This window comes from Rutilus rutilus (assembly GCF_951802725.1).
Source record: "Rutilus rutilus genome assembly, chromosome: 4".
NCBI lineage: Eukaryota > Metazoa > Chordata > Actinopteri > Cypriniformes > Leuciscidae > Rutilus > Rutilus rutilus.
This window is the reverse complement of record NC_140212.1, coordinates 34,409,786-34,481,874: the sequence shown is the minus strand read 5'-3', so window position 1 is coordinate 34,481,874 and position 72,089 is coordinate 34,409,786. Positions and strand designations below refer to the sequence as shown.

Here is a 72,089-nt window from a genome sequence, read left to right as displayed (position 1 = left end):
TACAACTCTGCAAACAGTAGCCTTACTGATATGTTCTGCATCCCCAATGTTATACAGAAAACTACCATTTGCATCTGCTCGGATGTAAGAGCACGGCCGCGATGGCTGATGTTTCTGATGTAAGGATGGATGAGATTATGGATGTATCTTATTGACTGTAAAGAAAAACGGTACCGCTCAAATAAAAATGAATATGGATATGACAAAAAATCCACTCTGGGTCTCAAAATCCTCTCCCGACGTAAATGTAACTCCCTACGGATTAATGCAGCCTCTTCATCACGTTCAGATAATTAACACAGGTGGAGAGCACTCAGCAATCAATGGTAAGAGGTGCATATATACTCAGCAGTCTCACCTCATTTCATTGACAGTTTTTGCAGCATCCCTCCACCACCCCTTCTCCACGCTTCTAGTCCTAAACACTTACATACGGGGGGAGTACTCTGGGTTCGGGCCGAACTCCGAGCTCGGAGCCCTCCCTCCGGACAGCACGCCAAATACGCATTAAACTTTACCCCTTCAAATTATATGTAAGTGTGAACTCGTGAAATGTAGTTTTGGTTGCCATGCTTCATTTAGCAGGATAGCAGGATATGAGGAATTTTGCACTTTGGGTGTGTGGGTTTGTGAATTGTGTTAAGTATTTTGATAAAACCAGCCTAGTTTGCAAAATTGTGTGTTAGCAATTGGAAAAAAACTGTAATGACCTTACAGAAATAACCTTCTGTAGAATAATGAGACATGTATCTTTTTAACTTAAAAATCTACATAACATACTGCAATTTAACATTCTGAATTTACCAGGAATGAAGGCACACTGGTGGCGGTGAAAACTCTCCAGTGAGGATGACCCCCTGGCACACCTAAGCACTTTTAGGACATTGCCACCCTTCTGGAGTGTCCCCGTCTTTGTGTACAGCTCTACATGTCCCAGCCAGCACAGCCATGTGGGGCCCAAATGGGTTTGACCTGGGCTATCTAACTGGGACCCAGCCAGTTTTGTCCTCGGTTTCCATGTAGGCCCCACATGGGTTTGCCCAGATGAAATGAACACTGCTTAGTGTGCACAGTACAGGCTGTTTAATGTAACACTGAATCAGTGTTGGAGGTAATGAGATAATTAAGTGATTGAATAATGATTGTGTATTATTGACGAACACCTGCTGTTAACAAGCAGAATCACTGAAGGAAAGAGAAACACAAGAACTACTTCCAGCCACAACCTTGGATGAAATCAACTGAAGATAAAATACATTACATCTCTCAAGATCTGATTAAACAACTCCACAAACAGCATTACCAGCTTCACTTATTACTAACCAGACTGACTTTATTTATGTCAGACATCTACAGAAAATAATTAAGAAGAGGTTTAGATGTTGATTACTTATTTGAAAGTAATAGTTTGATTTGATGTTACCACTGTGGCGATCAGTGTGTGCTTTAGTCAGGCTCTTGACTTTTTAACATTAGTTTTTCTCAGGCAGCTGTGTCTGTTTGTTATGGTGAGAGCAGCAAGAGAAAATATAATCAGATGCTGTAAGCTGATTGATGATAAGAGTATAATCATCATATAGTGGCTTAACTCACTGATATTATGTGTGAGGATTATACGGGTAGTATGTTATTCATTTTATTTATTGTTGTGATTCTACAGCAAAAAAAAATAGAATTTAATCAGAACATCAAATGATTTTTAAAACCCCATTTACACATGTTAGACTACTGAAAGTTCTACTTGCACGCAGACATCAAGAATCAGCATATGAATCTCAACAATGGTGACATGCTTCATGGTGCAATGCATTCTGGGAGCCATGGATAAGTTTCGTATGATGCAGTCAGAATGCATTGCAGCATGCAGCATGAAGCATGTCACCATTGTTGAGATTCATATGCTGATTCTTGATCTCTGTGTGCAAGTAGAACTTTCAGTAGTCCAACATGTGTAAATGGGGTTTTAAAAATCATTTGATGTTCTGATTAAATTCTATTATTTTTTTGCTGTAGAATCACAACAATAAACAAAATGAATAACATACTACCCGTATAAACCTCACACATAATCAATGAGCTAAGCCACTATATGATGATTATACTCTTATCATCAATCAGCTTACAGCATCTGATTATATTTTCTCTTGCTGTTCTCGCCATAACAAACAGACACAGCTGCCTGAGAAAAACTAATGTTAAAAAGTCAAGAGCCTGACTAAAGCACACACTGATCACCACAGTGGTAACATCAAATCAAACTATTACTTTCAAATAAGTAATCAACATCTAAACCTCTTCTTAATTATTTTCTGTAGATGTCTGACATAAATAAAGTCAGTCTGGTTAGTAATAAGTGAAGCTGGTAATGCTGTTTGTGGAGTTGTTTAATCAGATCTTGAGAGATGTAATGTATTTTATCTTCAGTTGATTTCATCCAAGGTTGTGGCTGGAAGTAGTTCTTGTGTTTCTCTTTCCTTCAGTGATTCTGCTTGTTAACAGCAGGTGTTCGTCAATAATACACAATCATTATTCAATCACTTAATTATCTCATTACCTCCAACACTGATTCAGTGTTACATTAAACAGCCTGTACTGTGCACACTAAGCAGTGTTCATTTCATCTGGGCAAACCCATGTGGGGCCTACATGGAAACCGAGGACAAAACTGGCTGGGTCCCAGTTAGATAGCCCAGGTCAAACCCATTTGGGCCCCACATGGCTGTGCTGGCTGGGGTGGAGGGTCCTGGATGTACTCAAGATGTTTTAGTTGCATCTCCCAGACATGGCGCATACTGTCAGGGTTAACAAGGCGAAACCCTGTAGTGTCAGTTAGCTCCCACACTGATTCCAGCAGCCCTGAAATCATGACCCAGATCTCCTCAGCACTGCGCGTCCGCCGCCTAAAGTGCTTTGCCAGTTCACCTGGGCTGATACTGGCCATGAGCTGTGCCTCAGTTGGAGCCTGTCTACCATGGCTGCTCATCCACTCCCCTCTCTTGGCCGCCTCAAGTTCTTTCACATCCTCCTGATCCCACTCAAAAATACAGGAGGAAAGTTTAGAACAAAAGGTACCATAGAGAGGGTGGTGCTCTGTAGTAAGGCCACAGTTAAATCTTCTCATAAAATGGAAGATATCTAGCCTTACAACAGACTTCCATGGACGAAAAAGGTTTAGCACTGCAGGTGCACCTGTTGAGGGGGAAAAAATCAAAAAGCATGCATTTGATTTCACTTACTTTTCAGTCGTTATAATTTATTACAATTTCATTACATTTACGGTAATAATAATACAAATTACCATCACCAATAGGGAAAGGGGAACTTTTTTCACACCACTATTAACTTTTTTAAAATATATTGCAATGCACATTTGATTGTGAAAAATCCCTCAAAATCCCACCTGACTGACTGCAGCAATCCAGGTCAACATAGATGACCTCAGGCTCTGGCTCACCAGCATTCTGGTAGCGTCTGACGACGCCCTGGCACAGCTCCTCCAGTCCTGCTCCTTCAACTGTTGTCAGAACACTGTTCAGAACCTGGCCAAGCTCATTGCCAATATTAGTCATCCATGCAGCCGTGTCCCCAATGCCACCAGCCAGCTTTTTTGTGATCGGAAAAACAAACATAAAGACCAACATGCTTAATTATGCTTAACATGCTTAACAACATGGATAATGTATGGGGTGGTGGTGGCGCAATGAATAAGACATTTGGTGTGAGAGACCCGGGTTCGAATCCACTGTGAGACACCAATGTGTCCCTGAGCAAGACACTTAAAGGGTTAGTTCGCCCATTTAAGACATGAAGTTGTATGCAATCCTTACCAGCACTATAGTGCATACACACTGACCCACTCTGTGATCACCTCACTGGTCAGAGTTCTGGCCGCTGGAAGTTTTTCAAGAAAGTATTCCCGGTTAGTTAACGGGGCCTCAAAACTGTGCGTTTTTACGTGAAAAAATTATATGCGTTTCAAAGCTTGATTAATTTACATCACAAAAAACACGCCAGACAAAATTCATACCTCAGTTTTTAATCTGCACTATTTTCTTTCCATTTCTATCAATCCGCGCTGCTGTCAACGTCAACAGTGCGCACGTTCCGATCAGCTGTTCTATAGTGTTTACACAATCGAATGACAACGACGTAAAAAGTAGAAAATTAACAATGGTGCGAACTTGTAAATTCCCAGGTTGTGACCACAAGAATGTGCCGGGATCACTGTTCAGATTCCATCGTTTTCCTGTTTCGGATATAGCTAATATGAGACAGCTTTGGCTGGTTGCCATCGGCTACTCTGCGGGAGCTAAAATTTCCAGAATCAAGGATTTTCGTGTGTGCAGTGCTCACTTCAGCGAAGACGGTTACATCCCCAACCAAGGAGAGAAAAAAAAAAAAAGATTTTAAAGAGTTTTGCTGTACCAGTACCACGGGTAAGCTCTATATTTACTAACTTTTATGATCCCATGTCTAAACTGTACAGTAAACAATGTTTAGACTCCAGTGGAAATCACGTGAAAAGAGGTCTAATATAAAAACAGTATATAGGGATATAGGTACAATTTGCTGAGAAAACTATTTGTATGTAATGCAGACAGACCTGTAATGCAGTTGGCCTCCTCGTCAATCGATGGGTTTTGCATCTGTGGCATGAGTTCCCATTCGTGGCAGCTTCTGTCGGCATAGCTTGACAATTTGAACAAGTGCACCACCATTTGTCATTCATCCTGGCTCTTGCTACAGCTGTGGGCCCAGTATCAACTTGGACAACTTCATCTCTGTCCTCTCGCTCTCTCTCTTTCCGTTCTATCTGCTGAAGTTCGGCATCGGTATACTCCGGTTCATAAAGGTATCCCTTTGGCGTTGTGCTAAAATTACTTTAATCATCATCTGTTCCGTCTGACATTGTGCTAAAATTGGTTTCATCATCAGAAGTTTCGTAGTCAGACATGTTGTCAGCGAGTGGCGCTATCAACAGCTGATCAGAACGTGCGCACTGTTGACGTTGACAGCAGCGCGGATTGATAGAAATGGAAAGAAAATAGTGCCGATTAAAAACTGAGGTATGAATTTTGTCTGGCGTGTTTTTTGTGATGTAAATTAATCAAGCTTTGAAACGCATATAATTTTTTCACGTAAAAACGCACAGTTTTGAGGCCCCGTTAACTAACCGGGAATACTTTCTTGAAAAACTTCCAGCGGCCAGAACTCTGACCAGTGAGGTGATCACAGAGTGGGTCAGTGTGTATGCACTATAGTGCTGGTAAGGATTGCATACAACTTCATGTCTTAAATGGGCGAACTAACCCTTTAACCCCTAGTTGCTTCAGAGGTGTGCGACCTCTGACATATATAGCAATTGTAAGTCGCTTTGGATAAAAGCGTCAGCTAAATGTAAAATGTATAGCGAGGCGGTTGTTATAGCGAATACAACCCCGACAGGCTGATCGGGGCCCCGCTGCGAAGCTATAACAACCGCCACGCTGTACATTATCCCGCTTATTACATGGCTACCTACCAAATAAATCAATAATTTGACACAAAATATTGATTTAAAGGGGCTATATGGGATTTTCTGAAATTTAAACTCGCGACTGACACCTGTGGCCAAAAAACGGAACTGCTCTTCCTTTATGCTCGCTGTCCTACGTGCACACTTCACAAGTCATCCGCTGCAAAGAAGTCAACATTATGTTTACAGAGGTAAGAACAGTCAAATACATATATTGTTTGAGAAACTAAGTTTGTTTGCTGACTAGCGGTGGTGGCAGAGTGATCTGAAACGTTTAACATGAACGCGCTTGACGTCACATCCGCAGACAGCGCGCGAAAAATCCGACCCGACAGAAAATAGGAAAAATAGGATACAGGCTTATAGGTGCACCCACTGTGAGCTGACAAGGTGTCAGTATGCTCATCAGGAGATGTTTGAGTCATAAATGGTCAAATAAAAAGGCTATTGTTACGTTTATTTTGGGGAAAAAGCTGCATATAGCCCCTTTAAAAACGATTATATTGCCAGAGTGAATAGAACTGCGTCCATAGCAACCAATTACTTAACATGGATGGCTGAAAATAAACCTCAATCTCAAACTGTTGTGTATTGTACCTTCTTAGTAGAATCCATCTTCAGGATTCGGCCATAGATGGAGGTAATCACCCCCTTCATCTCGTCCAGATGGCTGAGGATGTCGTTGGAGTGGACAGTCTCAAACCACTGGGCGAGTGGAAGTGGCCTGAAGGGTTCAGGTGCAGTAAATGCAGGTTTCGTTGAAGATTGGACAAGTGCAACCTTCTTCAAATGATGCTCACAGTCAGAGAGGTACTGGATGGTCCGTCGTGCCCACTCCTCACTGTGGACTTCCTCTACTGCTGACTGGAGGTAGGAGGAACTGTTGCCGCTGGTCCTTGACCTGAGGAAGGTCACACATTTCCTGTCCAGAGCTAGCTTAGATGTCAGCACCGCTGGAAACATGTTCCTGTGTGCCACATCCAGTTGTGAAAGAATGTCCTTGCTCCATGGGCACACTGGCAACATGCATGCACTGCAACGTGCATAGTCCCCACCCAGCAGGTAGTAGCAGCTATCCACGTCTATTACCTCCCTGACCTTCAGGTAGATGCCCACAGTGTGGCCGGAAGATGCACCAATCAGGCATTTAAAAGGAATCCCCCACATCCTCATTGGTGCCCACAAGAACATTCTTTGCCGGAAGTACCACCCGGGCTCAGGAGGAGACGGCTTGGGCTGCACTGGTGGATAAAACCAGTTTGCCTGGATCTTCTGCCTCAGCTGGCCTGTGGGCTCATAGAGGCACTTAGCAATCTACACCCAATCTGCTGGCTGAAGGACTCTTTTGAACTGACTGGGAAGAAAGCTCTCCCAATCAGTAACAGCCTGAGGCAGAGATGGTGTGGCCTGCAGTGAGGGAGCTGGACATTGAGTGGGACGCGGGGATGGAGAGCGCTGTGGTGGTGGAGTGGGCTGCGGGGATGGAGTGGGTCGCACGGATGGAGTGGGCCGCGGAGATGGAAACACTGGTGCTGGCAAGTGCTGCTGAGGAGGCGCCTGCCTTGGAGATGGTGAGGGGCACGTAGATGCAGATGGTGCAGGATTCTTTGAAGCCCTATTGAAACGTGAAGCCAATAGGGCCCCATAATGGCTGGACTCAATGTGTTGGAGCAGTCCAACAGCACCCTGGACCCTGGCCCCACAGCTGTCACACCTCGCTTCAACGTGGTGGTCAGAGAGGTGCTTGGAGAACTTCTCTGCCTCCACAACCACACCACACAGTGAACACTTCACCCCCTGTTCACCCTGTGATGTCCCTGTCCCCTGTTCACCCTGTGATGAACCATAGGCCCTGCCTCAATCAAGGTCTCATCTGTTGTCTGGGAGAAAATTACGATTAGGGATTAGGAACAAAAGAAGGTCATACTATTCATGTTAAATAATTTCAACAATTATTCTGCAGAACTGTGCATTCTGAGAATAGATCAGGGGATGGTCCATAAAATAGTCTATTACATGACTTATCATGCCTTTGATATATTATACCTACCTTATGGAACCCACAAGTGCACACTATGTGCCTGCCAAACAGGTCCACCTTATTCCCCCTTTGCAATGGACAGGCATCAATTCGCTCCAGGGCCTCCTTCCATTTTTTGCTTCCAGGCCTTTTGCTTGTTTAGATTTTTGCTTGCTTGCTTAGATTGCTCCTGTCTGCCTCGCTGCCTGCTGTGAGTGTGTTTGCTTCGGTGCTGTAAGCTCCGTCTTAGCCTCGTATTTCTTTGTTTTGAACCATCATTTACTACAATTTGTAGTTGTTTATACTAAATACAGCTTACCCAACATCTCAGATTGACATCGCTAGCTTCCGTTAACTTACTACTAACACAACACGCTAATTCGCTACTGCTAGCCTGTTAACGCGCCACCCGTGCGCTCAGCTGTTTTATTTATTTATTTTTCTCTCGCGCGCTCGCGCCTTTGAGTTCATAAAAGCTCAGGTAAGTAATAATCAGTCAACAAACACGGTGAGTAATGTCTTGTCCTGTTATTGTCACCTGCACTTCATGTCACATGTTTAGCATAGACTTCTCTGTTGGCAATGTAGGATTTATATGTGATAAATGTAAGGAGACAGTTAGGCTGACAGAGAAGATTTCAGAATTAGAGACACGCATCCAAACTTTAATTGAGGATAGTAAGAGTGCTAGAGCTTTAGATACTATTTTGGATGCGCCTAGCATAGTGAACTCTTTACATGATTCGGTTCCAGCTGAAGTAGAGCCTGTGCAGCCGGGCAAATGGGTGACAGTGAGGGATCGCTCTAGTCGCGGATCAAAAAACCACTCTTCCGTTCCGATTACCACAACAAATCGATTTGCCCCGCTCAGTGAAACACCCACTGAGAATTCTGTTGATTGTGCCCTAGTAATTGGTGATTCGATCACACGGAACGTGAAAATAGAGACACCAGCGAACATAGTCACATGTTTGCCGGGAGCCAGAGCGCCTGACATCAAAGCAAATTTAAAAGTGCTGGCTAATGCTAATCGTAAATTCTCTAAGATCATTATTCATGTCGGCACTAATGATGTTCGACTCCGCCAGTCGGAGATCACCAAAATTAATATTAAAGAGGTGTGTGAACTTGCAAGTACGATGTCAGGCACTGTAATCTGCTCTGGCCCCCTTCCTGTTCGCAGGAGTGATGAGATAGTTAGTAGATTGTGTTCACTGAATCGCTGGCTGTCTGAGTGGTGTCCGTGTAATAATATAGAATTCATAGACAATTGGAAAAGTTTTTGGGGCAAACCTGACCTGTTGAAAAGAGATGGTATTCATCCCTCCTGGGATGGTGCTGCTCTTCTATCTAGTAATATGGCTCATAGTCTTAGAGCTCAAACATGACAAATTGGGCACCAGGTCAGGAAGCAGACAGACTGGCTAAACCAACCGTCTGCTAGCGGCCTCGCGTCACCCAGGTCAGATAAATCCTATCACATAGAGCCTCTTTCACCTAGCTATCATCATATAGAGACTGTGTCTGTTCCCCGATTTTGGAAATCCAAAAAATGTTTAAACCCATCTAAGGTTAAAAATTTAATTGATGTTCAACAAATAAAAAACAGCTATAATACAGATGAGCAAATGCTAAAGCTTGGGTTGCTGAATATTCGATCGCTTACTTCAAAAGCACTCATTGTTAATGATATGATTTCAGATAATAACCTAGATGTGCTGTGTTTGACAGAAACCTGGCTAAAACCAAGCGATTACATTACTTTAAATGAGTCCACCCCGCAAGATTACTGTTATAAACATGAACCTCGTCTTAAACGCAAAGGGGGTGGTGTTGCTGTAATTTATAGTAATATTTTCAAAACCACTAAGAAATCAAGTTTCGAATATAATTCTTTTGAAGTGTTAGTGCTTAATGTAAAAATATATAGTAAAAATGATAAATCACGTTTGAGATTTGTGCTGGCTACTGTATACAGGCCACCAGGGCACCATACAGACTTTATCAAAGAATTTGCGGACTTTCTATCAGAGTTAGTATTGGCTGCAGATAAAGTACTAATTGTTGGTGATTTTAATATACACATCGATAATGAAAAAGATGCATTGGGTTTGGCATTTAAAGACATTGTAAACTCAATTGGAGTTAGACAACACGTGTCAGGACCTACTCATCGTCGTAATCATACTCTAGATCTAATATTATCACATGGAATAGATGTTGATGCCGTTGAAATTCTGCAGCAGAGCGATGACATCTCAGATCATTATCTAGTCTCGTGTAAATTACATTTAGCCAAGGCTGCAAAGCCGACTCCGTGTTACAAATATGTTAGACCTATCACTTCTGCTACTAAAGATTGCTTTATTAATAATCTTCCTGATCAGTTTCATCATCTCAGCATCCCGGATAGCTTAGAAAAACTTGATATTGCAACAGAAACTTTTAACTCTCTCTTTTCCAGCACTTTAGACACAGTTGCTCCTTTGTGCTTAAAGAAGATTAAAGAAAATAATCCAACGCCGTGGTACAACGAGCACACTCGGGCCCTTAAGAGAGCAGCCAGAAAAATGGAGCGCAACTGGAAGAAAACAAAATTAGAGGTATTTCGCATTTCATGGAAAGAGAGCTCGATTGCTTACAGAGAGGCTTTAAAAGCTGCTAGATCTGCTTATTTTTCAAACCTATTAGAAGAAAATAAACATAATCCTAGGTATTTATTTGAAACAGTGGCTAAACTAACGAAAAAGAAAGCTTCAAACACAGAAGGTTCCAAGCAGCACAGCAGTAATGACTTTATGAACTTCTTCACTTATAAGATTGATAATATCAGGGATAAAATTATAACTATGCAACCGTCTACTACAGTATCGCATCAGGCAGTGCATTGTAGTCTCCCTGAGGAAAAATTTGATTCATTCATTGCTATAGGAGAGGAAGAATTTACTAAACTCGTTAAATCATCTAAATCTACAACATGTATGTTAGACCCTATACCGACTAAGCTACTGAAAGAGATGCTTCCAGAGGTCATAGATCCTCTTCTTAATATCATTAATTCCTCTTTGTCTCTAGGATACGTACCAAAAAACTTTAAGCTGGCTATGATTAAACCGCTTGTTAAAAAAATGCAACTTGATCCTTCAGAATTAGTCAATTACAGGCCGATCTCGAATCTACCTTTTCTGTCAAAGATACTAGAAAAGGCAGTATCTTCACAACTATGTTCCTTTCTAGAAAGAAATGATATCTGCGAGGATTTTCAGTCTGGATTTAGACCGTACCATAGTACTGAGACTGCTCTCGTTAGAGTAACAAATGATTTGCTCTTATCATCCGATCGTGGTTGTGTCTCTCTATTAGTGTTACTCGATCTTAGTGCTGCGTTTGACACCATTGACCACAACATTCTTTTAAATAGACTAGAAAACTATGTTGGCATTAGTGGAATTGCACTAGCATGGTTTAAATCATACTTATCTGACCGTTATCAGTTTGTAGCAGTAAATGAAGAGATGTCTTATCAATCACAAGTTCAGTATGGCGTACCACAGGGCTCAGTACTAGGACCGCTGCTGTTCACTCTGTACATGCTGCCATTTGGAGATATCATTAGGAAGCATGGAATTAGCTTCCACTGTTATGCCGACGATACTCAGCTCTATATTTCTTCAAAACCTAACGAAACTTACCAATTCACTAAATTAACAGAATGCATAGCTGATATAAAAAATTGGATGACTCGTAATTTCCTACTTCTAAATTCTGAAAAAACAGAGATTCTAATTATTGGACAAAAAACTTCCTCACGTAATAACCTAGAATACTGTCTAACACTTGATGGCTGCTCTGTTAAGTCTTCGTCGTCGGTTAGGAACCTGGGTGTGCTCTTTGATACTAATCTTTCATTTGAAAGTCACGTGTCTAGTATCTGTAAAACCGCATTTTTCCATCTTAAAAATATATCTAAATTACGTCATATGCTCTCATTGACAAATGCGGAACAATTAGTCCATGCGTTCATGACCTCAAGGCTAGATTATTGTAATGCTCTACTGGGTGGTTGCCCTGCACGCTTAATAAACAAACTACAGCTAGTTCAAAACGCAGCAGCTCGAGTTCTTACCAGAACCAGGAAGTATGACCATATTAGCCCGGTTCTGTCAAAACTGCACTGGCTCCCTATTAAACATCGCATCAATTTTAAAATATTGCTGATTACTTACAAAGCACTAAATGGTTTAGCTCCGCAGTACTTGAGCGAGCTCTTAACGCATTATACTCCTTCACGTCTATTGCGATCTCAAAATTCCGGCCAGTTGATAATACCTAGAATATCTAAATCGACTGCTGGCGGTAGATCCTTTTCCTATTTAGCACCAAAACTTTGGAACAGCCTTCCTACCATTGTCCGGGAAGCAGACACACTCTGTCAGTTCAAATCTAGATTAAAGACACATCTCTTTGACATAGCGTTCACATAATACATTATAGACTTCTATAATTCAATGTTAGGCTGCATAGATTAGGTCAGCTGGAACCGGGAACACTTCCCATAAATCCTGATGTACTTGTTACATCATGAGAAGAATGGCATCTACGCTAATTTTAGTGTCTTTGTTTATCCCAAGGTTTTCCCGCAGCCTGCCGGATCCAGGCCGTTTCCAGATCTGATGAAGGACCTTCGCCTGGACCCGGTGTCAACGCAGTGCTGAAGTGCCAACTAGTCTCTCCCTATGGAGGATCCCTTTCCCACTCTACAGATAACGCGTCGTCGGGAAAACTCAATTTGCGTATCTACCCCGAATTGATAAAATAAAATAAAATTCTGAATCAAAACTATAAGGAAACACCAGTAATTTGTTTAGGTTTGGTTTGTAGGGAATTCCAAACCTGCACACATATATTCAAACGCACATAACTATAGAACCCGTTCTTAATGCGCATCTGAACGCCATCAGCGTTTCTCACAGGTTCGCGTTTAAAGTCTGTGTAGAGAGAATGGTGTCGTCTTGGCGGCCCCTAATTTAAAAACAAATGATCGTTGCGACGGAAGCGAATCAATCAAAACTAACTTTAGCCGGAAAATAACTTTATTAAAGAACCGCTATAAAGCCAAAACAATCTTACGTTAAATTATACATTTATCTCTGTAAAGCTGCTTTGAGACAATCTACATTGTTAAAAGCGCTATATAAATGAAAATGACTTGACTTGACTTGACTTGTACTGAACTGGAAGGTGCCCTGGGCATACCTATGGCAGATGTCAATCCAATAGGTGGCGGATTTGCCTGTTTTGGTCATATCTGAAAAATATTGTGGAACAAATTAATGTAGTTGTGCATTTCTTGGCAGTGACGTGACGTAAATATCTCTGTTCCAATAACATTGAAAAGTTTTAATGTTTAAAATAGTAATATTATATGTACAATAAAATGTGCTTTTGTAGCTATTTGTGTCTGTGTATTGTTTAAACTATTCATAATGTCAAGGGCAGCAGACATAGTCATTTGGTATAACCAGCCTTGGTCATTCAGTAAACCGATATAGAAAATATAAATAGAATAATATTGTTTTTTAGGAACTACATTAATTCAAATATAAAGCAGATTTGTGTTTTTTTTTTTTTTTTTTTTTCGTTTCCCTTTTTTTCATTTCCCTGTGCAATGTTTAACTTGAATATGTTGGACGGTTTACAGTAGACCAATAAAATGATTACGTTATTTTATATTTCTTCTGTGTCACACTATATCTCAACTTCAATGTCAAATCAGGTTTGTTCATGAGTAATTATCTGCAAATTAGTTATTTTAAATATATTCATTGTTAATGTGGGAGGAGACTGGCCAGCAATCAGTGTCAGGTGCAGGTGGCTAGTTCTATCATTAAGACCGCATAAAGGGTTCTTATAGCAACAGGTGGTGGTTTTTCTGCAGTTCTGGCGGGTGTTTGTTGTGCTCAACGTGCCTCTGTACCCTTTAATATAGGTATGTTTTTAGTTGTGTGGTTTGTTTGCGTGGAGTGACTGCGCCTTGATGGCGCAATTCCATCTTTATGTTATATTTTCTTCTTTAGGCTGATCTTTTTAAGAGGTTTTATTCTCTGTCTGGGAAGCGAGGCAGACAAACTTTTATTGCTGCGGTACCTTCAATGGGCTGACGGCCGTGTTGGAATGCTGAATAACGGTAAACGCAGTATACACTTTAAGACCGATTGTTTATGAGTTTGATGCAATTAATATACAAATGTATTTGATGTGGTTATATTTTCTCTTATTTTATAGACCTTTTATTAATCATGTTTGGGGATTGAGAGCTGAGATTGCGTAACTGTGTTGCAGTTGTACTTTTGCTAAAGTAGGTTTTATTTGGAACAATAAAATTGTTATCTTTTTACAAACTACATTTGTTGTCCATAATCAGTATTGTGACCTCTAGAGGGCTCCTGCTGCCTTTAATAAGGTGGCGTAGTCAGCTTATATTTCCTACACTACATTTTACTGAATTAGTTTTTTAGTTACACATTTTGTCCATCTTTTAAAAAATGTTAATCGATTGTTAAAAAAAAAAAAAAAAAAAGTAATATCATTGTTAATACTTAGTGAAACTTAAATGGTTTTAAATGTAATCCGGCCCAGCTGCAGGATGAAATGACTGAGGGGGCATGTGAAATTGTAAAGGGGGCTTAACTTTATACCATCAATGATCATACACACTGGTAACTCGCTTAATAAAAATATAAGCCAGCGTCATTTATTATGCATATATTAACCCTTTCACGCTTAATTTTAATATTCTAACTGACTCCCCAGTGAATTTTTTCCAAGGCGACTGGTATTTTAGACCGTTCCATGGCGACGCGTCACGTGACACACCGCAGCCAGATGTATCGCTTTTATTTCCTTTTTCCTTTTCTATTCAAAATATTCACAAACTTGCTTATGTCATCAACTATATGATTTGAATTCCGATAGAAAAATGTGTGAGTGTGTTTGGTCGTTTAAAAACCAAATTATACCATTATGTACCAAATTTCATACCTATACGTGAAACGTAGAGCCGGGGCAAAATGTGGGGGCAATAATTTAGTGAAACTTAAATGGTTTTCCCCCATTTAAGTGAAACTTAAATTAATTAATAAAGAACTGTCTCGTATTCTGTCCAAACGATCTACTTTTGTGTCCATTCGTTTTTCCTTTTTTAACCTGTAATTGAAAACCGAACAATGAACGGTTGTTGTCTTTTTAAAACCCAAAGTTGAACACCAAAATTTTAATTTGAACTGCTACACCAAATGCTGCGCAAAAAAGTAAATATCGACAAATTTTCTGATTTTTGTTTATGACCTTTGTTTATGACTTTTGCCCCTTTATTAAACATTTAAAGCATTCACAAATTAATATGGAAAAACATGTCGATTTTACTGGTTTTCTAAGGCCAAATTAGAACCTGGAATTTATATTTTTCCCGCAGTGCTGAATGACTCTGGAACCACAGCCTACAGAATGGTGATTTAGCCTATAGGTGAGTTATAGGCTAATGAGAATAAATGTGTCTGAAAAGCGAGGCATTTTAATTGTTTATTAATAAACAACTATTGTTTTCTAAATCAGTGTCGGCTAAAAACATATCTCCATCTCCGCTGTTAAGCGGATATTGCGCCTTTAGAGAGAAATGCACCTTTCATAGGCCTACGGATTATAGGCTACATAATCAGAAGGTAGGTTATCTTTCGATTCGAATTTGTTCATTTTAAAGTGGACATTTCAAGCTTTAGCCTACATAGGCTAGACTATTTTGTTTCAGTTCTCACGCTCCAGTTCACGGAGATCATGAAAGCGCGTCTGATTTTATTTTACAAAAGCACAACGTTTTCTTGTTATTGTGAGTTTACACAAATAAAAGTAGTTGCGAATAATGTAGACTATTATTATTTTCTGTATGACCAGAAATGATAGAGTATTTTAAGTTGTTAAGTGTTGATAGGAAAATGCAAGTGTTCACTCCGTGCCATGCAGTGCGTGCTCCACACTCAGCTTTGATCCTTTTTGCATAAAATCATCTTCTAAATATAGCCTATTAAATGTTATAATAAAATAATATAAAAATATTATATTCCTTTTTCGAATTGCCTGAAAAACCACCTCATGCGAGTGTAAACTTTTTTGCGATAAACGGAAGTTTTTGCGAAATTGACGTGTTTCCATTGTGCGTAGCTATTTTCAATTCGCAATTTCAATTTGTGCAATTTGAAGGGTAGCTAATACGCGGCTAGTTTCTCTCGAAATACATGCAAGAAAACGGCCGGTGAACTGTGACAAGAATAGAGTAAACACTGCATAGTTGTGATGTATGTCAGCGCTGAGCTCGTCCATCTCTGGCTCAGCGCTAAAAAATGCGCGAAAGCACAGTTTGAATCTGGGTTATGCGACGTCACTGAACATTCTAAATACCATGTGGGACCGTAGCCTACTCTCAGGGGCACAGAAGTAAAAATCCCATATATGCGACCATAACGCTCAAAAGGTTAAACATTTCATTTGTGACCATGAATACAAAAATTTAACTGAGGGGACACGGGCCCTAATGTAATCATATCTCCATAACTTACCTTACTACGCCAGCGTACCGACCCAAATAAATAATCTTTATTCAAAATCATGAATTAACGTTTGAACAAATAGGTTAACATTAGTGTCACAATCGGATGGTAGGCTACCTTGAATCTCTGGATATCAGATGTCCCCCGTGAGATGCATACATCTGGAATGTGACTAATCAGGTCGGCTAATCAGCGCACGAGATTGGCATATCAACTCGATAGCTGATTGGCTCTTTCAAACACCATTTGGTAGGAATTGATTGGCTCTTTTGTCCCATATGTTCGGAGTTTTCGGATTTGCGTTAGGATGTGTTCGGATTTAGTTAGGAGGTGTTTGCACCTCGTTCGGATTGTGTTAGGAAGTGTTTGCACCTTGTTTGGATTGTGTTAGGAAGTTAGAAGCCGGCCGATCGCTGGAAGTAGCGGATTGAGTGTCTGGCGCGAATTCGCGTCTGCCGCCCGAGTTTAAAAATCTGAACTTCTGCGTCAATTCGTGCCGCGTTAACCAATCAGGAGCATGCTTGCTGCTGTCACGTGGTGAAGTGACAGTTTACAATGTTATTTTATGTTTGGCCTCAATAAATTATTTTGTAATATGACTAAAATGCACAACAAAGCAAATCTTTCACATAAAAACTCGATTTCAATATATGATACTCATTTTGTATTGAATGCTATTTATTCCATATCTATTCTAGATATATGAAACATTATTAATCTAATGTAAAGACAACAAATACAATTTAGTGTATATATAAAAAAAAAAGAATTCACAAGACAGGTTTCACTTTTGGAGGCTGGCTCCATTTATTATCAAAACAAAAATAAATGACAGATTAGGTGGGTGCAGGTGAGGGTGAACCTCGCGCCGGGCTGTACAGTACGGGCTCGTCAGGCAGCGACCACTCGAGGCCGAGGCCTTACGCTGTCCTCGTCAGCGTCCTCACTGTTAGGTCCACCAAACCTAGCTCCTGGAGCAAATTGTGAAACTCCTGAAACCCTCCGGAGGGTCTGGTGGACCCGATTACAGCGACGATGTCCCCTACGCAGCTGTTTCTGCTCTCCAGAGCATATACGAGCGGTGACTCTCTCGAATAATGCTAATGCTCGATAAACATCTAAAAAAGATGTCCGCCAACGGGTTTCGAAACTTTCGTTCCTTTCTGGGCCCTATGGGGACTGGAACCACATTAGAACAAGAATGTAAATAAATCAAATAAATGAAAGAATAGACAAGTGAACAGCTGGCGGCTATTATTATCAAGTAAAATAAAATAAAAAGGGCTTAAATAAGTGATCAAAACAGCAGGAATGATCTGAAATTGGGAATAATCAATAGCACGAGTGGTTAAACTTTTGATGTGCTTGGACCAGACTCCATAGTGGGTCACAGCTGCTGTGTGTTCAAGACACACGGAGGTCCCTGTGTGTGTGTCCTTACAAAAGTTTAGTCAACATGCTGGTGAAAATCCTCATGACTATAAGAATTCTTCTCTAGATACACAGTTTACGTGTAATTAAGTTTAGATTTAATTTACAAGGTAACAGCAAATTTTAGCCGACAGCACTCAGCAAGGACTACTCCTAAACTAGTGGCGGTAAAATTCAGCTGGGAAGAATTGAAAGTAAGGAAAGAGAAAGTGAGAGAGATTAGAACCCTAATTGGGCTAGAGGCAAAGTAGGTTAGATCACTTTGCACTGTGCACAGCACAAGCTATAGTTAAAGGCTTCAAGTAAATGATGCTAACCGCTAACTGTAGCAGTTATTATTTAGCTTGGTCTAAGCTGAACGGACGCTAGTTAGGTTAGCTTAGCCATCTAGACTGGTCTGTTTACAATATGACGTTACGCGTTTGCACTTCCTGTGACACGTCGTTGTCAAGGGTACCAAGTCAGAGCAATTCAACAGTCTATGAAGAATGTCTGCACATTTTAAATGAGTTATACATGTTAAACAAGTTAAAATGTGGCGCCTATACTTTGAGTCTTTCCAAAACTTGATGTTACATTCAGTAAAATGCAAATGTGGTTTGTCATTTGAAACTTTTACTCGTGTAACTTCTTCTACTTGTTTAAAAGTAAGGAAATGGGTTTGCTATAAGTTAAAGCTTGTCTAAGCATACAAGGTTACGTCCATCTCATGCATAAATATTGACTTTCAGCGAGTGAAACCATCTTGATCACTAAGTAGCTCTGCTTGTAGATGCAGCCAAAATTGAGATGAATTACATCAATCTAACAATAATTTGTAAGGCCTTTACATTGCAGAAAGGGGAGCATCACCCAAGTCTACGTGTATAACACTGTACTGAGATTTCTTTGTCAGAAACAGATTAAACAATACTGCAATTTGGATTCCTCCAGTCAAGGCAGAATAATAAATGCTGGTACAGCATGCCGCTGAGTTGAGCTTCTTTGTCAAATAGACTTACGCTTAAATGCTGGAATTACCGATACTAGTTAAAAATCTAAGACTTTTTCACTTTTAGTAGAGATGTCAGTTTCAGCTATCATTTTATCTGCATTTAAACAAGCCAGTAACCAGTGATCAAGATGCGTATCGCATGGTGCGTCCTATTTGGATCGGAGTGATCAAATGCGCACTTTAGGATAACAGTAGTTAAACGAAGGGCCGCTATGTTAGTTTATGCAGCTCATGTGGTTTGATTACTTTCTGGCGTCGGAGTGACGCATGCCCTATTTAAGGTTAGGGTTTCCTGTAACAAGTCATTGTCATGTAAACTAATATGCAGCAGGGCCAATTTCAACCAGATGGTGGCAAATGTCTGTATGGTTCGAAAGCAGTGCATAGTCTGTTGGCACGTGGAGCTTACGTATGCATTCAAGATTTTCTTTAAGTCAGTAGAATTCTAACTTTGCTAATGCCGCTTCCTGCTTCTTTTGAGCACACATTTTCATCTACTTTAAAAGTCCTATGTCCTATGCTGACTATGAGTATGTATGACTATGTAGCAGCGGCTTGCATTATGGTTGTGCTGTGTGTCTTCTGGTTTTTGCAGTTCAGAGTCAGTGGGGTTTAGGAACCCTTTCTGAGGAGGCCTCGTGTGTTAAAGGCATTCTGCGTCAAGTCACACATCGTTGAGTGGGCACTGCATGGAGCTGCCAGAAATGGTGACTAACTGGTTTTGGAGGAAAAGGTTCTTGGAGCTGGTGTTTGACTCGGTCACAGGTTCGTTGCAAGTTCCAAGTTAAGCTCATTCGGAGTCTGTGGTAGTAGCACAGGAACTTTTAGGTCTGTTTGGTGTCTGGGCAGTGCCCAGTCTGCATTCAGACTCTTAAGTCTGAGAATCCTTTTATGATGGCTTGTTCCAGCTGCTGGTGGTGCCACAGCCAAAGCCAGAATGCGGTGCCACTCTGGGCTGGATGTGATCCAGAGCAGATGGAGTCTGTCTTGGTGTGTCACACCGGTTGAAGACTGCAGGTGAAAATAAATGTCTCATAGATTGGCAGGGATGTTTCTGACCATTCTCCTGAGATCTTGGAGTATCACTTCATGTGTCGTTTCAGGGTTTGTCTGAATTAAACCTTTTCCTCTGCGCCTGCAGAGGCTCTCGGGACACTGGCTGGTGACTGTCGAGCCGAGGGTTTGACTCTTCCCCCCTTTGTGCAGGGCTGGGGGAGCTTACGTGACTGAAGTTTAGCAGGATACATCATTCTTGCGGGGTCCGTTTGCAGGTGGTTGGACTGTTTCAGTTCTGTTCAGGACCACATTGCGTTTGTCTATAATGTTGCAGCATTGCTGAGTCAGTGTTTAAACTTCAGCTCTGGCTGGACACTGATGGCTTTAGTGTCTCTCTTTGAGCTCAACTAGTTTTTTAAGTTAATTTACCTCCTGTTTGAGGCCTGAGGGAGCGTGGCCAAGGAGAAGATGATGCTGGTCAGCTCTTGGTGGCTCAGGCTGGGTGTCAGACATCCGCTTTCATTGTTGTATAACGGTTCCCTTCTCTGCCTCGGCAGGTTGTTGTCTGCTTCAGGCTGGAGGATGTCGTGGACTTTGCTCTGCCGGTTTCCAGGTGGTTCTGGTGGGTGGCAGGGCTGGATGTCTGAAGCCTACTGGCATACTTGTGGGAACACAAGAGAGGAGTGACAAAGGCCAATGGCAAGTTTCTAAAGAGGTGGTAAACTCTGTGGGAGAACAGCTATGTGGGCCATTAAATTTAGTGTTGGTGAGCACACGACAAAAGGGGTTTGAGTATTCAAGTTGATGTGCTCTAAGCAGCATCGACCGATGACTGGCCTTTTACATGTCCTAAAACTATTACTCAAAACTGATGGTTCTTTTCACATGTTTTACTACGAGAGTAGCAAATAGAGAGAAAAAACTAAATAGAAACAATAGAAATCCGAAAGGAAAGGGAAGGAAGGAGTGTTTTACCTATTTAAGTTTAGCTAGGAGACATAGGTAAACAGGTGTCACGTATGGGTTAAGCTGCTGTTAGACGAAGCTAGCAAGTACACATCAAACATCAGACAAAAGGTCAAAAGAAGAAGAAACAGCGGGAAGTGTCTCCCGTTCTGTCTTGGGCCTACTGTGCGTTTACGTTAACCGTACTTCCTTAGGGGTTAGGATTCTAATGACCTGGGTCGTTACAGAAACAACAGTTACAAGAACTACTGTAATCCTATAGAGAGAGAGGGAAGATGTTGATAGGAAGTACCTAAGATAAGGTATAAGTAAAGGTAGAAGTAAAGGTAGAATATCCTTATAGCTCAAAACTAAAGGAAAGGAAAAAAAAACAATTGATTTAGTTAAACTTCAAATTTAGTTAAACTTTATTTAGCTGAATATGGAAATTCAGGCTGAAATAAGGTAAGTAAATAAATTGAAATAAAATCCAAATCAAAAGTGAACAGGGATTGTCCTCATAGCCCCGGTAACTAAAAGAGGGAAATTGAATAAGCAAATTGATTTAATTAAAATCAAATTTAATTAAATTCAACTTAACTGAATAGGAATATTCAGGCTCAACAGGTGTGAATACACAAAATAAAATAAGGGTAGAATTAAGTTGCGATAAATGAAACACAAAATAAAAAAACGGTATGGATTTCAATTAAAAGTGAAACCAAAAGAGAGAGGGTCGAGAGAGAGAGAGAGCGGAGTTTAAACCGCCTCTGAGACATGCTCCATAAAGCTCTGACACCAGTGTAAATCATTTGTCTCAAATCAGTGATTCTGATCGTGTATCAGACTGCTAAAGTCACGGGATTTCAGTAAACGGGCTTCGTTGCGAGTCAGAGCTGTTTCGAAATCATTCTAAATTTCAACGGTTCGTGAACCAGTGTGTATTTGATCTCTATGTGATTTTGTATCCCTTTACAGATTTGTACACATTTAATGCCGCGTTTGATAAAGGAAGAGGCGAATTTAATAGTCTCTTATTGGTCTGATTGACCAGGCAATCATAACACGAGCCCTACAGTTTACGAAGTTATCGTGCTTACACCTTTGATCAAACCTTTGCGATTGGTTTGTTAAAGGTGTTTCATTAAGCTGAGTTCTCTACACTTACACAGTTCTGACCAGCAGGGGTCGCCAACGAGGGCGCTTCAAAACAAAGAATCATTTGTGACGCAATTGACTCAAGGAGCTCGAGGAGCTTTGACTCTTGTGTTCAAATCACTATCCCTTTGTTTCAAGGGCCAAGGTTCAAAGTCTATAGTCTTTGGTTTAAAGATTACACTTTACGCTCGCACGTGTCTAAGTTTTAGTCTGTGCTAAAACTACCACTCGAGGTAAAAGGGCTTTACTTGTATGCGCGTAGGGTTGCTAGCGAGCTGGCTTTGGCTACACGCATTCACTTGTTTACACAAGGGGCTGTGAGATTGGTGCTGTTCTCAGGTAAACCGAAGTGTCTGCTCACACTTCAGACCCACTGCCAATCAGCAACACAAGTCGAATGGAGCAGCGTTCGCATTGTGCTGAAGGTTTGCACTGAGTCAGAGATTGTCCAGTTTAGACACATGACGTTGCATGTAAGTTATTCTTTCACAAATCAAACAGCACCGTTCTTTCACAGACAATGGCAAATTCCTAGTTAGCTAGGCTAGAATTTATACCACTAATTCGAAGTGATTGTTTCATATGAGCGGTTCAGCGGTTTAATATGAATACAATGACGTGACGAATAATAATAAGGCCTTAAATCGGTGAGGAGGAACATCGCTCAATCACCTTAAAGGAACACTCCGACTTTTTGGGACTTTAGCTTATTCACAGTATCCCCCAGAGTTAGATAAGTCCATACATACCCTTTTCATTTCTGTGCGTTCTGTAAGTGTTATTTGACGCACCCACCGCTAGCCTAGCTTAGCACAAAGACTGGATGTAAATGGATAATGGTAGCATACTAATCCCAATTAGGGATGTCCCGATACCACTTTTTCACTTCCAATACCGATACCGATGCCTTGGCTATTTGCCGATACCGATATCAATCCGATATTTTTATTTTACTCTTGAACTAATTCTAATAATAACGATAAAATATATGGAAGCACTTTGCTTAATTAGCCACCTAAAAACATCTCACTCAAATGGAGAACAAATACTTCTCCATTATATAGTCCACAACAACAGCTGATTATGAAAGACTGCCACTCTTTATTCAAAGTCAAACACTACAAAAATAAATAAATAAAAATAAGTTAAGTTAAAACAATTTAAACAGCAGCATTCAGCAATCAGCATTGTAAACAAATGAAATAAACATAAAACTATCCTTCACAGTGCAGCTATGTGCAAATCACAGTAATAACAAAAATGCACTGAAAGGCATACATAAAAGTATAACATTCCAAATAAATAACATAACATTGACAAACATTTTAAACTTTACCTTGAACTTAAAGTTTAAACCTTACCTTGAACTTAAACAGTTTAAACCTTAACCTTACTAACCTAGCTGCTTTATTTTTAACAATTATAAAAATAAAAATAAATCACTTTCACAGGTGCCGTTTCTGTGTAACAAAGCTCTTACATAACCATGAGGGGCAGATTCTTCTTTAGGAAGATTAGTTTTTCAGCGTTTTCCGACGTCAGCCTGCTCCTCCTTTCATCAATGATATTTGAGGCTGTGCTAAAGAGCCTCTCACTCTCTACACTTGTGCAGGGAGCACAGAGAAACTTAGCTGCTGTGGCTGCCAGGGAGGGCATTCGAGGTTGGTTTACCTTCCAGTAAAGCAAGGGATTGTCCGACCGTGGAATATTTGCCTCACTTAGATATCTCTCCACTTGATTTTGTGCACTTGTGCTTATCTTAGGAACAGGTAATACTTGGCTCTCCTCCAGGATTTCGTTAAAGATGCTGCCAAGGCTGCTGGTACTTGTCCCTTTTGCCTCCATCCGTGGAGTTTTGTCTGCTGGCTCAGAGGCTGTAGTTTCAGATGTCTTCAACAATTCCTCCATTTTTCCTACCTCCGCAATTAATGCTTCCTTTCCAATTTTCATAGTGTCTGCATTTGTGAAGTACCTGGTATGATAAAACACATAAAATATTAATTAATAGTCTAGTAGTCTCTCACTCACACACACACACACACACACACACCAAATTCCATACAGAGGTTCACATACAAATTCCATTCTCTCTCTCTCGCTCTCTCTTCAATTCAATTCAAAGGGGCTTTATTGGCATGAAAGTTTTTAAAACAATGTTGCCAAAGCATATACAAATAAAATATATGCATAATATATTATTATTATAATATATATATATATATAATATAAATACATAATCTCTCTCTCGCTTGCTTGCTCGCACGCACGCACACACACACAGTTAAATCAGATAGGGCTAAATAAAGTGAACAGAAATTCCCTTACCTGTCTTTGTAACGTGGATCCAGCAGAGTAGCAACAGAGTATAATGGCTCAGATTCCACGTCATTAAAACGTCTGTTGACTGCGTCAAGGAGGGTATTTTTCATCGTCTTAATCCCCTGATCAGCCTCGTTTTCCCGACTGAGAACACGTTTCAGGACACACACAATGGGGATGACATCAGCTACAGATGCGGAGGAGGCACTCACCTCCCTTGTCATCTCCTCAAAAGGGGCCAGAACTGTGGAAACCTTCTCCAACAGCCCCCACTGGTTTGCTGTCAGTGTGGCTGGCAAGTCGTATTCAGCTGTATATGCAGATAGTGTCTGTTTTTGCAGAATGAGGCTTTCAATCATGTACTGGGTGCTGTTCCATCTTGTTCGGACGTCCTGCAGCAGACGCTTAGGTTGCATATTTAGCTCCACTTGGATGTCTTCTAACCGCGAATACGCAAGCGGTGAGTGCTTGAAGTGGCCTACAATTTTTCTCGCATTGGCCAATGCGTCACTTACACTGCGCTGCGACAACAGTCCCTCGTGTACAATTAGCTGCAGTGTGTGCGCGAAGCATCCTAAACTTGCCACGCCAAGCTGATCCATTGCCTTTTTCATGTTTGTTGCGTTGTCCCTTAAAACTACATGGACTTTGTTTTTATTAATCTTCCATTCACGCAACATCTCCTCAATGGCTGCCGTAATAGAATCCCCTGTGTGCGAGCCACGAAACTCTCGGGCATGCAACACAGCTTTTTTCAAACTAAAATCAGAGTCTATCCACTGCGCGGTCAGACTTAACAAGGACATTGGACTCACGCCTGAGCTCCAAATGTCTGTTGTGAGACTAATCGCACCTGCATTCTCCAAAAGTTTAGAGAGGAAATCGCAAACTTCGTAGTGCATATGAGGGATTACCTTTTCCAATATATAATGGCGACTTGGCAAAGTGTAGCGAGGCTCGAGATGCTCAATTAAGCGTCGAAACCCCACGTTTTCTACCACTGAAAGGGGTTGGTCGTCCAGGACAATGAACTGAACTAGTTTCTCTGTTATCAATTTCGCCTTGTTGCTGCATGAGGGGAATTTCTCTCGACTTTTTATTGATTCCTGCAATGTCTGCTGTCGGGGCGTTTTGCTCTTCTTTTCAGCTGTTGCTTGCAGAAAATCCTGATGTTGTTCCTTGTGGTGTTTTTCCAAATGCTTAATTAAGTTTGTGGTGTTAAACCGACCAACAGCACTGCCACCCCTCGAAACATTTGCGTTGCAAATTTTGCATTCGACCGTTGGACTTTTTTCATCTTTAAGGGTAAAATACGTCCACACTGCTGACATGGCTATTCTGTGTGTAAGTTAGCTGACGTTAACTGTCACACGCATGCGAATGTAGATGTAGAGCCACACTCCGCACCACTTGGTCGTTCTCACCAATACAGTCTAAGAAGAAGAACACAAATTACCGTTGATAGGTAAACCAACCTTTCCCTGTGCCCCGAATACTAGCGTTGAAAGCTAATCAGCGGTCCGCGCTAGCTTGTTTCAAGCTACGAACACATTCGATTAGCATGTAAACATGTCCAAGAGCGCGATCGAGTGGGTACACATCATTATCCCCTAGGTTCGTTTTTACATCCCAGCTGGCAAAACTGTTATGTACTGTAGTATAATCTACTAATAATAACTAACAAAATATTTTTTACAAAAATAACAACACAGGCATTAATAAACGCCTATTATGTCAAAAACTCAATTTCGACCAAAAGTGGAGATAGAACCTTATAATTCTAAGCTCACGATCTTTTATTATCCCGTATGTTCGTTTTGCGCCGGAATTGTCCTTTATTTTACTTCAAATGTATGCATTATGAACAAAGAACCGTCATTATTTCCAAGCAATGCTGTGCTGAGTTAGCTAGCTAACTAACATTAGCGTGTTCTAGCCTTGGAGCAAACGTAGCTAGTTAGGTGTTTTTGTTAATCTTGTCGACATTTAGTGGTGAATGGGGCCTCCCACACTGCTTGATATACGCCCGGCATTTCTCCCCTTGGGTTTCGGGAAGGGAAACCTCCTAGGTATGACGTTTTACAGCAGATAGATTTCAAATTGTCCAAAAACTACACTGTCTGAAGCTGTGCATGATAAGGGTGAGACTGCACATCAAAAGTGACAAAGGGAAAAAAATGATATTACCACACCGATTCTAGTGTTACCAGGCTTGACAATTCGTATAGCTGCATGCTTCTCAGCATTTTATTATTTTGCAGCTAAAAAGTGCACCGACACTAACCACTCCTTTTCCAGCTCTCACATAGGCCACAGCTGGCTCGATATAGCACTGCTGGAAGAAGCATTATGCTGCGTTCACACCAAACGCGAATATGCGTCTGGCGCGAGTGATTTCAATGTTAAGTCAATGGTAAGACGCGTTTACGCGCGTCTGGAGGTCTTGCAGCGTGAATGAGGCGTTTAGCGCGGCGCGGTAGACGCGAATTGAGCGTCTGGCGCGAATTGTGCTTTTTGTGCATCACGCGTTTGACGCGAATTCGCGTCTGCCGCCCGAGTTGAAAAATCTGAACTTCTGCGTCAATTCGCGCCGCGTTAACCAATCAGGAGCCTGCCTGCTTGCTGCTGTCACGTGGTGAACTGACAGTTTAATGTTATTTTATGTTTGGCCTCAATAAAATATTTTGTAATATGACTAAAATGCACAACAAAGCAAATCTTTCACATAAAAACTTGATTTCAATATGAGAGATAGCCTACTCATTTGTATTGAATGCTATTTATTCCATATCTATTCTAGATTAGCCTATATGAAACTTTATTAATCTAATGTAAAGACACCAAACACAATTAAGTGTATAAAAACTTTTCAAAAAAAATCACAGGACAGGTTTCACTTTTGGAGGCTGCCTCCATTTATTATCAAAACAAAAATAAATGACAGATTAGGTGCGGGAGAGGGTGAACCTCGCGCCGGGCTTTACAGCGCGGGCTCGTCAGGCAGCGACCACTCGAGGCCGAGGCTTTATACGGCCTACGCTGTCCTCGTCAGCGTCCTCACCGTTAGGTCCACCAAACCTACCTCCTGGAGCAAATTGTGAAACTCCTGAAACCCTCCGGAGGTTTTGGTGGACCCGAGTACAGCGACGATGTCCCCTACGCAGCTGTTTCTGCTCTTCAGATCATATAAGAGCGGTGACTCTCTCGATTAATGCTATTGCTAATGCTCGATAAACATCTAAAAAAGATGGCCGCCAACAGCTTAGAAACTTTCGCCCCCTGACTTCGCCTTTGACGCGCGTAAATTTCGCTTCAAACTTTTGATTTTACGAATGCGAATGCACACAAAGTGGTCATGCGTATAACTAGACGCGGCAGGCGCGAATTTTGACGCAGATTCGCGTTTGGTGTGAACGCAGCATTACAGTCTTGTACTAAAGTTAAAGTGGCAGGGCAGCAATGTACAAATATTCACAACAGTAAAAAAAAAAAAGTCCCCTTCTGTCAAGGATTCAAAGATCTCGAGTGATGGAAACATTGCGGCTTGTCGATCCTTTGGGCACAATTTGTTGTGGGCTTGGCATAAACCTCATCACAAGAAGAGTGTACACAGTACCTGGTCCTATAGCTCTTTGGCACATTGATGGAAATCACAAGTTAATTCGCTGAGTATCTTTCATGAAAACATTTTATCCAACAATTTTTGAAACAATTATTTCAATAATACAGAAAATTAAGTAATTATTTCTTCTAGTTGGAGAATTGTGATCCATGGAGGAATTGATGGGTATCGCAGAAAAATAATGTACCTAACTGCAACAAACAACAATAGAGCCTCCACTGTTCTCACAGCCTTTCTTGGAGCTGTCCAACAGTTTGGAGTTCCAACACGTGTTCGCAGTGATAAAGGTGGAGAGAATGTTGATGTGGCTCGCTTCATGCTTGAGCATCCCCAACGAGGACCAGGTATATTAAACATACTTTCAGTTATTTAATTTAAAGTAATTTAGCCATTGAAAAATATTTTTCTGTATTTATACAGTTTGTCTTATTTCAAAATAATGTTATGTGCATTATATTGTCAATTATCACAGACAGAAGAAGTTTCATAACTGGACGCAGCGTCCATAATCAAAGGATTGAGAGGCTATGGAGAGATGTTTGGTGTGCTGTGACCGTGAACTATCAGACGGGATTCCAACATCTGATGGTCACTGCAACTCTAAACCCTGACAATGAACTGGACCTTATTTGTCTTCATTACGTGATGCTGCCCCGGATTAATAGACATTTGCAGATTTTTAAACAAGCATGGGATCGCCATTCCCTCTCCACAGAACGGGGAAGGTCACCTCAACAACTGTGGATTGCAGGGCAACTAATGGGCCACAATCCAATTGCACACCCAGTCAATGAGCAGGTCTGCCTTACAAAATATTTACATAAAAAATATTTTGTATGTAATTTGGTGAATATACTGTGAGGTTACAACTCAAACATATCTCAAATGTGATGCTATTTATGGAGCAATTTTTATTTTATTTATTATTAGCCTATTATCATCCTTCAGTAGACGAAATGTTGAAGGAATCTTCGAATTAAGTTGTAATATTGTAAGCTACTTAACTCTTTTCTGAAGGGTGTTTTATCCACTGAAGAGCTCGACGGCTTGTCAATATATTGTGAGGGTAAATAAACACACTTCAGCATACAGAGCTGATGTGTATGGCCCGTTTTCGCCACATTGAGTAAAAAAAAAAAAAAAAAAAGATTCTTTAAGTCATAATAAAGAGAAACTTTCTCGTAAAAATGACTTAACATCTCAAAATAATGAGAAACTTTCTCATTATAATTATGTCCCATTATTGGCTGTCAGCCAACAGCAGTGACCTGAAGATCAACCAAGACTGGTTCGAGGCGTCATTTGACAGCTGGACGCCCCAGAAAAAGTACTTCTGGTTCAGAGCATGACTATAGTAGACATACAGGAAAAAGGAGGGGAAAGGGTTGTCAGGGTACGCCACAAATTGTCAGAGTCTGTTGCAATGAATTTTTTCGCATCAAGCTTAAAATGCCACAAGTTTGCATGTTTTTTGTGTGTGTGTGTGTGTGTGTGTGTGTGTGTGTGTGTGTGTGTTGGAGGGAGGGAGGGAGGGAGGGAGGGGGTTAATTACAGGTACAGGGTAATTAATAGTGTTTCAAAATGTTAATTAGTATATAAGTTAAAAGTTTTATTTAGTATTTATCAATTCTATGCTATGAATTCTTGTTAACAATAGCAACTGCACATAAAACAAATTTCTTGCATCCTTTTAAAGTTTACTTTTATATATATATATATATTGTGAATTGTAATGTTGCTTTTTATGTACCCATAAAAGACAAACACATGTGTAATAAAAAATGATTGTGTAATAAAAAGCGATTTGATACAGAGTTGACCAATGAAATCGAGCCATAGACGCGAGTCATCGCTGCGGGGCGTGGTTTTTGGTTAAGGGGCGTGGTTTGCGCTTAACTGGTTTGGGAGGAAAAAATCACGCGTGCCAGAGCCGTTAAATATGATGTTTGTTTTGTGAACTTTTAAAATGTTTTTCAACGGCTCGTGCTTGCCAGAAGCGTCCAATCTCCATGACAACGCAAGACAACTAAAAGGAAGGTTTCCCTCACGGCCTATGAAATCGCTGAAACTGTATGTAACATACTGATATATTTTAGTGCTTTTGAACTGCAATTACAACAAAAAGGTTTAGCAAGGTTTGTTTATCCACAAAACCATCCGGGAAGCGTGTTTCTCAAGGTGTCATCTTGTCCAACAGGTTGGAGATCTTCTTTCAAATAATAACCCTAACGCTTGCCAAAATATGTCATAGCTGATAACTTTGCGACGTTGTTTGCGATAATATAATCAATTTGTACTGTAGTAATTTTCATTTATTATTATTTTCCAACAAATCATCATTTAGTGAAATTGTCTATAATATTTCTATTTTACTAGCCTGACTACGTCAGACTTCATACTTCCGCTCAATTTCAGTTCGCTTCGGTACTCAGTCTGAGATAGCAACCTTTCTCCCCGTTTTCCTTCGGCCTCAAAACAGCCGGCCAATCAACGAACAGAGGGCGGGCTGAGAGCCGTGACGTAGACGCTGATTGTACCGTGGATGCGTAGATTTACTTCACATAATCTGCAAAAGTCGTTCACAGCCATGTTCACTCCGGTATTTCGCTCGATGGTTTTGTTTTCGCATCATACATGTGTTTACAGTGGAAGTTAGATGCGGCTGAGCATGCGCATAACACACGCCATAACCAAACGTTATGTGATTGGCTTACGGGTAACCAATGATTTTAAACTTCAGACAAGCGCCCAGTAGATCTCATTAAACAATAAATTCAACAACAATGTACCATTTCTAGATTTCTGGACATCGTAACATTACTTTTATTTTTTTTGGAAATTGTTATTGTACATGTTAGGGTGTACCGTCATTGAAGGCGTAAAATCAATGACGATGGAGAAGAATTCTCAATCCAGGGTGTTTATTTTGGTGCAAAAGTGATTCCCAAGCAAAAATATATACAGTGACCAAAAACTAAGGCAAAAGAAATATTTATATATAAATCCATAAGAGGTTCACATGTGTATTCTGGCTATGCCAATATCCAGGCCCAAAAATACAAGGAGTAATCAATCACACACTCCAAACACTCTCCTTAAAATGGCTACCAGGAGCCCTTTTATAGAGTTAGGCTCCTCCCACTTCTGGAACATACATGTATAAATAAATAATCATTTTAAAGCAAGATAAAACTACACAAATATTTTAAACAAATGGTATTAACATGCAACCTATGCATCACACTATTAATTACAAAATGATGTCTAAACATTGCAAAGAAAAGACACAGACTCCAGTGTCGGCTACAGCCCCTGACCAGCATCCAGTGACCGCTCCAGCCCCTAACCAGCATCCAGTGTCGGCTACAGCCCCTGACCAGCATCCAGTGTCGGCTACAGCCCCTGACCAGCATCCAGTGTCGGCTACAGCCCCTGACCAGCATCCAGTGTCGGCTACAGCCCCTGACCAGCATCCAGTGTCGGCTACAGCCCCTGACCAGCATCCAGTGTCGGCTACAGCCCCTGACCAGCATCCAGTGTCGGCTACAGCCCCTGACCAGCATCCAGTGACCGCTACAGCCCCTGACCAGCATCCAGTGTCGGCTACAGCCCCTGACCAGCATCCAGTGTCGGCTACAGCCCCTGACCAGCATCCAGTGTCGGCTACAGCCCCTGACCAGCATCCAGTGTCGGCTACAGCCCCTGACCAGCATCCAGTGTCGGCTACAGCCCCTGACCAGCATCCAGTGACCGCTCCAGCCCCTGACCAGCATCCAGTGTCGGCTACAGCCCCTGACCAGCATCCAGTGTCGGCTACAGCCCCTGACCAGCATCCAGTGTCGGCTACAGCCCCTGACCAGCATCCAGTGACCGCTCCAGCCCCTGACCAGCATCCAGTGTCGGCTCCAGCCCCTGACCAGCATCCAGTGTCGGCTACAGCCCCTGACCAGCATCCAGTGACCGCTCCAGCCCCTGACCAGCATCCAGTGTCGGCTACAGCCCCTGACCAGCATCCAGTGTCGGCTACAGCCCCTGACCAGCATCCAGTGTCGGCTACAGCCCCTGACCAGCATCCAGTGTCGGCTACAGCCCCTGACCAGCATCCAGTGTCGGCTACAGCCCCTGACCAGCATCCAGTGTCGGCTACAGCCCCTGACCAGCATCCAGTGACCGCTCCAGCCCCTGACCAGCATCCAGTGTCGGCTACAGCCCCTGACCAGCATCCAGTGTCGGCTACAGCCCCTGACCAGCATCCAGTGTCGGCTACAGCCCCTGACCAGCATCCAGTGACCGCTCCAGCCCCTGACCAGCATCCAGTGTCGGCTACAGCCCCTGACCAGCATCCAGTGTCGGCTACAGCCCCTGACCAGCATCCCGTAAGGCCGCTCCATTTCACAAACCCATACTGTATATGTCCATCCAATTTTATGACAGGTTCAGTGCATTTCAAATTAAATTCAATGGGAATTTACTTTTAAAGGTTTTTTTTTTTTTTTTTTAAGGTTTGAATCGCCTTGAAATTCAGGGACATATGATCATGAAGAGCTTTTTCTTAAAATTAACTGCAAAAACAGTTTAATTAGACTACCATAATACCTGGAATGTCAATTACGGGGGCAGCTGGGAGCCGTGATTTTTTTGGTGCATTATCATCCTGGTCAGAATCATTCTCTGTGAAGTTTAAAAAGCGTGGATTAGGCCTGTAAAGGGAAACGGTAAAATTATTTCTCAATAAGACAACACGGTAACACTTTAGATTACAGCCCGGAAAGTACTGCGTAATTAAAGCGATTTTACAATGTAACTTTCGGTAATTATAGTGGACCTATAAAGTAAGTATATACGCTGTAAATTCGTCTTAATTCCGCAGTACTTTCCGGGCTGTAATCTAAAGCGTTACCGCGTTGTCTTATTGAGAAATAATTTTACTGTTTCCCTTTACAGGGAATTATTTATTATCATTAAACCTTAAATTACCTTTTCTTCCTTTTTATTCTTTCATTATGGCCCTCTTCGTCAGAAGTTATTTCCGACGTGTGGATATCACAGTCCACATACTTTTTAAGCATCTTCTGTGCTTTTTCTAGTGTTTCTAGTAATATAGATATAAATAATATATACGATTGAGCAAAGCATGTATAGTTATCAGTGCATTGAGATAATAAAAATAATATAAATAAATAATATTTAAAAAAAGAAAAACATTCTTACCACACTTTTTGAGCAATCGCACAGGCTCAAATAGTTTCCATCCAGCTTGTACAGGCTCTTGTCTCTTTACTGCCACCTTTAATTTTTCTTGAGTGTATTTTAGCCAGTAGCACTTTTGTCCAAAAAGCCAATTGTCTGGGACAACATCTGTGCTTTTGTCAGGAAATTCTATTAATGTATACTGATTCACTTTATCCATTATTGTCTGGGAAAGATAAGAAATTTGAGAAATGTTGACCCCAGCTGTGATTAGTTCTGGGTTGCTGCGTGTTCAGCTCCCTTACCCATACCAATCACAGTGGAGTAAGTCAGGCATGAATTAATTTATTTGTATGTAATGCAATATACTTATTTGTATGCAGTGAAAATAACAGAAAGAGTGGGTGTGTTAAATTAAAGTATCTTTTTATTTTAATGAGCAGGAAGAAAATGAGTGACATTCCCTTCTCTCACAATGTCACCTCACCTCAACAAACTTTCAAAGGGTTTACCCGAAAATCTTGTCATGATTTACTCACTTTCATCTTAGAAACACATATTTAGATATTTTTTAATGAAATTTGAGAGATTTTGGTCACTCCAATGACAGTACAGATAACCAAAACTTTCTAGATCAAAAAATGTCATCGTAATATTAAAAACGAATCAGTATGAATCAAGAGGTTTAATCTAAGTCTTCTGAAAAGACTTAAATGCTATATATGATGGACAGATTTAATTTAGCCATAATAGACATTGATTAAAACACATGTACAGTGCATTGCATACACCCAAGTGCTTGTATTTGTGCGTAACCCACCAATGAGGATTGTTCCAGTGTGTTTGAAGTTACTTTTACAAACACAAATTGAATTGAGAGGTGTAATCTATGTTATGACATTTTTGGATCTAGAAAGATTTGGTTATCTGGACTGTCAATGGAGTGACCCAAATCTCTCAGATTTCGTTAAAAAAATATCTTAATATGTGTTATGAAGATGAACAAATGTCGTATGGGTTTGGAGCAACATGAGAGTGAGTAAATGATGATAGAATCCTATAACCCTATAGGATTTATTTCAACTTTTTCAATATTTTATGTTTATTTAAATTTAAAATAATTTCCAAAAGCCTGACACTACATCTGTGCTCACTCTGTTGAACAAACACTATCTGCAATGGAGAAGGGGTATTGCAAAAAACCCATTATCATTTTCAGGAAGAAGTACGTACTTGTGTTTTACACTGGACAAAGGTACTATTTCAGTCTTTTCTTGCAAGACAGAGACTCTATAACATCCAAGTGCAGAGGAGTCGCATGGATAAGTGTAAAATGATTCTGTTTTTTGGAACCTCTGACACACTATATGAACGCTTTCATTCTGTTTGATTATATCCTTAATTATGGCTATGTCTGTGTCGATTTTAATACAGTTGTCTCCTTGTTTGGGTGACAAAACAAAATATGAGAAATGCACCTTTTTTAGCTCTTTTGAACTTGATGACAGATTAGATTGATGAGATTCTTTTGGAAGCATTTCTGAAAGTCTTTTGAGAACCTGCTGTAAAGGACGATCTGGTTTTCTAACCAATCGTTTCAGTTCACCCAGGTAATTCTCATATGGAAATGCCGCTATATTATCAAGAGGGCCGAATGCTTTATACTCGTCTGCAAGATGGATAACCTGGTGGACATTGAAAACTACTTCGTCTGTGCCATACAATCTGATGTAATGTGTTACAAATGACAACAGAGCCTTTTTAGCAAATTCAATCATTGAATCAGAGAGGCCGGGACTAAGCAGCAGAAACATGCCAACAGAAAAGAGAAGAAAGTTGTCATAAATTGCGGATTCAACACATCCTTTTAACACAACGGGACCAGTGTATATCATGAACTGGCGGAACTCTGTGGCCTTCCATCTATCCACATCTGTCAAAGAACGAGGTTTCCTGGCAAACTCTTGAGGCATAAAAGAACGGAGAGCAACAAGTCTGTCAGAAATCTCTGCTATACGCTGTGATGACAACCTTGTTCTAAGCTTTTTCCCTTTCATCCAAATTTGAATTAACCTCCTCATTACTCCAAGACAGCAGGTGTGCATGTAGTCTAACGGGAATTGGGTTACCATTTTTACTAGTTCGTGTAAAGGGCTTAAACTACTGTTCAAATGGTGTTCTTCATTTGTCATCATTTCATAATCCATGTCAGTACGCAGTGGAGCATCTGTTTCAGGATATGTAATTTTATTACACCATACTCCAGTCTGGGAACATTTGTCACAACCAAAATAGCCATTGTGAGACTTGACATTTTTGATGAATGCTCGTGCAGGGGCATCGCAAATAAAGGAGGAGACAACAACTTTAAAATGAGTACCATTCTTTACAATGCCTTCTTGCAAAACCACTTTTAATTCGGCAATAAAATCTTTCAAATACTCCCTGAGTGAGCTCGGTTTACTATTGCCACAGAACAAACCAACTACAAATGGAGATCGTGTTTCATCACAGTCAACTGTTGCAAGAATTGGCCAAAATTGTGTTCTGGAGCTTTTAAACAGGGGGATGCCATCAATGTTAAACTGCAAAGCAAGAGTTTTTAAATTTTCTGAAATATTGGAGATCCTACCTAATATGTTTTGCAAGCCATTTACCAGTCCAAAATGGTAATATTCACCATTGCAAATCTTTACTACGGGTACCTTTGTCTGTGTACCAAGAAGAGTCCTTGCATCCTTGGGCAAATCAGGAAATTCTGATCTTAGGATTGCCAATAGTGCTGTTAGAGCTACTAGAGGGATGAAAAAAGATGCTTCCCATGTTTGCAGTTTAGTTTGCAACTGATTAAGTGAATTGTTGCTACTGCTATCAGATTCATTTGATTGGATACTACCAGGATCAGAGAGATTGTCAGAATCACAGAAGAAATCAGCATCTGTGGTTTTTTCCAGATCACATGAGTTCTCATGTGGGGACAAAAGAGAGGAAACTATATTACAAGAAGATGTGAGATCTATACTTTCAGAGTCTTGACATTTGTGACCATGAACAGATTCCTCAGTGTTTTCAGTTTGTGTTTTGTATTCATCTAAAATATCTCTTTCTATCTCTTGTACACTGGCCATAGTCTTTCTCCTTTTAGTCCAGTAAGACATTGTGGTATGTGTGTGTTATTGTCAGTATTATATATTATGTATTTGGTTATATAAAGATTTATATGTACAGGTATATTGTTATTGTTTGATAAAAATGATGATTTTGGAAAATGCTCCTGAAAAACAAAAATAAGAGATAGATAAAAATAATTGTTAATATTGTGTAGTTCAGTGCAATTAATGTCAAACCTTTTTCCTTTGTTTGTCTTTTTTTTTGAGAAAAAACACGCATGTACTGTACCTGATATATATCCAAAAGATTAGATCAAAAATGCTGCCAATCATCTTTTATTAATTTTTTATATTTAATATCTTTATTTATCTCATCTTGTTTTGTTCTGTTTGGGCTAACAGCAATATTATAATAATTATAATTACAAACTATTAGCCGTATTAAGTCTATAGTACTCATTTTGTCCATTAGATGGAGCAAAAGTATATGAATTTTTTTTAATCGGTCTCCATTATTTTTAATGACAAACAAAAGCCTGAATTAATTTTTAATGTTGGGTACTGACAATACAGTTTAATAAAACATGTTTACAGATAAAGTTGTGTGACGATTATAATTAAATATGTAACTTTTTTATATCCCAATATTGAAGACCATAGGTCAAGTTTCCAGACGTTTAGACATAAAATGAAGGGACAAGTGTATTTCCCACAATATACATTATTTTATTTGTATAAAGACACTTATTTAGTGCTGTATGAAGAATACAACAAACCTTTCATTTGCAAAATTGCAAGCAAAATAAGCACATTAAATAATTAAAACAAACACAAGCTCGGAAGTGCCCGCAAACTTGGTACTGTGACTTGACTTGATCCTTAGCAGGAACTGCATTTTTTGTACACTGGGACTTGAGACTTGATAGTAAGGACTTTTGTTTTGACTTTAACATGCGTTACTTGCTCCCATCTCTGTCGATTTTGTTCCTCATAACCGGTATTATATCGTGGCAAGCCTATTGCAAATATTTGTTTAAAAATCAGTAAATAAAATCAAATAAACATCAATATGATTTATTGCTAATTAATTAAATTAATTAATTAATTTTTGAATGAAAAAAATGAATATGTATATAAAATTGTATAATATAATAATAAAAAACAAGTTATTTAAATCCTTAAGACAAATTATCATTGCTGCATGATGTATCTGTTTGAACTAAATACAAATACTAAAAGTATCTGATACTCAGTCAAAAAATATACTCACAAGAAAAAAAAGCCAAAGATGCTTAGTGCCAAAAGAGTCGTTGGGTTGACAGTCGTTGAGAGTTGGGGTGCTGCTGATGACACATAAACAAAGTTTAAAAAAACAAAAACATTAGTAGTCAGACACTGCATACTGTATGAATTGACATGGATTGTTTATTCATTAATGATCATTGTGAACATTTTAAATTGGAAATAATGCTACAGTAGATTGTTTTCTAAGATATCCGTTTAATTTGTAAAGGCATTACTGGTGACTCTGATGTATGATAATGGAGGAGGGCAGGAGGAACGATGTAAAATCTAATAAATGAAAAAAGATAATCATTGGGTTGGTTTAGGTGAATGCATTTGTATCATGAATCGAAAAAGAGATCAGAAACTGCATGAGGTTGTGAATCAAATTGAATCATGAAATCTATATGAGTCTCCAGGCCAATATCTGACTTATAACTTAAATATCTGGTAGGCATTCAAAACATACTTACAAAATACAAAGTCGCTGTGTGCTAGGGCTCTTAAAAGAGCCTTTGGGGTGTTGTAGCTGCTGTTGACACAAGGAAAGGGAAGAGAAAGAAGAAACATGTCTGAATATGAGAGAGAGATATCTGTACGAATTAATGCAATGATTTTTGACTAATCTGGATGACTGCTAGATTTATCACTTACAATAATCAGACTGCAATATATACTGAAAAAAAAGAAAAGAATAATATTATTAACACGGTGACAATAATAATTTAAATAAAATAAAATATTATTATTATTAATGTATTATTAATAAAATACAATAATAATTATTGTTATTAATAAAACATTATTAATACCACTACATCTAATAATATTTATAAATATAAACATTGTTAAATAAATATTATGACAGACAGACGGATGGCAAATCTGACCTCATCTTTATAAGCCATGCACGTCTCTCGCTCTCATAGGCTTGGCTGCAAGCGCTGCGCGTACACCACCAGCGCTCACGCGCTCGCAGCCAAGCCACAATAACGCGCTTTCCATACAAAGTAAAGATAGTATTATTAATAATTGTATAATTTATTCATTTTACAGTAACGATAACATCACAGACAAAAAAAAAAAAAAAATCAAAAAAGTAAATGTCAATATGAGCGGATTTTCTCTATCCCAAATGACGTCACAGACGTAACGGCATTTAACGTATTTAATTATAGCGGACGGGAAAACAACCGGAAAACCATTGTTTATGTGAAAAGTAGTGGTACATTTACTGGAAAACACAGTTAATACATTTTGTGACAATTAAAAATGTTTATTAGGTGAAAGCGGCCGTTATTTATCTTACTTACTTATCTGGTTACCTTGAGTAGGGGCCTATAGTAGCCTATGTGCTATAATTAGATTTTATTATTTACTTTCTTCAAAGTTTTAAGTGTCATTTACCTTTGTATGGGGTTTGTATGTTTTAAAAGTAATTTACCTACATCGGTTAAGTAAAAAGTACTTTACCTCAGAAATGTAGTTGAATATGGATGTCCACTTGGAATGAAAACCGGGTTCTGCGCGCGGTGGTCACAACCCCTTCTTATATATGCCCGCTGCCAGGTTTCGCGGGCTTGGCACGCGCACAAATGTATATTATTATTATTTATTTATTTTAAATGTACATTTTTATAATGATACCTTGCGTTACCTTGTCAAGAAAGTGATATACCACAATAATTTAATAAAGATAATTATATATAAACTTTAGAATATAAATATGTTAACTAAATTGGCTAGATTTACAAAATTAATTAACAATTAAAATGAATCAGTTGTGCAGTCAGTGTTGGGTTACCTGGAAGGGAAACATACATAACATAATACATATTTAACAACCCATAGGTGGCGATCATATGCGAGTTACCAATAAGCATGCATACAAGCGAAGAACCATGCCCCACAGACACCAGAGCCATAGAGAGAAAGAGTTGCGACACTCCCATAGACCTCCGTTGTAAAAAATGGCGGCGCTTTTAACCGCCTACTTCCGGGATATGAAGACCGGATTAGTTCCAAACACTGTCATTTGGTCGTTGGACACCATTCACTTACATTGCTGCGCGTCGAGTTGTTCCAGAGGTAAATTGCTGAAATATCGACCTCTTTTGAATTGTCAACTGTCTATATTGTATCAGAGGCCCTTTGCGATGCTTATACTGGTCTTCATTTTTATATGCACGGCGTAATTATTTATATTTTATGTTGGTTGTTTCAACCAATTTTCAAGCACTGCCTGCTAGCTAGCTAGCGCAACTTCGTCTGCTGTGACAGTAAGAGCTCGGTAATGAATCGCTGCCACCTTTATAGCGACTTAATTAATTTTAATCTTAATCTTTTTTTTTGGGATATACTAACTTTTCATTATGTTTTGTTGTCTTGAGTGAAGCAGCTTGTGTGAACAATGCTGGACCTCTAGGATTGTTATGGCCATCACCAGTCCTGTCTGTTTCATGGATCACCTGCCCCTGGTTTTTGTTTTTCTTGTTCACACACACTCACACAAGCACACATTTTTTGTTGTCTGTCATTGTTTAATAAAACGTATTTTATTTGAAAACCTTCATTTGTATCAGCCATGCTTAATTGATGTCTCAACTCTCAATAGCTGTAACATAAGTTACAAGTGTTTTGTTAGTGAATTGCTTAAGTTACTTGGATTGAGTTACAGCTACCCTTACTCTTAGCCTACTCTGTACACTAACCCAGAGCCATAGAGGAAAATCTTCACTCTGCACTTACCTATAGACCCAAACATAAAAGCGTAAATTCGTTTTTAATCTGTTATAGTTTTGATAATATGTGTATGGCTTAATCTTAAAATTATATTCTTAGTCTTAACATGATCATGTTTCACGTTGTGGTCCTGGGGGTGGCCACTTTCATCAGAAGAAGTGAGCTAGCTTCTAGTGAATTCTGAACGGACCGCCACCGCAGACCTCTTTGCGTGATCAAAGGTAGGCTAATGGCTGAATCATAAGCAAAATCATGGGAATCAATAGCCTAATACAGCCCAGTTGTGCTAAAATAAATATCATGAGACGTCCATCATCAGATAAATGATAACGGAAAAGTTAAGTTAGAGCCGCTAAAGCCAGTGCTACTACCCATGCAAACATGAACACTAAGCTTTTCCCTCCAAAAATATAGTCTAAAACTTATCTCCAAATGCAAAACTGACATTAACAAAATGCAATAACAGCTGAAAAAGTACTTGGGTGTGTGTTTTATTTTATATTTACCGTTCAATAATACAATCGCTGCTGTCTGTCCCATAGAAGAACATGACAGCCAGCGTATGTTTTGGAACTATTGGGGCTTACATGAACCACGTGACAGCCATAGCGGCGACATCAAAGAGTGTCGCAACTCTTTCTCTCTATGGCTCTGACAGACACGAGTTTACTATCAACGCGTGGCATCCTTTATGGTGGCTGGCAGCATTCTGTTTTGATGTACAAATGGTTGAGAGAGGTAAGTAGTATATGGAATAATATGTGGAAATGTATGCTTTTATCGTAGTATGATAATTTGTGGGATTGTGAGCGTTTTCCCCAGAGCTGACTAACGCGTTTGCACATATGTTTTGTTAAAGGAGCTTTATAATTTTGAAAATGCAGTTTTGAAATCTATCTTAAGAATTGAAAGTAAATCAAACATGTAAGAGAAGTACAAGATGCATCCATATATGTTAATTAGGTGTGAATTAAACTGTTTTCCTTAGAAAAATAACCTACAGGAATCCTGCAGTTTTTTTTTTTAAGGATATTTTTATTTATTTATACATTAACAATATGTCCGGGAAATTTCTACAGGTTTTAGAATGAACAGTACAACAGAAACATGCAAGGACATCAAGCACACTTGTGCACACCTCCATTTTCCCTCATATCAGCATCACCAGAGACAGTGCTGGAAAGGTGTCAAGGTCTGTATGTTTTTTTTTTAGGGGTTCAAGCACGAAGTGCTGAAACCCTATTGTAATTGTGCTGATTTTTATTATTATTATTCTGCCGTAAAACGCATCGTGCAGCCCAAACCGTAAGAGCTGGAACCTTGAAACTTGGCCAAATGGTAGTCCTCAATTTGGGGAGAACCTATCAAAGTATGACCCAGATTGGCCCATAGGTGGCGCTATAATTACCACATTTACTAAATTGCTCATAATTCCTAGACAGTTTGTCCTAGAATCTCAATATATATGGGCAAATTTGTCCAAAACCTACTTTGGCCAACTAGTCCCTGGTTTTTGGCCCAATCCAGACCAGACCAGTCTAGCACAGTTCTCTGGAGTCTCTAGATCAATAATTATCGAACAAAAGTTGAACTTTTGCATTTGCCTGGCTGTAACAGGGTCATTTAGGAAAGGGGCGGGACAAAAAAACACTCAAAAGAATACACAATCTAAGGGAAAACCCCAAACTTCACAAAAATCGATGAGCAGATGTGTCAGAACATGGTGAAGAAGCATGCCAAGTTTCGTGAAGATCGGACCATAGGTGGCGGTATAACTGTCCAAAACGTCAGTTCTTATTAGGGGTTCAAGCACGAAGTGCTGAAACCCTATTGTAATTGTACTGATTTTTAGGGTCACTTCAATATGTGGCCTTGACCAAGTGTATCTGAAAGCCTATATGTCTTCAATGAATGCTCAGATCTTCTTAAAAACAAGTCAAAACATGTGACGTAAGACTCTAAACAATCATGAACATTTTCAGACAGATCGGACAAAATTTGCCTCTATAACAGTTAAAAATGTGAAAATGATATGAATTAGAGTTCTCAACGGGTCGGGTCGGCCCGACAAACCCGACGGGAGCCGCGGGTTCGGGCCGGGTTCGGGTCGAAAATATAATCAAATGACTCGGGTCGGGTCGGACCTCGGGCTTAATCTTTTCCAGTCAGTGAAAAAAAATAACATTTATTAATCATCGCTGCTGTTCACCGTAAAGAAAGTCTGGCTGCTGCGTGCAAGCGCATCACGGAGAGGGGCGGGGGCAGACCTGACGCCGCTGCGTGCACGCCTTTAGCCTGGAGAAGATGGAGTTGGTGAAAAGTAAACTTGCCTCAGGTGAATTCACCGTCGCTACTACAGCCTATTTATATATTTAAAGTTTATTGTTTCAGTTGTTTGTATTGTTAAAAGGCGTGAACATTAAAGGTTGATTTGAATTTCCGTCTGCTGGTCATGATAATACGTGTATGAGGAAAAAAAAATCCGACGCGGCGTCGGGCCGCGGGCCGGGTTCGGCCAGATAATTCATGTTGATGTGTCGGGTTACATCGGGTCCGGGCTTTAAAAGCCACGGGCCGGGTCGGGTCGGGTTGTTATTTTCAGGCCCGTTGAGAACTCTAATATGAATATAATGGCATGTTAAGCCAATAAGTGTATTTTACTGCCCCCTGCTGTTTAAAATAGTCATTTTGTCATACTATTTAATATTGTTCTATAATTTATATTTAGACTTTATAAAATCACTCTTTTAACATTTACAATCACCTTTAGTGAAAATGTATCTATTGAAGTATTACTACTGACATTTGTGTCACATTGAGGAATCTGAGTCTTGAAGGAGACTTGCAAAAAACAGTTTGATCACATCATATAGTTTAAATGTCTGTATCTACAACAGAATGTGTGTGTGTAGTCTTAGGTTTCTGAATACATTCTGAATCATCTGATTAATAGTTTACAAAGTCTATTATGTCAGTGGTTACATGCTTGCTAAATAAATCTTAATAACTTTTGATGCTTTTGTGCTTAAATGCCTTAAAGGCTTTAACTGCTTGAACCCCGATAAATGCTGCTTGCAGCTTTAATTTGTTGTTGTTATTTTACCATTACCATTATTTTTTACCATAAATATTTTGACCTCATTTGTTTGACAGTTTTTTTTTTCTGCCAGTTTCTGTGTCCTGCCTGTATATGTTGTTTTCTCTCGAAAGCAGCCTAGATTGTTTATGCTTCTAGTTTGCTGATATTTTAATGTTGATATGCCTTCCTCTGCTGTTTGTTGTAGGTAGCTCCCGATGAGAGACCTAGTGTCATGCCTGATCTGGAATCAGCTGCAGGTTTGCCAAACTCCTAATTTTGATTCATTCATAAACTGACACTGTTAGTTTGTTACACAATGTGTTTGCCTTTCCTTAGTAAAGTGTGTGTGTGTGTGTGTGTGTGTGTGTGTGTGTGTGTGTGTGTGTCTCTCTCTCTCTCTCTCTCTCCTTTAGATGAGCTTTCCCCTTACTCGAAAGACAATATAGAGAGCTGAGTGAGAAAAAGTCCCTTTGTCTTCCACGGAAAGTAAACTTAAGGATTTGCACATGAAGGTGAGTAAATGACGGCAGAATTATCATTTTTGGAAGAACTAGTCCTTTAATATGCATTTCAAGGCTGAGATTATGCGTCTGCAGAGCTAACGTTACTCACACAAAATAACATCTAAAGCGCATGTGACGAAGACAATATCTTTATGAACTTCAGAAAAATATTTATTAGATTTAGGTAAGTATTAACTAACAGACAGACAGACAGTTATATTCAAAACAACTCCAAATCTTACTAACTTACCATGATAAAGTGCTTTAACATTTAAACAGATCCAACAATAAAATGAAGAAAAAACATTATCTGTCGAAAACTGTCTGTATAATGTTGGGCACTGAGAGTATAATGGAAATATAATTAACCACAAACCAACATGAGACTTCAAGTCTTTTAAATAAATGATTCTCTCTTCTATCCTTTTCTTTTGGTATAGAATAAAATACCAGTTCAGGGTTCCTCTTTCAGCTGTTGTTGCAGCCAACTGCACAACATATTGCAGGCATTACTGAGACCGTGATGGCGGCGCAAAGCTACAGTGACGTGATGTGAACCGAATGAATAATCAGCACAGTTGGAGGTAGCCTACTAAGGCTTCCCACATAATCCATGATCAAATCTTTGATTTACAGTACAGTATTAATTCACACATCACAGTAACACTGCAAAATTAAAGACAGACAATGAGATCCGACTAAAATCACGTTTTATTGAGTCAGCAGTTATATACAAACAATAAGGAAAGCTTCAATACTTAAGTTTGTTGCAGTAGCTCATCAATCTGGCTTTCTGCCTCTGGTATGCGCGCACACCCTGTAATGTTTGTAAACAGGAAACCCATGTTTCAACAACTACGGATGGGCCCTGGCTATTAATTCGGGTTACAAGTCTGACTCTCTAACCATTAGGCCATGGTGGTACATTGACACACTTTCCATCCACAAACTTTAAAAATAAGGTTGAGATTTCATTCTTCTTCCTTCTCTTTTCCAGAGATTTGGAAGAACACGTCCTTCAACGGTGAGTTGTCCCCATACCTAACCCAACCATCTATTTGAATCGGAAAGTAACTGTTACCCTTAAAACTAAAATCATTTACATTTTTGTAAAATGTAAATACAGGTTGATGTGGAAGATAATATTTAAAAAATGAGCACAGCCTACCTCATTTGATTGAATGTTTATGACTTATTTTCAATTTTTAATGATTTTATTTATAAAACATTTAGGCTTAAAAATATTTCGTTTTTATATGTTCAGACAGTGATGGTGAAAGTGATTCGGAAATTGGAACTTTGTCCGAGGAGGAATCAAGTGATCTAAGAAGTGATTTGGCAAAATGGGCTGTAAAAAATAAGGCAACACGCACATTGGTTGATGAGCTGCTCTTGGTGTTACGTAACAGGGTTGTATTCAACTACCAGTCACAGGAGAAGATTGATGCAAGAACAGAAGATGACTGGTTGTTCACCCTTGATCGCTGCAGGCTTGCAGTGCATACAAACGTTTGTGCTGGACTATATGCATGTTGTCTGCCCTAGGGGTTGTCAGACGATTGCTGAACTTTCTAAAACAGGGACCGAGAGGGTGTAGGCTGTCCTCAAGGCAAATTGAAGAAATATCAGCAAAACTCTTGATCATTCCCACTACTTAGAATTATACTTCATTTGTAATACCTGCTGTAGCAATTTCCCTTCTTTATTTTATTTTTAAACCAGATCATTCAGCCCTGGCCAAGAGTGTCCATAAAAATAATAATTGGTCGCTTCTTTTTTGGCTAGAATTCCAGAAGAGAGTTCTTCAGCTCCTTGTCGAAATCAAGGATAAAATTCACGTTGCCACCTCATCTGCTGGAACAAGTTATGAAGTGAAGCCGGCAAACACTGAAGAAGAGCTTGAAGCTTTAGAGAATCGCCTGGAGGACAAGAATGAGGGAGCAGAACTGGTAAGTTTTCTTTATTTTCGCTCATTATGATCTGCGCTGTGTATGAACACTTATCCACTTTTTCATGAGAAATATTGCCCATTCGTTTTTTCCAAAAATGTTAGAAACTATTTTTGTTTATGCGTGCCTCTCTGAGATTTTTTTTTTGGATTAAAAATCGTTTGTTATTTTGTTAGTTTATATAAACCTTAATATTATTTTCTTTGTGATTAAGATTATTATGCCTGATCATTGTGCCCCAAAATAAACTTTAAAGGTTATCTTGCACTGTATTATGTTTGATTGTATGTTTGCATACCATTTGCTAATTCGCCAGGAAAAAAAAACGCGCTTTTACCATCTCAGAAGCACTAACGTTAGCTATGGCCGTATCATTTTCCAATCTTATGTCCTTTTTCTTAGACGCTAGAAAAACCATAGATTGAGGAGAGAATCACTATAAATCTGGACATGTAGAACAGTGCAGCTTAGATGCTGGTTTACTTGCCGGTATTGTACGGGCCAGCATGAGGGACAAGGTTTATCGAGTCTCGGTAAGTAAAACTAGGGAGAGATAGAGGAGTTATAAATGTTCTATGTATTTAAGATAACTATACAAATAATCTCTGAACAAGCATAACACAGTTAAATTCCAAACATTTAATATAATAGTTGTATTATACAGTACCTATTTTTAATGCTTTTGCAAGAATTCTCTTATGCTCATCAAGCCTGCAGTTAAAAACAAAACAAAAAAAACTGTAATATTATGAAATATTATTACAATTTAAAATAATGGTTCTCTTTTTTAATATACTTTAAAATGTAATTTATTTTTTGTGATGCAAAGCTGAATTTTCATCAGCAAGTACTCCAGTCTTTGGTGTCTTATGATCCTTCAGAAATCATTCTAATATGATAATTTGATACTCAGTTATTATCAATGATGGAAACAGTTGTGCTGTTTAATATATTTTTTTGGAATACTTTTTTCAGGATTCATTGATGAGTAAAACGTTAACAGCATTTATTCATAAAAACAGCATTTATTCAAAATAAAAACATTTCTAACAATATAAATCGTTACCCTCACCTTTTATCAATTTAACGCATTCTTGTTGAATTAAAGAACTAATTTCTTTAAAAAAAAAAGTTATTGTTCCCAAACTTTTGAACGGTAGTGTATATTGTTACAAAAGATTTCTATTCTAAATAAATACAGTTCTTTTTAACTTTTTATTCATCAAATAATCCTGAAAAAAGTATCTCAGATTATAAAAAAAATATTAAGCAGCACAACTGTTTCCAACATTGATCATAAATCATCATATTAGAATGATTTCTGAAGGATCATAGGACACCAAAGACTGGAGTACTTGCTGATGAAAATTCAGCTTTGCATCACAAAAATAAATTACATTTTAAAGTATATTAAAAAAGAGAACCATTATTTTAAATTGTAATAATATTTCATAATATTACTGTTTTTTTTTTGTTTTTTTTTTACTGCAGGCTTGATGAGCATAAGAGACTTCTTTCAAAAGCATTAAAAATAGTAGTGTTTCCAAACTTTTGACTGGTACTGTATATGTTGAAATTAAAGAGAATTGTCCAATAACATCAACAAATGCTTATTATAATATATTAGAATTAAACCATATATGTTCCCTAAATAAACCATATATACTCATTTTGTTAACAATTTCTATATATTTTTACCTGGTAAGGTAAAAAAATTTACCAAGCCTCAATGTGAGAGCCAGTGTAGTAAATTTTATCTCACATTCACATTACTGTGAGCTGACTGGAGTGTAGTTACAATAGTATACAAGTAGTATACAATAGTTGAACATTTAATTTTTGGTATTTGTCAGACAGGCGACTTACAGTGCATTAAGGCTATACATAGCGTGTTCTCTGCGAATTGAACTCGCAACCTTTTGCACAGTTAACAAAATGCTCTAATCACTGAGCCACAGAAACCTTACAGCAAGAGTTGTAGTAAACATCTTTATTTTCATAAAATAAGTAAACTAAAAACAAACTATATACTAATTGCAAAAACTGATAATTCAATTGTGTAGCCATTTCCTCCTCTTCATCCATGGGTGGTGGAACATTTTTAGGCACATCAGCGCTATCCTGTCTCAGGGAGTGTGAATGATCTTCCCAAATTTGTCCAGTGGGAACATAATTTGTGGATAAAAACAAAACAGGGACATTTTTTTCCCCTGCAGGAAAATGACAGCTGCAGATGCGAGAATGGACACTGGGCTTCTGGTCAGCTCGTCTAAGGATAAATTCAAAATAAGCAATGTTAGTTTTATGGAACACCTTTACAGATTAAAATTACAAAGTCACACAATAAAATATTTGTATTAAATTAGAATGGAGTTTTTCCAGCATTTACATTAATCTTCTTCATTGATCTGTCCACGTTTATATAGCACATTAAATATAATTAACATTTACTACTAAAATAACAAAGATTAATATCATTGTTACCTAATGCCTTAACTAATGCTGTTTACAAATACAATCATATTATTATAAGTGGGTAAAAGCCAAGTTCACAATATCAGGGTGCAGGACCCACCCATCGTTGTGTGAGCTTACCTTACGGCATGAACACAGTCTCCGCTGGGTAACATCGGACGGAAAACGGTAAAACGAGTATCTTTCATTCGACGACTTGTGGTTGCATCTTGGGACAAAAAACACCATTGTCGAACTACAGTCTCTCCACAGAAATAAAGAACTGGTAATCGGTTACCTTTAACTACAATTTGAATAGACTAAATATATAACGTTATGTATATTAACTGAAAGGTAAACTTCTAAGACCGTGAGGCTGAAGAGAGAGATTTCCTGTTTGTCATGATGACGTCTAAAGTCCCCGCCAAAGGATGTAGTCCCTTTTAGCAACTTGTTAGCAACCACCGTTTTTAAAGGGATACTCCACTTTTTTCGGAAATATGCTCATTTTACAACTCCCCCAGAGTTAAACAGATGAGTTTTACCGTTTTAGAATCCATTCAGCCGAACTCCGGGTCTGACGGTACCACTTTTAGCATAGCTTAGCATAGATCATTGATTCAGACTAGTCCAGTAGCATTTCTTTCAAAATAACCAAAGAGTTTCAATATTTTTCCTATTTAAAACTTGACTCTTCTGTAGTTAAACCGTGTACTAAGATCGACGGAAAATGAAAAGTTACGATTTTCTAAGCCTATATGGCTAGGAACTACTTTCATTCCGGCGTAATAATCAAGGAACTGTGCGGCCGTACCATGGGTGCAGCAGGCGTAGTGATATGACGCACCGCCTGAAAATAGGTCTACTAGGTTAGACAAACTTAGTCCCGGTCACGTTGGAAGAAGTTACCAAGCTGGGGACTATTTTTAGGCGCTGCGTCATATCACTACGCCTGCTGCACCCATGGTACGGCCATGAAGCAGACTTGGATAATGTGCTCAGGGAATTGTCCTGCATCACCTTATCGCGCACATTCCAGATGTTCTGTAGTGACAGGGACGTGTTGGAGTAGCAGTGCTATCCCTGTATGAAGTCTGTGCCGAGAGATTAGAGCAACATATAAACAGGTGGGTTCACGCTAACCTCGAAGTTAATGCTACTTGTAATTTCAGGCAGTACTGATGCAGTGTTCAGTTTTAAAACTGGGGTTGTGTTTGACTGATTGTGCAGCCTCTGCATCAGACAGGTCTCCTGACAGAGTTTCAGGAGAAAGAGGTGGGTGGGACAAAGGAGGGAGGTGGAGTTGTTGATGTTCAAATTTTTGCCACGTGCTGTGTGAAATGCACGAAAGGTAAGAATTGCGTCCAAGCTCACCGGTTGCAGACACTCCCTGGTTTTGACTTTGTGATGTGGAGGTACATTCTTGCGTGGATGACATGCTGACCTCATCGTCTGACCCATCATCTCCTAGCATACTGACATCTGGAGAGGGAAATAACTTAAGAATACAATACACAAAATATCTAAAACGGATCATTTAGAATCAATTTAGGAACATCGTATACACATACCTTCAATGTCCTCTGCTAAAGGTCCCTCTATGTCAATGGTCTCTAAAATGATAATTGATAAAAAATTGAGTTTGGAAAGCTGAAACTATGGGCAATCTGCAAGAGTATACAACAGTAGTATTATCTCTCATCCCGTCACCATTACTGCCCTATGTTTTACATGGTAAATAGTTGTTTTCTGAATGCGGAAGACTAAATGTCATATATTGTGTCTTCAAGAATATAAAGTTAATTACCATTCACATCGACTTGTATTTCATCGAGGCTCTTTCCTTTGTAATCTCCTAGGTGTCCTTGTTCCATTGCAAGGAGGACTTTACTTACTTTGGCTAATTGGAGGGTGCTTTCTGGGAGCCTGTGGTGTTTCCTGTGAACAGCGATATTATGACCAAGGAAGTCTGCCAACTGGTCGAGCTCGGTGGTTTTGAGGTTTAGAACAGTAGACAGGGTAGCAATATGTTTCCTCAGTTGAATTGATGTTAGCGCTTGAGGATTTTTTATGTCAGCACATTCACTGACAAATTGCCTCATGCAGTCACAGGCCCTGAGGTAATGGGCAGATTGTGGCAATGCAAACAGATATTCATTGTCCTTCAGCACCCCACATTCTTCTCAGTAAGAGCATCAAGTGATTCTCTCATTAATGGGGTTAGAAGAACAGGAACCTTCCTTCCTCTTTTTCCAACAATTGCTATTCGCACAAAATGCCTGCAGAGCTTCTGCTCAAGCGCTGTGAGGGCCAAATTTACATCTCCCTGTTCCTCTGATGTGTCCTTCGATAAGTATGCAGACAGGCGCATTCGGGACACTTCACCTGCTCTCCGCCGATTAAAAAGCATAACTTGAGTCAGCGTTACTTTTGCAAGTTCCTTCCAATTTGTGGATGAACGATGTTCTTTTAAATCTTTGAGATGTTGCTGCTGTTTTTCTTCTAGATAGCAATGTAGCCTTTGGATATCTTGTGTAAGAGGTAAAAGTTGCGGTGCATTCCATTTGGCCCTGTTAAGCTGGGTTAATGCCTGGCCTGCAATATCAAACCTCCAACTCTCTAAATACAACTGTGCGAACTCCTCAGCATCTTTAATGGTTTCTTTATCTTTCTTTTTCAGTCCTTCGGACTTGATAAACATAGCCAACGAATGCAGGCTGTGTCCTACCTTGCGTGCAAGAGAGGGACATTGGTATATCCCAATTTCCTTACTGAATCCAGATAGGTTCTTTGCAGCTCTGACAACCTGGGAGTACTGTTCAGGTTTGAGTTCTTGAATGGACTTCACACGTGTGATTTTTTTTTTTTTAGCTTCCAATAAAAGCCTGCCAAGTTCTCTCAGTTTTTGGCGTATATACTGGTGTTGACTGACTATCTTCTCATTCTTTTTGAACAACCTGAACCCATAATTGAGGATGCAGTTGTCTCCTTTAATTGCAACTGCAATCTTGTCCTGAATCATTACACTCAAGAACTTCCAATACGCGTCTGTATATTCCGATGGAGAAGGTTCAGCGAAAGCACACAATGCCTGAACTCTCTTTTTACCTGGTTTAGTACTTTCGGGTTTGAAGCTGCAGACCATGAAATGCCGCCACATCGCTCTTCTTGAGAACAACCCATAGCAGTGAATGCAATGTGCAAATGTATGTCCTTCTGATTTTTTTCCCGGTTGTTTACATGGGATTAGTTTTCCTTTTTGTGTTTCCAAAACATGACTGTTGTGCTCGAAGTTTCCCTTATTTCGTATGTAGTCCAATTGTAGTTTTCTTTCCTTTGAGTTTTTTGGAAAACTGAATGCTTTCGCAACATCAAATTCATCTTGGTGTTTACGCCACAAGTGTCTTGACATTTTCTGGACAAACTTCCTGCAATAAAAGCAGAAATGTTTCTTGTTATAGCTTCTGGATCCATCATCTTTCTTTAAAGTAGGACTGACAATGATATACTGCTCTTCTTCCAGGGGCACTGAAACATTGTTTTCAGAATATGTTGCGATTTCCTTTTATTCCCATCAACTCTGCTATTTGGAAATCTTTGTGTGGGATCATGACATCTTTCCAAAAGTCTTCTCTGGCTAAAGTCAAATTGGCTATGACTAGAGGATTCACTTCCACTTTCCCTGGGCTTAGACTTGCTCTGTCTGGAGGACTCGCTTCCACTCTCTCTGGAGGATCTACTTCCACTTTCCCTGGGCTTAGACTTGCTCTGTCTGGAGGACTCGCTTCCATTCTCTCTGGAGGATCTACGTCCACTCTCCCTGGGCTTAGACTTGCTCTGTCTGGAGGACTCGCTTCCACTCTCTCTGGAGGATCTACTTCCACTCTCCCTGGGCTTAGACTTGCTCTGTCTGGAGGACTCGCTTCCACTCTCTCTGGAGGATCTACTTCCACTCTCCCTGGGCTTAGACTTGCTCTGTCTGGAGGACTCGCTTCCACTCTCTCTGGAGGATCTACGTCCACTCTCCCTGGGCTTAGATTTGCTCTGTCTGGAGGACTCGCTTCCACTCTCTCTGGAGGATCTACTTCCACTCTCCCTGGGCTTAGACTTGCTCTGTCTGGAGGACTCGCTTCCATTCTCTCTGGAGGATCTACTTCCACTCTCCCTGGGCTTAGACTTGCTCTGTCTGGAGGACTCGCTTCCACTCTCTCTGGAGGATCTACTTCCACTCTCCCTGGGCTTAGACTTGCTCTGTCTGGAGGACTCGCTTCCACTCTCTCTGGAGGATCTACGTCCACTCTCCCTGGGCTTAGATTTGCTCTGTCTGGAGGACTCGCTTCCACTCTCTCTGGAGGATCTACGTCCACTCTCCCTGGGCTTAGATTTGCTCTGTCTGGAGGACTCGCTTCCACTCTCTCTGGAGGATCTACTTCCACTCTCCCTGGGCTTAGACTTGCTCTGTCTGGAGGACTCGCTTCCATTCTCTCTGGAGGATCTACTTCCACTCTCCCTGGGCTTAGACTTGCTCTGTCTGGAGGACTCGCTTCCACTCTCTCTGGAGGATCTACTTCCACTCTCCCTGGGCTTAGACTTGCTCTGTCTGGAGGACTCGCTTCCACTCTCTCTGGAGGATCTACGTCCACTCTCCCTGGGCTTAGATTTGCTCTGTCTGGAGGACTCGCTTCCACTCTCTCTGGAGGATCTACTTCCACTCTCCCTGGGCTTAGACTTGCTCTGTCTGGAGGACTCGCTTCCACTCTCTCTGGAGGATCTACGTCCACTCTCCCTGGGCTTAGATTTGCTCTGTCTGGAGGACACGCTTCCACTCTCTCTGGAGGATCTACTTCCACTCTCCCTGGGCTTAGACTTGCTCTGTCTGGAGGACTCGCTTCCACTCTCTCTGGAGGATCTACTTCCACTCTCCCTGGGCTTAGACTTGCTCTGTCTGGAGGACTCGCTTCCACTCTCTCTGGAGGATCTACGTCCACTCTCCCTGGGCTTAGACTTGCTCTGTCTGGAGGACTCGCTTCCACTCTCTCGGGAGGATCTACTTCTTCTCTCTCTGGGCTTAAACTTGCTCTGACTGGATGATGCACCTTTGTTCTTTTTTTCCTTTTCCAGGGTTAATTCCATACTGCTATCACTTTCTGTGCTTTCATCCATGGGATTTGGAATATACTCCTCTTCGCTACCTAAGTTTGAGTCATCCGATTCCATGAGATTCATCTGAATCTTTAAAAACAAACACATCTGTTAATAACTATTTCTGCAACATTAAATATAAAAAACCTGAGTATACTGATTGAACAGGCTCAGGATACTAAATGAAGAAAAATCTGTACGGACCATTTTCAGTACAAGTAAATTTACAAATTAGAAGAATCCCCATCAGACTCACTAGCAAGAGCAACAGACATTTTCACAATCATGAAAACACAAAAGAACCCCCCACCCCCACCCCCACCCCCCCAAAAAGACTTACGGGACGGCAAGACTTTCTTCTCAGCTTCTGTGAATCCCTTTCAGGCTTAAAAAAAGGAGTCTTCTCTGCGCTGTCACTACTTGAATCATAGAGACTGTGGGTAAAATCTTGTACTCTATCCATCTGCAAAAAGGGAGACATGGAGATATTTTGCTGTATGATTGCTGTATTTTTAATTGATAGGGAGACCATTCAGAGGTTGTCAGGTGAGCTAGACACCTATGAAAATTATTGACCAATAATACCCCTCCATCCACCTGCTGAGGCCCATGTCCAACTGCCTTCCAGGTGGAGTAAACATTGACAAAATTATTACAAAAAAAGTAACTTTTCAGTTTTCATGCATTTGATTGTTAAATTTAATGACTTCACAGCAAATGATTCATCATAATGATATAGTGTCATTCCTGTAGACATGGAACTACTCAAGAGAGAGGGAGAGATTAGTCAATTTTCCGAAGTGTCTTCCTCACCTCACAATTGTCTCCCTATCAATAAAAAATCAGCAATCAGTCAGAAAAGAAGAGTTGAGCTTCTCTAATAAATGATTACTGATTGATTGTTGGTGATCTCTATTTAATTGATAATTAATGCACCAGGCGAGGAGGAGGACTCGACCGGATTTTGGCAACAGAGACCGGCCGCGGCGTCCGGGAGTGATAGCGTCGGCCTACCGGGGTTTGTCCCGGTATGCTGGCTGACCAGTAGCCTACACCACTGGGCACGTTGTATCTTTTTTTTTTTTTTTAAGCACACACCTGAGCGCTGATCTCTCCTGCAGGTGTTTATGCCAATCCAATTGATTCAATTTCAAATGAGTCCATTTAGATTCAGATTTTAAAAGCAATTGTTCAAAACAATCGATTCAGGTTCAAAGTGAATGATTCCCATTCAAATATAAAATAATTCAAATTCGCTTACTAGTGGCACAAAATTTATCACATAAACAAGTTAATTATATTGTTAAAATGTGTTTTGGGGCTTACCAGAATGCTTTTTGTGCGTCTCAGTGGTGGAACAAGTTCATCATCCGATTGATTGTTGGAATGGTTGCTTGGAGAAGCCTCATCACAAGTTTCTTTCACAACAGTTTCATCTGAATCGTACAAATGATCTGAAACATCTGGGCCAATATCATTCTGCCCTATAATAACATCCAGGTGTGGGGTAAGAGGTTCGTTTTCCATACCATCCTCATCAGTTTCATCACTATCTGGATAATCAACCAGTGAAAATCCTTGGACAGTAAATACCTAAAAATAAACAAAAATTCATTAAGTATGGAATTAGAAAGGTTGGCCAAAGAAACATGGCATGGTCTGACTAAAAATCTAAATCCAGAAATGTGAACATCAGCCCTTTTAGACAGTGTACAATTATAAATGTTAAAATCAGAGTACAGCTATACTATAGTATTACAATACTATCATATAGTTGCCTGAGGAAGACCATTTGGATCGAAACGTTTGTTTTTTAGTCAATAATAAAAGGTAACTGTGAGCTTTAACCCAGTATGCAGATTTTCTTATTTTTTCTCCCCAGATGTTACCATAATGCATTAAAATGTGCCCCACAAGAATGGGACTGGCCTTTACAACCCAATAAGGTCACCTGACTACTTTAAAGCCCCATGAGCATTGGTCCATGGTCCAATTGACCATTACAGGGGTTTTCAGTGCATCAAATCAAAATATTTAAAATCAAAATTCAAATCAAAAAGATGCTTTAAAACATCTAACAGCTCAGATACAGTATACAATTACGAATGTTAAAATCATAGTTGAGGTCATGTCAGGTGTTGCCATAGTGCATTAAAAACAATTACAGTAAGAACTGGACGGAAGGGCCCCACATGGGTCAGACTAGAGACATATGAGTGTGTAAAGGAGAGACTAGAGAAACAAATGTATTTGGAAGATGGAAGGACCCCATAAGAACATGACTGGAAACATGCCGGTGTGTGTGACATTACCTGGCCTTTAACACCCAATATAAAGCCACATAAGCATTGGTCCACTTTAGACCACCATTTACACCACCACATACATGTCAGCATAGATGAATGTGTTTGAATGTACTTTTACCTGTGTGCAGGTCTGATCTGAGTTTGGTCTATCATTTAGCATCTGAGGAACAGGGCTGGTCTCATTCTCTTCTGCTGCGGCTGGAGCTTGTTTTTTTTTCAACTGGATTGCAGATAAAGAAGAACTCATTTTAACACACATCACAGATCAAAGATTAAATGCATTTCCATAGACAGTCAAGAGTAATATTGGAAACATGGTTAATATTGGAGAAATACTAAATTGCTTTTGCAACAAAAACTTAAAAAAGAGAAATCTCTATACTTAATCTAACCAACTCACCTTACTGCGCCAAGGCCATTTTGAATCACCATAGTTGTAATCAATTTCATCTCCTATTTCTATTTTCTTCAGAGAAAAAAGGCACAAATGTGGTTTGTTGTCAACTATGATTTTTTTTCATAACGCAATTTGGATTTTTGTGGTTGTCATTGACCAATCTTCCGAGAGATGCATCTTCTTCAGATGCATCCAGGCTGAAAAGTTTCAGAAAAATGGTAATAGTTTTACATCTTTTTAAAAGTTTTATTGAAAGAGTTATTTTCAAAATAATTATAGAGTATTTGAATTCATTCATCAAGTATTAAACCCTTGTTTCAGGGTTAACTCGTAATTTCTCTAAATCAATACAAAACATCCATCTTTCAATGTTTACCATAAGTGATGATTCTGCCACTGAAAGTCAAAGAGAAATGTGCTTTCAATCTCTGAGTATTTTCTTGACTTGCATTCCTCCTGTGTGAGGAGTTTACCCCTGTACTCCAACACGAAGTCCCCGGGTTCAATGGGGTGTGTGGCAAACACTCCTCTTCCTACAATAATATATAATAATTAAACATTTCATTGTGGGACTCAAAAAGAGATACTACAGTATTTTCAAAGTGAGGTTGAGGTTCTTGCATCTAGTCAGTGTATTACCTGCAGACAATGCTCAGCACTCTCCCAGTTGTGATACACACTCTACAGGTAAAGTGCTTTTTTGATCAGACTTTATGTGGCCAAAAAATGTTTTTGATGCAGACCCATCCACATCAATGCATCACTGAGGTCCTGTCTATGCTCTGTTCGGTTCCCTTAACCCTCTGGGGACCAAAAACGTGCCCGCGCGTTTTGCTCGTTTTTTTTTTTAGCAATGAAAATAAACACTAAATGCTCTGTTAATTTTGATCTTTCATTTTCGTGTAATACATCAATCGATCCTGTTCAGTTTCTATTTTTTTTCTGTATACTCACAATAAAAATAAAGTGTTTTGCTTTTTGACAAATAAAGAAAAATTAAGATGATGCGATTTCTGCCTTCTCTCTGTCAGTAAACTCCCGTTTGAAACGCGTTCGAAAATGATCTATAACTACGCGAAAATTCAGTCAAACAGGCAAACAGACCCACGGGCATAAAGCTTGAGATCGCATCTTTTAATTGAAGTCATTTATATAAAAAACAAATATTCTTAGTTTCTGTAATCTGTATACAAAGAGAGCGACTCCAGTCGAGCTCATTACGAGATGATTCACAGTAATTTGACCACTCCCCGGAGAGCGCGCGCTATTCAAATGCAAATTCCGAGAACCATTTCAGTCTGTGAAACGCCCCCACATCAGCTGTAAACAAAGCGCGTCGAGAGCATGGTCGCGAGTGAGACATTATCCTTTATGGAGAAAAGTTTCCACAGTGCTGATGAGGAGAAATATCTCCTGATATGAGCAGCAGATCGCGCTGAGGAGTGAGGTAGGCTGTTTTCTTTTCTCAAGTGTGGAATAACGTTATGGAATAACGTTAGTGTAGGCCTATAAACCGCAAAAAGATGAATCGCATTTCTATAATATGACTCGCGTTTCTGTGAGATGAATGAAGGGTACATATTTGTAAAGAGTGTTTAGCCTAAATATGAATCGCGTGTCTGTGTGTGAAAGAATAAACTGCTTTGCCATAGCCTACTGAGATGAGTAAAAATCGACTGGAATATGTTGAAATAAAATATATTTGTATAAGCAACGTAAATTAACATTTATAAGCCCTGATATTTTAATAAAACAACGTTAGTCAGGCGTTAGTCACACTATTTTTGTCAAAAATAAAGTCATAGACTAAGATGTTAGATGTTCCAATGTTGGCTATATTCAAACTAATGAATACATATGATAAAATGTAGGCCTATAATCTTTTTTTTTCTTTCTTTTTTTTTTTTTTTTTTACAAAGAAAGAGTACACTTGAAATATTGTTGAAATTGTAATTATTGTTGTAATTGTAACATTTTTAATAAAATAGCTAAACATATTTACAAGATAGATGTAAGCGAAATCTTAAATGGTCAATATAAGTATTCTTCTAAATACATTGTCCTTGCATTGTGGCTCAGTCAGTGTCACACCTGAATGAATGGCTAATTAGGCTATGCAGAGTCATTATGCAGAGTGGGTGGGACACTGTAATCTAAGGTGTAAACTACTCCTCCCCCTCGCATATTGGCTTTCCAAGCAAAACCTGTTTTACACCATTTAAATCAATGTATTTTTTTTTTTTTTGTGAACGATAAAGCAAGACTATTTTCACATAATTTTGAAGCTAGAACTCAAAGGTACAACATCAATTAGACAAAAGTCTTGTGGACACATATTTAATATGTGTTTTGTGGTCTTAATTCAGCCACTTTCATTTTTATTTTTTCCAATAACCACGCATAAACATTATTCTCTTAAAAATACAAACATCTACATACACGTTGCCCGCATATTTTGGTAGCCCTGTTTGTGCTATATAGAGTGAATTTACACCTTTGCCATTAACATGTTTATAAATAACTGAAAAAGCACAAATTTCAAGGCATGTCAGAACATCTCAAGGGCTCCAAAAACACCTTGGTCCCCAGAGGGTTAAACTGAGAGTGCCGTGTACCATTTAGTCCAGGTAACACCAGTGAAGCGTAAGAACATCATGCAACTCAGAATTTTGACATAAACAGACAGACAGATGTACTATATTGATCCAAAACTGGAAAATTACATTGTAGCCGCAGCAAGGCATGAAACTAAATATTAAATAGCAATATAAAAAACAAAGTATTCCTGATTTACAAAATAAATATAGGACACAGAAAAGCAATATAACAAACGTATATACAACAAATAGAGAGACTAGTTAAATAATGTATTGTGCAAATGAGCTTTAAAGACCCACTCCGATGAAAATCATGTTTTTCGTGTTGTTAACATGTTCTTGTGGCATTTTTCTAAAGCTAGAGGACATATCTTTAGAAAATTAAGCTCAAAATTGCATTTTTGAGTATTTCTGCATTCAAATGGCTGTGAACCAATGGCAGTCACTAAAAGGCAGCCTAAAACAGACTGGAGTTGTGATATAATAACTCTGGGGGGGCCACAAGCTCCTACCCCACTCCGCTCAGGTTCTGAGGAGTAGAGAAGACGATGGCGGATCAACACCTGGGTGCTGTAGTGGGTTGCAGTGCTAATGACATCTACTTTTAATGTTTTATAATGCAGATGTTTTATCCCTATTAACTTCGCCCTTTCCTTTCCATGTCACTTATTTGGGATCAATCAAGATGAAAATTTGCCTTAAACTCTAAACTGCAGCTAGTCTACCACAGCAATAGGCTCTACTTCTCTGGACACTTCAGTAGAATATTCTGACAAAGCACTCTGACAATCTTGCCAGGGCTGTAAAGTATCACACTCACTTCGATCACTGTCTGTCTTTGACAAAGGCAAAAAAATAAAATAGGAATATATAACCTGAAAACACACAAAAACTGTACCCTGCCATTACATCACCAATAATACTTTTTTGCTTTTGAAATGCACAAGTTGTGTCAAGGAATCTTCTGCAACTTACCTTTGTAACGGTCAATGAATCTCGGCATAAACCCATCCTTGTCAGTGCAAGACAGAATGTATGTCTTTGCACCGTCTATAGGCTTTTTCCTCCTCCTCCTTGTGGACATAATGGCTCTGTGAAAATAATTGTAATTCGTACTTAGTCAAGGCAAATCTCACAAAAAGGTTTTTGAAAAATAGCAAGTCACCAAAAAAATCTATTATGTAAAATAAATAAATAAACAGACATTCATACTAACACATAGACGCTGCAACAGCTGTGTACTGAGCTTTGCTATTGCAGGATGCACATTGTTTAACATCAAACACGGGCTAATGAAATATGCAAATTCTGAAATGTGCACACTGAAAGCTGACCGAGCCTGTTGAAGCCGAGAAGTTAACTTGTTAGATGATAACCATGTTGTGCTGCACAGACACTCAGTAATCAATTTAAACTAGGGCTGTCAAACTTAAGTGTAAACTCTGACTGTTTTTGCATTAAAGTCATTTTTTTTATATATATTTTATATAAAATTAAATAAAATTTAAATTAACATTTATAAAATTTATATAATTTATATATGGTATATAAAATTTCCAAATTAAATACCTCAGTCTCCTCTTTTTACTAGCTTGTAACTGCAAGAAGTGTTCTTCCTTCACAGCAAATATTTTCCTTGCATTTTGCTTCCAAAATGCTGATCCTGTGTAGAAAATAGTCCATTAATTATGCAAATGGCATGGCATGTCTCAGGAGATGGGCAATAACTCCTAATACAAATAAGTTCATTCGAAGCATACAATAAAGGTATCCTGGATTTATATATACTATTTCATATTTTTTTCATATAAACAATACAAAGTGTTCAGTTATACCTCTGGTTCCTTCAGAGTCCAAGATTTTGTTCCCCTGGCCGTCAGTAAGGATGCGTGAATCCTGTTGTTCAAGGGCATCATTGACTTTGTAGAGGATGCCCATAACAGAAGCTTCAAATTCTGAAAAACGCACAGTCAGCGTTGTGCTAGTCTCCAACTTGCCATCCACAAGTTCAGCGATGAAGATGTTCCTGAATATTGATAATAGAAAACATTTATTTTACTTAATTTATATTGTTTAGGCTTTATTCCTATGATACAGCCATATTCATAATGCAGCCTATCAAATGCATCCAGGTGAATTATGCAGATATAGTAGTGACTTGATAACATAATGAAGCCATTTCATTGAAAGCGCATTCTTCTGGAGATGTATTATCAGTGTCAAATATGCTAAAGTCACACTTCTGAAAAAATGTTATTTCTGTATGTAGTTATGGCTAGCATTATAACAAGCATAGCATTGCCTTGAACACAACTGTAATCATATTAACATACTCTTAACATTGGTGTGATGGTGAAAGTTTTATTTGGTCACCTTTGGAATGTTTTTGTCAGATTAGCTCTTTGATTTGCTGAAGCCCTTGCAGCAGAACCTGCAGCAGAACCTGCAGCGCTGGTTGGGCGGTGGAAAGAAAAGCGGGTAGGGTGTGTTGCTGCAACACTGCCGGTAGATGAGTCTTCCACGCTGCTTTCGCCGTGCACCTCGTAATGTCCTCTTAAAATGAGGTCTAAAGTGCTAAAACGGCCATCAGGCCCAGGAAATAGGGCTATGTTGCTGTCATCGGTGATGTAGAGACTGGGGCCATGTACCTTTGCAAATGTAAACAGTGAAGGAAGGGTACAACGTTAGTTATAAAATAAAGTAACGTTAGCTAACAGTTAACGTTACATCAGTGCAATTTTACAGAACAAGTAAGACTTCTTTTTAGATGAAACTACAATAAGTTACCTGAAAGATCCTGCCGATTTTTTCGGTCGTCATGTCATCATCTTTGATAGTCATCCTTTTAGTTCCTCTGAACAAGATAAAACTGAATCTATCTTGGAAAATAACTTCCGGTTCACGCAAATGAAACAAATTAAACATCAAAATCAAAATCGGTCGTGCCCCCTTTATTTCATTTCCTATTTTTGATCTAAGCATTAAATCAAACGTATGAAAAATGACCCGTTATTTGTTTTTTGGTATCACATTTATAAACAAATGACGAAATAACAAACCGTTTTTTCATTTTCTGATTTTGGAATCTCAATTGAATATGAAAAGAACGAATGATACACGTATTTAATTAGTATGACACCAGTGAAAATGAGTTGTAAAATTGAGTTCTTTTTATAAAGAAAATTCGATTCCAAAAACAATGTAATACAACAAAAAAAATATAATATAATATAATGTAATATAATATATGTATATTAAGAATACCCTGGTAGTTAGTATGAAAATGAGTTGTAGCCTTTAAAAAGGCTTTTTATAAAGAAATTTAGATTTGATTTCAAAAGTCTGAATCCAACTGAATGACGGCAAGACATACAGCGACTCTAGCAAGGCGACTGCACAAATGACAGTTTGTGCCACTGACAGTGTCTTATATACCTACAGAAAACAGTTGCATGCATTTCAAAAAATTACATTGTGTGGTGATTGGACGAATCAAAAACAAAGATTTGTGATTGGTTGGAGGCAACCATGTGCTCTAAAAGGGCGTGTTCACAAAAGGGAGATAAAGAGGAAAAGTTTTTTTTTTCTTATAACGTTTTATATGGGAGAAAAATGCTTAATGTGTAATCAAATGCGTTGCGTTCAATTTCTGGGCTCATCTGATTTTTTATACATAGTATGGTATATAAATATGATGTGTACTGAGTTTGGTCATTTAATATTACTGTCTTAGTACAGTAAGCCACGTTAAGCGTTTTCTTATAACGGTTCTCTTACGAGAGGTTCTCTCGTACTGCGTAAGAACTTACTCTTGGGGGAAAGTCTCTTTCCGCAAGATACTGAAGCCAAAAATTATCCTTAATTTTTATATAATGCAAAACGCGTTGCAGCAGCATACAGACATAGGCGAGGCAGCTTGCGCGCCTATTGGCTGCCCTGCGGCAACTGCAGCAGCCTATCGAGAAGGCGCTCTTGACGCCTTGACCAATGGGGGTGCTTCGCGCCCATTTGCATAGCGTCCCGCCGAAATAGGCGTGGCCTAGGGCTATAAATATAGCGTCGAGAGGCTGGTTTTCATCTCTTCAGTGGAGCTCACGCATCGCTGGACCCTGAGAGAAGCCGCGCTGTCTGAAGAAGCCTTTCAGCGGGACGAGTCTGCATCGAAGCCGCTGGCCGCGCCGCCTTCTGCTGACATTCCTGCTCTGCTATCCGGTGCATTATATCAGACTGGAGTTGCTACTGGATCACACTTTTCATGGCTAGTGTGTGTTCGCCTTTATAAATCACCAGGGAGTTGTCAGATCCCGAACCCTTCACAGGCTGACGGAACACCTCCTGGTCTGGGCCCAGCACAATTTGCGCTCTCTGAGAGCAGCCGATGTGCCCGGCCACTTGAATCTGGGACCAGACAGACTGTCCAGGAACAATGTTCCGGCAGGAGAATGGTCCCTACATCCACAGACAGTCCAATTGCTGTTGAAGAAGTTCGGCAAAGCGGAAGTAGACCTGTTTGCGTCTCAAGAAAACGCTCACTGCCCGATATACTTCTCCAAGAGCAGGGACGCGCTGGCTCACGTATGGCCCCGCTGCCCGCTCTATGCCTTTCCCCCCATTTCGCTCATACCTCAGGTAATAGAGCGGATCAGGGAAAGTGGATGCTCGGTACTACTAGTAGCTCCATTCTGGAAAAAACAGGTTTGGTTCCCAGTTCTGATGCAGCTAGCGAGCTCTGCCCCATGGCCGATACCGCAGAGGAGAGACCTCCTCACCCAGGCCAAGGGCTCGATTTGGCATTGGGCCAAAATCGAGCTCAGCTTTGGGCCCTACACGTGTGGGCCATCAATGGGTACCCGCTCACCTCCCTTCGGGAGTGCTAAACACGATCACGCAGGCTAGAGCTCCCTCTACGAGACAGCTCTATTCCTCAAAATGGTCTGTGTTTTCTAGCTGGTGCACAGCCCGTGGCGCGTCGCCCCAGGACTGTTGGGTGACGGACGTTCTTAACTTCTTACAAGAGCTTCTGGAAAAGGGCAGAACCCCTTCCACGCTCAAGGTTTATGTGGCAGCTATAGCGGCGTTTGCTAAACCAACGCTAGGCCAGTCACTTGGGAAGAACGATCTGGTCATTCGCTTCCTAAAAGGAGCGAAGAAGTTAAACCCTCCCAGACCTCCTTCAGTTCCCATATGGGACCTTTCCACGGTCTTGGAGGCCATGAAAGGTGCCCCATTTGAGCCAATCCAATCTGTGGATATCAAACACTTGTCCTTCAAGACAGCGTTTCTTTTGGCTCTCGCTTCAGTAAAGCGTGTGGGGGACTTGCAAGCGCTTTCAGTAAGCGCGACATGTATGGAGTTTGGGCCAAATGACTCTGTTGTCAGGCTCAAACCGAGACACGGGTATGTTCCTAAATCCCTCAACACACCCTTCAGGTCCCAGGTAATTTCCCTGTCGGCCTTATCGGTCCCTGACGAGGAGAAGGACGCCGCTTTGCTCTGCCCGGTCAGGGCATTAAGAGCTTATGTGTCTCGCTCATCTGCTTTCAGACAGACAGAGCAGCTATTTTTTTTATTCTACGGGCGCTCTAAAGGGCTAGCTGTGACGAAACAGACCCTATCCAGATGGATAGTGGATGCCATAGCGCTGGCATACATCTCTAAGGGCCTACAATGCCCATTAGGTGTCAGAGCGCACTCCACAAGAGGCATGGCCTCTTCGTGGGCTTGGTCTAGTGGGATTTCTTTACATGATATCTGTATGGCGGCAGGCTGGGCCTCCCCGTCTACATTTATCAGGTTTTATAACCTGAAAGTTCCCGCTTTGCAGGCTAAGCTGTTGTCGGTCTAATAAGCCAGTACTATCTGCCCCGATGTCGGCTCAGAATACTGGGAGTTGATGAGCAATGCTCACGGATCGATTATGCAGCCCTGAGGGCAATTGTAAGACCCATAATTTTCATCAGATCAGGCCTAATTTCGCCCTGTGTGGAACACTATTATCTTAAAGGAGTCATAATGTAGAAATTTCACTTTTCCACGAGAATCAATGTATGTTATGATTGCATAATGATTGTACACTGGCCGGGAAGCCGATATTTAAAAGTGAAGCGTTTGTTTACCTCGGGGTTTGTAAAATAGGCCACGTGCACGCGCACGAAAAAACGAGATTTTGATTTCTTCCCCTTCTTGACGTCAAGACGGGGGAGGATATACCAAATATGGACACCGCAAACCTATGCCGCGGGAAGCCCGCCCCTCTCCCCCTCTCCCCCTCAGATTCAGTTTAGTTGACTCGAGAAAGATGGAGAAATCGAGTGCACACCTGAGATGCTCTGTGGGTGACTGCCACAAACAACATGCAAATGTGTTTTATCTACCAAAAACGGACGAAACTATCAGGGAACAGTGGATGAAATTCATTTTTAATGACGCTGTCCCAACAACTCTTTCAAGTGGCGTATCGTTAGGTGTGTGTGCTAAACATTTTACACCGGAATCTTTTACAAATTTGGGGCAATATCAGGCGAACTTGGCCTCGAAGCTCCGTTTGGGAAAAGGTGCCATCCCAACCATCAGGGACTTGCCAGAAATTGAAAAGGTAAGACTGTGTTTTTATTGCTCTACTGTGGTTAACAAATAGCAGCTAACAGCTAATGCGGCTATTGTATGTAACGTTACCTTCGAGGTAAACACGGGGAATGGACTCTACGAATGCTAGCCACATCTTTCCACTTTGTTTTACACTAGCAGCTACAGTAGTGACGGTACAGGAGTCCATGCTCAGTGGCTAAAACTGTTTAAATGCAAGTATGAAAACAATATACCACTAGGGATGCACCGAATATTCGGCCACCGAAAATTTTCGGCCGAAAATGGCCCAAAAGTGCATTTTCGGTTTTCGGCCGAAAGACTTTTATCACCGAAACAATACGGCCGAAATGTTGTGATGACGCAAACAGCAGACACCGCGACCTGCACGTGCTTGTCTGAAGCAACATTACATATCTGCGGTGTGGACGTATTTAAATATATCTAAGAGTGACCCACGGACAGCGATTTTCAAAACACAGACATCCCAAGTCTTCCGGAAGTTCCGGGAGTCTCCCGCGTATTGATACCGGCTCCCTAATGCCCGCAAATTAGTTTAAATCTCCCGGAATCGCGAGCGAGCATGAGCGCGCATACGTAGCGCGCGGCAGAGAGAGGGAGCGAGAGACCTTTGCGTGTGTGTGCAGAGCAGCCGTCATTTCTCAGAGGTTTACCTGAGCTGTTTATGGTTTTTGCAACTCACGTCCATGAGCATATAACTGCAGATATTATTTTGGGCTATGGCAGTATTGACCTAAAATATCGAAAATAGCTTTCAGTTAGTGGGGCTTCTGTAAGAATGTATATGGCAATGGTGTATTTTTTCTTTTTTCTTTGGTTGTGATTACAATTTCACTAACAATAAGTACCGTCACATTTATTGAGCTATTGCAGTATTTAGTCTGTTTTTGTACCGCTTGGAAGTAGTAAAATACATTCCTGCAACCAATCAACGCGCCCCTCATTTGCATTATTATAATGACCGTCCACGACAGCCAAAACATCGCATCAGATCTCGCGAGACAATAATGCCTTTAGAAATAAGGGTCTGAGGGGCTCTGTGTTGATTTTTTTTCCACTTTTCTTTTTTAGAAGTGCCTAAAATACTATAATAGAGCATTTGGGTATCCAAGGTAAGACAACATTATGACTCCTTTAAAGCACTTATTATGCTACTTATTCAGGAATGATGCTTTAGCCTCTCTTCCTGGGCTCTCTGTGAGTCCCTGATGATCATGTACCATATGGGCCCCGGGCACATGCCCTTGGGACTTTGGTATTGGATCTCAGCACGCACGGCGTTTTACATTGTGTTCCCCAAGCGTAAGTTCTTACGCAGTACGAGAGAACCTCTCGTAAGTGAACGTACTCGGTTACTAACGTAACCTCGGTTCTCTCTAGAGAGGGAACGAGTACTGCGTATCCTTGCCGTGCCTGCAGTTCGCTCTGGTTCGCTCCGGCGATGAAAACCAGTGAACCAGCCTCTCGACGCTATATTTATAGCCCTAGGCCACGCCTATTTCGGCGGACGCTATGCAAATGGGCGCGAAGCACCCCCATTGGTCAAGGTGTCAAGAGCGCCTTCTCGATAGGCTGCTGCAGTTGCCGCAGGGCAGCCAATAGGCGCGTAAGCTGCCTCGCCTATGTCTGTATGCTGCTGCAACGCGTTTTGCATTATATAAAAATTAAGGATAATTTTTGGCTTCAGTATCTCGCGGAAAGAGACTTTCCCCCAAGCGTAAGTTCTTACGCAGTACTCGTTCCCTCTCTAGAGAGAACCGAGGTTACGTTAGTAACCGAGTACGTTTTCTATGGGAGAAAAATGCTTAACTCATGTGTACTGAGTTTGGTAATTTAATATCACTGTCTTAGTACAGTAATCCACGTTAAGCGTTTTCTTATAACGGTTTTCTATGGGAGAAAAATGCTTAACGTGTAATTAAACGCGTTGCGTGCAATTTCTGGGCTCATCTGATTTTTTATACACAGTATGGTATATAAATATGATGTGTACTGAGTTTGGTAATTTAATATCACTGTCTTAGTACAGTAATCCACGTTAAGCGTTTTCTTATAACGTTTAATGGGAGAAAAATGCTTAATGTGTAATTAAACGCGTTGCGTTCAATTTCTGGGCTCATCTGATTTTTTATACATAGTATGGCATATAAATATGTTGTGTACTGAGTTTGGTCATTTAATATCACTGTCTTAGTACAGTAAGCCATGTTAAGCGTTTTTCACGTTAAGCGTTTTAGAATGTCCCGATGATGGCAAGCTTTTACTGTAGCTGCCTGGTTTAAAAAAGGTTGGACTCTTCGATTGATGATTCTCACACACTTTATTTGAATGTCCGTCATCACATACGATCACCGTTGGACACCATTGACTCGTTGAGAATCAATGTAAAAACTTGTACAAAAGAAAACAAAATACCAAAATGAATAAACCTTGAAATAGACATACATCAAAACCACATAAGTAAAGATTAATGACTTAAACATACCTAAACATTATACAAAACAACCAACAATTAATTTTAATACAAAGAAAATAAATCAAAACAAAACAAAGATAGCAGGAAGTCTATAACTGTACCTTGTTCTCCATTTAAACCAGGAGCTAAATCCTTTTAAACTCCTTGCAAACCGTAAACCTTTGATACCACAACCATGTACGTTTGGGTCTCGTTCCATACTGAAATGTTTGGACCATATGTGCATTATATCCGCTCACGCGGGCGAACGTCAAAATAAAAGACCTCTGTTACCATAACACAAATGAAACCCAATATAAAAAAAATTAGATACCATACAAAAATAAAGAAATAAATTTAAGGACTATATTATTTACATTTCAAAACAGACAATATAACAGTCATTACCATAACCTTATGTTAAAATGTGAGCCAAAATCATCACAATTAAAAGAACCAAAGACTTAAAGTACTTCAGTCTGTATGCATTGAATTTGTTTAATACACAAGTTCCACAATTTGAGTTGAATTACTGAAATAAATGAACACATGCTAATTTATTAAGAAGCGCCTGTATATCATTGGCTGTCTCTTCTCTTCACCCACAAGGCCCTGACACTTACATAAAGACCAAAATGAAGAGATCCTCTAAGACTGACAGAAATGGTAAGCTTCTTTGTTGACAATGAATAACCACCTTATACACCCTAGCAACTGTTTGGAAATACCCTAGTAACCACCTACAAAATACCCTAGCTGCCCAGCCGTGTGCATGTACTATTAGGAGTGCCTTAACCTCTTGGCCATACTGCCCTTGGGCCATTACAAGTCAAGTCATCTTCATTTATATAGCTTTTTTTATAACACAGATTGTTTTATAACGCAGACATTTAGGGAACAGAGATTGTTTTTGCTCTACAAGAAAGTTATTGTTCACCTTAAAGGATTAGCTCACCCCAAAAAGAAAATGTCCTGATCATTTACTCACCCCAATGCCATCCAAGATGGAAAAGAAATTAACTTTTTGTGAGGAAAACATTTCAGGATTTTTATCCTTACAATGGATTTCAATTGATATTAACATGTTGAAGTCCAAATCAACCCAGTTTTAAGGTCTTTGAAGAGGTCCAAACGGCTTTTGCACGCTCTCAGCTGAAGATTAGAGTCTCATCTAGCCAAACTATCTGTCATTTTCAAAAAAAAAAAAAGACATTTATATTCTTTTATGCCAGTTATTACGTCACCACTTTGGAAAGGTCACAGAGACATAGGCGGAAGTACCGCCCCCACGGCCGAGGGCGGGGCTGAGTGGGGTTGTGCACCTGAGACCGCAGTGACGGATTGATTGACAGCTACTGTCAGACTGATGAAGAGTTACTGTAGTGACTCCAGTAGCTTTGCATCTGAGCGGTCATAATTTTTTCCAGGATTATTATTACTATATCGCTATTATTATTCTTCCCAGCGTCGCGAGACAACATAAAGTACATGAATCTGATTAAACTCCATGCGTGTTGTTGAGTTGATGTAGGCGCCTCAGATCATTTGTGTTTTAGAGCGCTCTCTCATTTTCACGTTAGCAGATAAGTTGCCATGTGAACGACTGACATCTCTTTCTCTACATAAACAAAGACTATTTGTTTTCGTTTCCAGAGAAAAAAAACCCAGCAAAATGCGCAGGCGTGTGGTCGACCGCAGAGCTTTCACTTTAGGAACATAAATTGAGATTAAAAATATATGCTCACTCACATCAAGATGCGCTGCGGTAACGTTAGTGGACTCCATGCAGGGCACACACAAGTAAGGACCATATAAACAATAACCTGACACAAAGACATAAATATGTCATTTAACAAACAGTACAATTTCAACGATCCTTCTCCAAGCTTGTAAACAAGAGGCATTACTTCCGCCCACGTCTCTAGTCTCAGATTTCGATTTTAAAATTTGTTGGTCTCAATTGAAGTCCATTGTTAGCATAAAAATCCTGAAATGTTTTCCTCAAAAATGTAAAACTTAATTTGTTTTCCACTGAAGAAAGAAAGACATGAACATCTTGGATGGCATTGGGATCACTAAATTATCAGGAAATGTTCATTATGGGAAGTTTGTGATTAATTTCAAACTTTTAGTGCTTCTGGAGCCATTCATGATGTACACGACAACAGGGTTTTGGTGGCCTGAGAACGCAAACTTTAAGATAGGTTTCAATTTTTTTGAAACCGTGACCGTTATAATCTGTGTGTAAACTTCAGAAACGTGTATCTGTGGAGACGTGACAGCATTTACATGTGTATTATGCGTTTAGTTTATAGATATGTCCATTTTAATGTGTATGTGTGCAGATGCATAGTTTTTCTTTAAAAAGTGACCTCACCAAATTAAGTCGTTTCAGTGGAATCATTTTGATAATGTTTTGATCTGTACTAAGGGAAAGGGAAGGTTGATCCTTCAGGGGAGAGTCTAATTGACATGGTCTCTGCTGACACTTATGTCGAGTTCAGAACGCATGATTTTAGGCCTGATTTTCGCTCGCCGACAGGTTTCTCTTAATCGCCGACAAATGCCTGAAATCTTAGGCAAATCGGTGCTCGTTCACGCGAGTGACAATCACGCAGTGTGAATGATAAAAGACACGATCAGAGAGAATCGCAGACGAGTCGCCAACGCACGTGAGATATTTGACATGTTAAATATCTGGAGCTGTCAGAGATTCACAATCCTGCAGTGTGAAAAGAGCTGCGATCGGACTACTCTGAAAATCATGCAGTGTGAACTCGGCATTAGGGATCCTTGCAGTCGTGTCTAGGCGCAGGTCCTTCATCTGATCTGGATACAGCTCCAATCCGGCTGATTTCAGTCATTGAATATTATTTTTGCTTGAAATGCCTATCCCTAGTCACGAGTACATGGGGTGTTATGGGAATTGTACCCGGTGTAACCTGTATGCAACTTTTTACATGATGTGAAATATGGAAATTGATTGTTTTATGTGTGTTCCTATGATTCCATGATTTGTTGACTTTGATGGAACGATGTGTCTTTCTGTTTATTTAGGTTCTGCTGCGCAGAAGATGGTTAAAAGAAGGCCTTGGAGTGATGCCGAAAAAAAAGCAGTTTGGCGGCAACTTGGAAGTTGCATAACCTTATTGAGAGTCCCGGGGAAAGACAAATGCATCGAGTGCATAGATGCAGAGCCAGCACTTCAGAGCAGACATTGGAGAGACATTAAAAATCATGTTCACAATACCATCCAAACCAGAAAGAAGAGGACGTCGCTGAATTAACTTGCATGTGTGAAGGCAAGTTGTTTTGACTTTTATTCATTCTCAGGATATGAATTCTTAGTAAACTAGTAAACACTATAATTCTTGATTTCTGTAATTGTATTTTCACTAGTGAAATCTCACCATAGGCTGACATTCAAATTCAGTATCAGTATCAGAAATACTGATTGTTGATTTCAGGAATTACTTTGTTACTAGTGAAAATGTATTTTCTTGATATCTGCAATTTAATCGCTACTAGCAACAATATTCATTTCTGATTTCATGAATGTCATTGTTTACTAGTAAGAAATACATTTTATATATCTAAAAATTACACTTCTAATTATTGATATCAGAAATACATTTTCAGATATCAGAAATGTAATTGTTGATATCAAAAATTAGCATTTTCATTAGAGAAAATTTAACTATCAAGAATTCATATCCTGAGAATGAATAAAAGTCACATCAGCTTCAGGTTATTAAGCGCTGTATTGTATTAATGAGATTTTCAGTCCACAGTAAGCACAAGAGTTATTGCAGTTGAGTTTGTGGACTGATGTAAAGAAGCATAAATATGTAATGTGAAAAAATACATTTTCTACTGATTTATAATTGTGGAGTTTGTCACATATACTGAGAATGAATAAAAGTCAGATCAGCTTCAGGTTATTAAGCGCTGTATTGTATTAATGAGATTATCAGTCCACAGTTAGCACAAGAGTTATTGCAGTTGAGTTTGTGGACTGATGTAAAGAAGCATAAATATGCTATGTGAAAAAATAAATTTCTTCTGATTTATAATTGTGGAGTTTGTATTGTGTTTGTCTAGTATGGCTTACAATAGTTCACAACAAAATGGGTAGTTCACTCAACTGCTCTAATGGTAAAACTGAAGCTGACCGTGTCTGTGGTCACCTGAGTGGCATCAGTCATCAGTGTTAATTGGAACAGCTGCTTTTTTCTTGTCACTTTTGTCTGATTTGAATAATAATAATTATAAGTTATTTATATTATAAGTTTGAGCTGAAATAACCCATATACATGTTGACAGGCTTAAGTGTATAATATTAGATAGATTAAAACACTTGAAAAGACAGAATAAACCTTTATTTTATGCATATAATGAAACCAGCATAATTTACTCTTCAAATTGTAACAAAACAGCCCATTAGGATTTTGCTAACAATAATAATTAGGAAAATAAAAGAACATTTGTGGATGATCACATCAATCTTTAAGAATCCAAATTAAAATGTCACTCCGTTTCTAAACTTAATTTAAAACAGATTAAATCTTGACAAATCCAAGAGTCCTTTCCACTTGATTCCACTATAACAGAAATAAATAATAATTAGAACATGTTACTTTCATAAAGATTTCTTTAAAGCTTGTTTCTGCCA

General features: G+C 39.7%; 2 long non-coding RNA genes across 2 annotated transcripts; both read left to right on the top strand.

The window, feature by feature from the left end:
- Positions 1-41,006: 41,006 nt before the first annotated feature.
- LOC311290017 lies at positions 41,007-43,788 on the top strand. The gene is made up of 3 exons (XR_014627287.1): positions 41,007-41,121; positions 43,214-43,265; positions 43,422-43,788. It is a non-coding gene; the product is annotated as an uncharacterized lncRNA (long non-coding RNA).
- Positions 43,789-45,154: 1,366 nt separating this feature from the next.
- Positions 45,155-70,947, top strand: LOC311290016. The gene is made up of 3 exons (XR_014627286.1): positions 45,155-45,460; positions 68,027-68,083; positions 70,475-70,947. It is a non-coding gene; the product is annotated as an uncharacterized lncRNA (long non-coding RNA).
- Positions 70,948-72,089: the final 1,142 nt, after the last annotated feature.